The sequence below is a fragment of the Zeugodacus cucurbitae genome, chromosome 4 (assembly GCF_028554725.1).
Source record: "Zeugodacus cucurbitae isolate PBARC_wt_2022May chromosome 4, idZeuCucr1.2, whole genome shotgun sequence".
NCBI classification, from domain to species: Eukaryota; Metazoa; Arthropoda; class Insecta; order Diptera; family Tephritidae; genus Zeugodacus; species Zeugodacus cucurbitae.
Genome location: NC_071669.1, coordinates 38932087 through 38993034, shown reverse-complemented (window position 1 = coordinate 38993034; position 60948 = coordinate 38932087). Strand labels below are relative to the sequence as shown.

At 35.5% G+C, this 60948-nt stretch overlaps 2 protein-coding genes and 1 non-coding gene across 3 annotated transcripts; all 3 read left to right on the top strand.

Moving 5' to 3' along the window:
* Positions 1-7293: 7293 nt before the first annotated feature.
* LOC105214393 (pupal cuticle protein Edg-78E) lies at positions 7294-9326 on the top strand. Its single transcript, XM_011187776.3, has 2 exons — positions 7294-7454; positions 8478-9326. Exons 1-2 carry the CDS (start codon positions 7443-7445, stop codon positions 8979-8981), a joined length of 516 nt encoding a protein of 171 aa, XP_011186078.1. The 5' UTR covers positions 7294-7442; the 3' UTR covers positions 8982-9326.
* A 9033-nt stretch (positions 9327-18359) lies between these two features.
* Positions 18360-20623, top strand: LOC105214391 (larval cuticle protein 4). Its single transcript, XM_011187775.3, has 2 exons — positions 18360-18520; positions 19991-20623. Exons 1-2 carry the CDS (start codon positions 18509-18511, stop codon positions 20369-20371), a joined length of 393 nt encoding a protein of 130 aa, XP_011186077.1. The 5' UTR covers positions 18360-18508; the 3' UTR covers positions 20372-20623.
* Positions 20624-38497: 17874 nt separating this feature from the next.
* Trnas-gcu (transfer RNA serine (anticodon GCU)) lies at positions 38498-38579 on the top strand. Its single transcript has one exon. It is a non-coding gene; the product is annotated as a tRNA-Ser (tRNA).
* The last annotated feature ends 22369 nt before the right edge of the window (positions 38580-60948 follow it).

Genomic DNA, 60948 nt, shown 5'->3' with positions numbered 1-60948 from the left:
CTAAGTGGTTGTACAAGAAAGTACGAAATTTTGGTTTCAGCAGCTCTTACAAATATACTAACAGTATACAAACACACTTTCCTTACTTTTTGATACCAATAACTCATGGTGGCTTTTGTCGAGTTCGTTTTTGTGAAATATATTTTGGTTGAAATTGTGTACGTCGAAGCAAGTTCTTACCCAGAAAGTATTTATGTTCTTACTTACTTCTCTAACGTATGCTTTAAGTTATTGCCCATTGCATTAACTTCTCATATTATATAAATAAATTGCATCCCTTACATTGTGCTCTTCAATTGTATTTTCACATGAAATAAATCTTTTATATTAATTTTAGATTAATATAACAAACAATTTGACTTACAAAACAATTTGACAATTTAAAAGTTTGAAAACCCTAATATTAGGTATATGGGAGCTAGCTTTGACACGGAGACATATTATTAGAAGAAACATATGCGCTCTGAATTTCTTCAAAATATCTAAGGGACTTAACTATATTTTCGGTAAAAAATTTGCTAGAAGCACGGAGGTCCTCAAGATTTATAGGATCTTGAAAACTTATGGACCGATTTCGGTGATTTTTAGAAGGGCGATGCTACTCTTTAAATGCAGTATTTGTGCAAAGTTCTGTTCCGATATCTTCACTAGTGCTTACTTTATCTAAAGTAACTAAACTATTCAGATCGACTTCAAAGTTCTGGTATATGGGAAGTAGGTGTGGTTGTGAACCGATTTGAACTATTATCACAACATATCATTGGGAAGCCAAACAGATATTATGAACCGAATTTAATTGAAATTGGTCGAGCAGTTTCGGAGATATGGCTTTTGACCCATAAGTAGGCGGAACCATGCCCATATAAAATTTTGTATACCATTTTGAGTAGAGTTCTTCTGTATCTTTATAATGAAATTTAAGTTTTCTGGTGGTTTTCCTTACTGAATTAAAGCACTTTTAGAAGTTTTCAACATAACCTTTGTATGGGAAGTGGACGTGGTTATAATCCGATTTTCTCCATTTTTGGATTTCTCCATTTGTATAAGGTAGTGCCTAAAAGAAATGTCTCTAGAAAGTTTCCTTGATATAGATTAAGTAGTTTACGAGATATGTACAAAAAACTTAGTAGGGGGCGGGGTCAGATCCCGGTATCTGTCCCATCCCGCACGTGTTGCGGTCGATCGCAACATTGCGAGGTAGGCTGCTTGTTTTCTCTCTACTGCAATCCAATCCTCGTCGTACCAGCTGTTATTTTGGCTTTTCCGAAAGCTAATAGATTTGGTTGCAGCTGTACGTAAGGAGCAAGAAATGCCGTCCCATAGTTCCCTTATACCGAGTTGCTGATGAGTGGTCTCAGAGAGCAGGAGTGTAAGTCGAGTAGAGAATCGTTCAGCTGTCGGTTGTGAATGCAGCTTCTCGATGTAGAACCTTTCTTGTGTTTGTTGACGTGTGCTCTTTGCTGCGTCGATATTATCAAACACACTGGAGACAAGTCGTCCATCTAACACAACATGATCGATCTGGTTGCGCGTAATTCGATCTGGGGAGAGCCGAATAACTTGGTGTATTTTCTTATGCTGGAATCTAGTACGCGGCGAAGTCGATCAGCCTCAGCCCATTTAGCGAGGTTTCATCATGGAGGCTGAATTTTCCGACTATTGTGCCAAAGACACCCTAGCGTTTAAATTGCCAAGCACGATTTTAAAATCGTGGCGGGGGCAGCGCTCATAGGTATGTTCTAAGCGCTCATATAAGGTATCCTTGATCACATCTTCCTTCTCTTCCGTCGGGGGGAACATCGCTTTGATGCGGATTGTGGCTAGACGTTCATCCACCGGAGTGAATGCCAGGACTCGACGACGGAGTCTCTCTCCCACCACGAATCGCACACGGAATTTGCTCTCCTTTATGCGCTCCGTTCATCGCATTTTTTTGGATGGCGGTGGTGTCAGCCTTTACTTTTACGAGGACATCAACCAGCTCGGCAGAGGCACCTTCTCAATTAAGGGTTCGGACATACCAGCTGCATGCCCTTAAATCGTAGTCCTTAACATGTTTGCAGTGGTCGTCATAAAAATTTGGGTCTCTCATCCGATGCTTTTGTATCGTTTCGTTTCCCAAACCTTACCCACTACCGCATAAGCGGGATTCGCTTTCTCACTTTAGCTCGCCTCCAAACGGATGTCTGTTGGCTACCCAGAGGATACTTGGTCTAAGACCGGGAGTCGTGAGCTGCTTGAGCCACATGCAAAATAATCGTTCCTGGCCTCTCCCAAGTGAATGACAATCAGAAACTTTCCTCACTTGCGTGAATTTTTACAAATGACCGCATCCTCTTAATAAAACTAAATAAATAAATTAGGAGAGTATTAAATGTTCGGTAAAACCCGAACTTAGATCTCTTTCACTTGTTTTCTATATTAATTTATATGTGTTGAGCTTTTAGGGAAACGATTATTCATCATATTCATTAATATGGAATAATTTATGTAAGCAAGTTAGTAGCAAATTGCTTTTGCTATAATCAAACAATTAATAAGTCACTTGTCGAAATATGAATTTGACAATTTGAAAATTTTACCAGAGCTATAAATTTCACTTTGACATGCTATTAAAAAGCAAACGTTTATCACAAGATCTTTTCGCTGTGTTTATAGTATAGGCTCGGATTAACTGACAATTAAATTGTTTATTGAAAACTCGGACAGAAAATTTGCATGGGCTTGATTAGTTTTAAATAGATTTAAGATTTTATAACTTTTTGTCAGGCTTAAAAAAACGAATTCAATAAATAAAAAAAAGAAAATTTAATCGTATTTTAAATGTTAAATACTGTTTAGGTAGTCTTATCTAATATCGAATAATGCTTTACGGGACACTCAAAAAAAATGGTAATATCCAATTGTTAATCCAATATTAAAAGAGAAATTAATGACAATTCATTTATAAGAAATGAAATAAGAGAAATGGACAAATAGCATGCATGTACATACTTATATACTAGGGCCAAAGCTGAACAATTAACCAATATGCCAGGTAATTGACTTCGTAAATAATTTGCTTATATATAGATGTTTTTCTTATGTGGCGTGGAGTTATTATTTTTGGATTAGTGTGACCTTCAAAAATTCGCAAATTTGCAATTTACATCACTTGTCTTTTAAGAAAGCCGAACATAATTTGCAACAAAGTTTTAATTATTAAACTTTCCATTGTATGGAGAGCTGATGAATCAAAAACCATAATGAGGTAATAAATCAAAACTGAGGAAATTGAAATTGTCTGGCATATATAAATATATATAGATACATTTACATACGAGTATGTATGTATATTATATATGAATTTTTAATGTTATGATTTAAGTCGTATATATCTACGATCTATAACAAACGGAGAAAAAAGTGTACAATAATATTAATACAAATTATATGACAATACTGATTATAGCATTCAGGGAATGCACATTAATTTGTCATAAATATGAATATATGTTACATGTTTGCGCATAATATATAAATTATCATAAAGGCAATTGTGGTATAAAATATAAATCTTTAAAAATCTTTTAATAATATGTTAAATATATTGGAATATTGCTCTTTAAAGTGTGGACGCCTTTCTGCTAATAATTGCCAACTATCTTAAATTTTTCTGTTAATTTGTTGTTCGCATCCGATATCACAAATGGGAGCGGAACTTTGGGCAAGAAACTGCACCATCATTCATGCATTATTATACCAATGTATTTAAAAATTAATTTCAATTTATGTTTTTAATTGAAATAAAAAACTTTGTGTTTTAAATATTTGAAATTAAATTTTTCATCCTATATATAATAATTAACTAATAAATCTTCGGAAGAATAAATGAGAACAAATATAAAATACAACTCAATAGGATTTTTCGTTTACCACGATGTGTTCGATGACACTTAATCTACTCGAAAGTGTTCACCTATAAAAATGCATAATTATCCTTTACAATAACGTCTATGGAAATCCTGATTTGGATAACTTATGATACATTAAATCTTCCCTTTATTAATTAATAGCTTCGCATTTTATTAACCTAATTCCCAGTTTAATTTTTGACAGTTGTGGTTTAAAATGAACGAAAAGACCAATATTTCGACTCAATTAGTTTGCAAACCTCCACAAAAAGTAGTCTAACGAAACGAAATCCAATTGTATGAGTTTTATATTAAGATGATGCTACCACCCAACAATTAACTTTGCGGTTAGAAAAAACATTTTCAGATAAGACTTGTCATATCGCAAATACGTTATTCGTTTTGCTTCGATATTGGTTTCTTTTATCTCATCACATGCGCATACATTCAGTATATTACGCAACAAATACGTTTTGCTAACATTTTTGAATTATGTTCAAAAGACAAAATCGGTATAAACCAAATTTTTACAAACTACCGCTATGCTTTACTAGTATTGCATAAAATCGACATCGGTATTGTAACAATGCAAACACGGAACTATATTCAACATATTCAGATATTGGTAAAACTTTATTATAATATGGTATGGAGATTAGACTAAGGACTACAAAATATTTGCTCATTATATTGGGCATTCTGGCTATTGGAAGCCCTTTACTCAAGAACCTGTTCTCCTCATATTTTGTAGGATAACGTACAATTTGATCCATATATTTGGACTTGGTATCAGGATGGGATGGCAATATCATGTAACAAATTTGGTTGAAATAGGTCGAGTAGTTCTTGTAAAGTAGATAAGAAGTGGCATCTAATTGTTGGAAGTTTTGTTGTATATCTTTATTATTCCTTTATTTATCAATTGAAAATAATAGCTACTGTTTCTTTTATCTAGGAAGTAATGCAGTTCATGAACTTTTACGAAAAACTTGAGTTAACAATAAGAGCTTAGTGTAAGCTTCAGATAGTGTAGATCAAAGAAAGAGTAGAAAAACAGAAGAGAGCTGTAATAATACCACACCGTCCGTTTTTCTGACTAAGGTTACTACCGAATTCCAATTCAATCCATTTGATATTTATACTCTCGCAACAAAAGTTGCTAAAGAGAGTATTATAGTTTTGTTCACATAACGGTTGTTTGTAACACCCAAAACTAAATGAGTTAGATATAGGGTTATATATACCAAAGTGATCAGGGTGAAGAGTGGAGTTCAAATCCGAATGTCTGTCCGTCCGTCCGTCCGTCTGTGCAAGCTGTAACTTGAGTAAGAATTAAGATATCTTGATGAAACTTGGCACACTTATTTCATGGCACCATAGGAAGGTTGCTTTCGAAAATGAGCAATATCGGACCACTGCCACGCCCACAAAATGGCGAAAACCGAAAACACATAAAGTGTCATAACTAAGCCATATATAAAGCTATGGAAATAAAATTTGGTATGAAGGATCGCACTATGAAGGGGCATATTTGGATGTATCCCAATGATATGTTGTGAAAATAGGCCAAATCGCTTCACAACCACGCCTACTTCCTATATACCAGAACTTTGAAGACGATCTGATTCGTTTACTTTACAATATATAAAGTAAGCACTAGTGAAGATATCAGTGAAGAACTTTGCACAAATACTATGTTTATAGTGTGGCAGCCCCATTCTAAAAATCGCCGAAATCGGACCATAGGTTTTTAAGGCCCCATATATCGAGGACCTTTTTGCTTCTAACCTAATATTATGGTTTCCAACTTTCAATGGACTTTATACAATACATATGACGAATATGTGGGTCAAATTGTGTATTATATAAGATAAATAAAGTTAAATAAATAAATTGCGAGAGTATAAAATGTTCGGTCACAATCGAACTTAGCCCTTCCTTACTTATTTTTCATTTGTTCTCTGCGACTAATAGGGTTCTGTTAATAAGGATTGCTTCTGAGCAATGCCTTTAAGTTAGGGTTGTTGCTCTGCCCTCTATGGGGTCGTGCAGGACCCAATGGGTAATCCAAACGCCAGCTTGGTCACCCATATTCCACATTCTTGAGATTTATGCAATTATTTTATGGGTTTATGGCGTTGAAGAGGAAGAGTGAATGAGAATTGGTTGAATTTTATAAAGATATATATTTTCTGCTGTTAGAAACTTGGTTAGTAAGTGTTATTGCAATACCAGAGGAAAAGAAATGTAAAGGGTACATTAACTAAAATGGTGTAGCACAATAACGGTTTTAGTAGTTGAAAATAGTCAGCAATCGCACCTCGAAATTGAACTACCTTAAATGCCTTGAATAAGTGTTGGAACGTGGAACGTTCACGCCATTAAACTGATTTCAATGTCTTCTTAAGAATGTCTAGAATGGCGCACTCTAATTTGCAGAAGGATAGGTGTGCGAATAAGCACTTAGGTGGGTTGAATATTAATTAGCAAGCTCAGCTTGCAAGATGCCGCAGAGTCTTCAATGCAATGCCGCTCGCATTTTGCCAACTTGTTAATGATACCATAAATATTATACGCTGAAATTACCCACTGCACCAATGCCAACGGCGCTGATAATTAATGTAAAAAAAGATACCTCGAGAAAAGAAAAAAAAAACGAAAATACACAAACAAAAATAAATAGTGACATAGTGCGGAGCAAACTCCAAAAATGTTTGAAATTGCAAATCATCATTAACATTGTAATCTACTTGCTGTTCCACAAAATAATTACCAACTCACTAAAACCACTGCATTACCACGTTGCTATTGTAGTGGCTGGTGTAATAAGTTGATTGCAAATACATTTTTCGAATCGCTTAAAATTTAACTGCCACACACATACACGCGCACACAGTTGGCAACACGCTGAGCAACGAGAGCAACAAATTGGTATCGAAATTGAAATTTATGGCTATTTGAATGCGAAACCGTTGATGGACTTCGATGAGTTGCTGGCGTATGTTCGCTTGTATGCATATCAAGTTCATTTAGCGATTTTCCGCTGCTCAATTTTTCATTTTACGAGTCTGTTTCCTCTTCAAAGAGGCCAAACGTTTGGTGTCGGTTAAGTCACATTTGCGCTTGCAACAACAATTAAATGCATACCATGCATACATACTCACATACATATATGTGTACTCAGCGGTAAGCTCATGCGCATTCGCAAGCTATGTATTTTGTAATAATTATTATTTTACCACTATTTTGATTTCCAGTTTGTTAATAGATTTTGACTTTTCGATTTTCGGAGTGAAGCCATTCATACCAACGTACATACATACATACAGACACAGTAACCGTACTCTACTCTCTGCTGTAGTACGAGTATATCGATAAGTATGTACTTAAGCGTGTGCTTAGGCACTTAAGTAATTGTGGGTCGCAATTAAAATCTTCGTGTATAAATGCGAAACGTTGACAGCTGTTCACTCAAAATTAATTTGAATTTTAAAGCATCCACAACGTGCTAACCGTTACCGTTAGATCGCAAATCAAAGCAGCTAGAAAATGTCGAAAATCGTAAGTGTAGTCGCAGTAAAAGGATACAAGTGTGGAATGGTTTCAAAAAATTTGAAAAATCTTAACAAACAGGATACTTGAAGCAAAAAACTGATATGCAAGGAAAATGAAATGAAGTGATTAATAAAATAAATTGTTAAAATATTAAAAAAATTTAAATTATTAAATAATTTAGTAATAATAAATGTTAAAAAGTGAAAGTAATATTTCGAATATATTTTTTTCGAAATTTTAATTTTAAAGTTTTTTAATTTAAAATGTGTTTTTAAATTTTTAGTGTTAAACAATTTGCAATATAATTATTAAAGCTAATACCTAAGTAAATTAAATTTTTTTGGTGAATTTACTTGTATATAATATTTGAAGTAAACTTAAAAAACAAGAAGAGGGTGACTTAAAATGTTTAAAGGACAATTCTGAATTATTCTAAAGCTGAAAATATCTCTCTAAAATCAACACTAAACAAATACACCAACTGGTGTAATAAACAGCAAGTGAAAAGCTCAGTCTCGTGGACAGAATTCAGTAGAATTTTAAGAAAGTGGTTAGCTTTTAATACTAAAAAACCTTAAATGGCTGCCGAAAGACAATATAAAAAATAATAATTATTTTCTTTACCTATGAATGACTTTGTTGTTAAATCCGAAAGAATGTTTCATGATCCAAGAAGGTCCCGAAATAAATCTGAGGTTTCGGGAAACATTCGGCCTATATATAATAGATTTCCGAATGCTTGCATTACCATTTATGTATTACGTTATTCGGTCATCTTGAATATGTAGTTCCGAATATATCAGATGCTCCAAACAGTATTGAAGTTTCAGATTTAATACCTGAGTTGGAGGGAATCATAAACCTCTCTGTAAACATCTTTACCTGAGGTTTTTCGAACATATCAATGTCGAAATTCCGTTGTAGTAATATTCTAGAATATACTTTTCATATACCAAGAACACATCAATTTATATTCCAAAATATATGTATGATCTCTCTTATTTAAAAAAAAAATTCTCATTTACACAGTTCGCACTCGCCGTCGCCGCTCTCTGCGTCTCCACCATGTGTCTGACAAACGCTCTTCCCGCCGTCAGTGAGCTCTACGGTGTCCCCCTACACGGTGCAGGCGGTCGCGGTGGTGGTGGCGCCAACAGCGCTGACGCTCATGCCGAAATACGTAGCTTCACCAACGATCTGAAAGAGGATGGCAGCTACAATTACCAATTCGAAACCAGCAACGGCATTGCGGCACAAGAATCTGGAGTTGGCGGACATTATGCTACCGGCTCGTCCCAATACTATTCGCCGGAGGGCCAATTGATTCAACTCACTTACACTGCCGATGAGAATGGCTTCCAACCCCAAGGGGCCCATTTGCCCACACCACCACCAGTGCCGGAAGCCATCCTCAAGGCTTTGGAGTACATTCGCACCCATCCCTACCAAGAGGAACAGCAACAGTATGGCTCACAGCAAGCTCGTGCATCGGCCCCACAACAACTATATGGTGCTCCCTATCGCAAACACTAGAAGTAACAATCGACAGTAAAGTAAACACATCTGTGCTCATATTTAAATGCTTAGGATCACTCTCATGTATTTTAGAACCTTTATACTCCTGAAGTTCTTTACATATAATTAACTGTTAAGAAATTCTGTAGAAATCAGCTACAGAGTGAAAGTGTTCTATTTTGTAAACCCTAATGTTTTACTTTAACCATTTCCATTACGTGCGATGCCAGCAGATGTGATAACAAGGCGATTTGTTGAATTTGAGCTGACGAGATTGGATATGACATTATATTGGATAAGCTTTTTCTTCACTTTGTTAGTTTAATATTTGAATAGTAAATATATTTTTTTATTGAGTATTTATATTCGTTTTTTATTGTGCTAAGTAACCCCGGTACTGGCGGCCTGGTGAATTCTTTTACTGAGTGATGTTGAAGAGTAGTAAAATTCCCAAATATCGTCTACGAACTAACCCAATAGTACCTCAATGTGGAAATAGAAAGTGGAGAATAGAAGTGGCTTAGACATTACTCCAAGTAAAAATTAATTAGTTTTATATACTAGGAAGTGTAAAATGGCAGGCATCTCCTTCCCTCATTGAAATACTCTGGTTTTAAACCCGCGGGCAGAGGTACCTTAAGCTGGGGATAAACATTGGGAAGAAAATGGTGTTGCCTTATACTGCTATAGGGGAGCTATAGCGAAGATAAAAGCATTATATCTGACTCCACGAAACCGCAGTTTAAGAGATAATGTTTTATTTACAAGATTGATCGCGGTCGGAAACACTCGCTAAGGAACTGTGCGCATTGCATCGATGGCCAGTATTAAACTCGGCGGAATGGTTCATGACAGAGAGAGGATCATCTAAGAACTTTTTTGTCCATCGTCCAGCATCATCAAACAGCTGTGAAATTCATGTGTGATCCTTGTCGATTTTGGAAGCAAGGGTCAGCTTAACCTAGTCTAACCTATTTATTTATTTATTAAGTAAATTTATTACAAAAGTTTGTAAGGTAGGAATTTTAATAGTGAATACATTAGACTTGCACATAGTTGTCATTCATGCACAACCGTGGACGTCTTTCGTGGTTTAAGATCGTCTATAAGAACCGCACCTTTATTCCAAAGAAGAAAGTAAATAATGAAAGGTGTGCTGAGTACAGTCCGAGCGATTAATTGACCTTGGCCTTGGTATCGGCATATTCATATTTGACTGACCCAATCACTTTTTACGATTATAATATTAAGTATTCTTCTTCTTGACTGGCGTAGGCACCGCGGTTAAAGCGCGCCGCGCATCTCTTCTTTTGGCAGTTTGGCGCCAATTGGTCACACCAAGTAAAACCAGGTCCTTCTCCATCTGGTCTTTCCATCGGAGTGGAGCATTTTCGTCCATTCGGACAACATGACCTAGCCAGCGTAGCCGCTGTCTTTTTATTCGCTGAACTATGCCAATGTCGTCGTATAAATCGTACAGTATACTTTCTCTCGAAAACTCCTAGTGTCGCCTCATCGGATGTTGACATCGTCCACTCTTCTGCGCCATAAAGTAGGACGGGAATGATGAGGGATTTGTAGAGTTTAGTTTTTGTTCGTCGAGAGAGGACTTAACTTTTCAATTGCCTACTCAGTCCAAAGTAGCACCTGTTGGCAAGAGTGATTCTGCGTTGGATTTCCAGGTTGACATAGTTATTGCTGTTAATGCTGGTTCCTAGATAAACGAAATTATCTACAACTTCAAAGTTATGACTGTCAACAGTGACGTGGGAACCAAGACGCAAATGCGCTGACTGTTTGTTTGACGACAGGAGATATTTCGTCTTGACCCATTCGCTTCGCTTCCTTATCCAGGCGGGAAAAACAGAACTAACGGCACGGGTGTTGATTGCGATGATATCAATATCATCGGCGTACGCCAGTAACTGTACACTTTTATAAAAAATTGTACCTTCTCTATTTAGATCTACGGCTCGAACTATTTTCTCCAGCATCAGGTTAAAGAAGTCACATGATAGCGAATCACCTTGCCTGAAACCTCCTTTGGTATCGATCGGGTCAGAGAATTCCTTCCTTCCCAATCATGACGGAGCTTTTAGTGTTGCTCAACGTCAACTTACATAGCCGTATGAGTTTTGCTAGGATACCGAATTCAGACATCGGGGCGTAAAGGCAATTCCTTTTCGTGCTGTAGAACGCAGCTTTAAAATCGACAAAAAGGATGGTGTGTGTCGATCCTCTTTTCACGGGACTTCTCCAAGATTTGGCGCATGGTGAAAATCTGGTCAGTCGTTGATTTTCTATGTCTAAAGCCACACTGATAAGGTCCAATCAATTTGTTGACGGTGGGCTTTAGTCTATCGCACAGTACGCTCGAAGGAGCGCAAATTTGGTGTTGGATTTGTGGTGGGAGAGAGACTCCGTCGCAGAGTCCTGGCATTCACCCCGGTGGATGAACGTCTAGCCACAATCCGCATCAAAGCGAGGTTCTTCAACATATCGCTGATTTGCGCCCACGCCCCAACGGAAGAGAAGGACGATGTGACCAAAGATGCTTTCTATGAGCGCCTAGAACGCACCTATGAGCGCTGCCCCCGCCACGATGTAAAAGTCGTGCTTGGTGATTTTAACGCCAGGGTGGGTAAAGAAGGTGTCTTTGGCACAACAGTCGGAAAATTCAGCCTCCATGACGAAACATCGCCAAACGGCCTGAGGCTGATCGACTTCGCTGGGGCCCGAAATATGGTCGTCTGTAGTACCAGATTTCAGCATAAGAAAATACATCAAGCTACTTGGCTGTCTCCTGATCGAAACACGCGGAACCAAATCGATCACGTTGTGATAGACGGAAGACATGTCTCCTGTGTTTTAGACGTGCGTACGCTCCGAGGACCAAATATAGACTCGGACCATTATCTGGTCGCAGCGAAGATACGCACCCGTCTCTGTGCAGCAAAGAATGCCCGTCAACAAACACAAGGAAGGTTCGACGTCGAAAAGCTGCAATCGCAACAGACAGCCACGAAATACTCTACTCGACTTGCACTCCTGCTCTCTGAGAGCACTCATCAGCATCTCGGTATAAGGGAACTGTGGAACGGCATCTCAAACTCACTGCGTACCGCTGCAGCCGAAACAATTGGTTTTCGGCAACGACAAAACACAAGCTGGTACGATGAGGAGTGCCGTCTCGCAGCGGAGAGAAAACAGACTGCCTACCTCGCAACATTGCAAACGACCACAACACGTGCGGGATGGGATAGATACCGAGAGCTGAAGAGGGAAGCGAGACGCATTTGCAGACAAAAAAAGAAAGAGGCCGAAATGCGTGAGTACGAAGAGCTTGAGAAGCTGGCAGACAGAGGGAATGCTCGAAAATTTTATGAAAAAATGAAGCGACTTAACGAAGGTTTCAAGACCGGAGCATCCTCATGTAGAGACCAAGGTGGTAATCTGGTAACCGATGTCCAGGGCATACTGGGATTATGGAGGGAACACTTCTCCGAACTGCTGAATGGCAGTGAGAGTACAACACCAGGAGATGGCGAACCCGATCCCCCAATCGATGACGATGGAATAGATGTTCCATTACCCGACCATGAAGAAATTCGAATAGCAATTACCCGCTTGAAGAACAACAAAGCAGCGGGGGCCGATAGATTACCGGCAGAACTATTCAAATACGGCGGCGAAGAACTGATAAGGTGCATGCATCAGCTTCTTTGCAGAATATGGTCGGAAGAAAGCATGCCTGACGATTGGAATCTCAGTGTGCTCTGCCCAATCCATAAAAAGGGAGATCCCACAATCTGCGCCAATTACCGTGGGATCAGCCTCCTAAATATCGCATACAAGGTTCTATCGAGCGTATTGTGTGAAAGACTAAAGCCCACCGTCAACAAACTGATTGGACCTTATCAGTGTGGCTTTAGACCTGGAAAATCGACAACTGACCAGATATTCACCATGCGCCAAATCTTGGAAAAGACCCGAGAAAAGAGGATCGACACACACCACCTTTTTGTCGATTTTAAAGCTGCTTTCGACAGCACGAAAAGGAGTTGCCTTTACGCCGCGATGTCTGAATTTGGTATCCCGGCAAAACTAATACGGCTGTGTAAATTGACGTTGAGCAACACCAAAAGCTCCGTCATGATTGGGAAGGACCTCTCCGAGCCGTTCGATACCAAACGAGGTTTCAGACAAGGTGACTCACTATCGTGCGACTTCTTTAACCTGATGCTGGAAAAAATTATAAGAGCTGCAGAGCTAAACCGAGAAGGTACAATCTTCTACAAGAGTGTACAGCTCCTGGCGTACGCCGATGATATTGATATCATCGGAAGCAACAACCGCGCCGTTTGTTCTGCTTTTTCCCGCATGGATAAGGAGGCGAAGCGAATGGGTCTGAAGGTGAATGAGGACAAGACGAAATATCTCCTGTCATCAAATAAACAGTCGGCGCATTCGCGTCTTGGCTCCCACGTCACTGTTGACAGTCATAACTTCGAGGTCGTAGATAATTTCGTATACCTGGGAACCAGCATCAACAACACGAACAATGTCAGCCTCGAAATCCAGCGCAGAATAACTCTTGCCAACAGGTGCTACTTTGGACTGAGTAGGCAATGGAACAGTAAAGTCCTCTCTCGACGAACCAAAATCAAGCTCTACAAGTCGCTTATCATTCCCGTCCTGCTTTACGGTGCAGAAGCTTGGACGATGTCAACATCAGATGAGACGAGAGGAAAATTTTGCGCAAGATTTATGGTCCTCAGAACATTGGCAACGGCGAATACCGCAGACGGTGGAACGATGAGCTGTACGAGTTATACGACGACATTGACATAGTTCAGCGAATAAAAAGACAGCGGCTACGCTGGCTAGGTCATGTTGTCCGAATGGACGAAAACACTCCAGCCCTGAAAGTGTTCGATGCAGTACCCGCCGGAGGAAGCCGAGGAAGGGGAAGGCCTCCACTCCGTTGGAGGGACCAGGTGGAGAGCGACCTGGTTACACTTGGGATCTCCACCTGGCGCCGAACTGCGAAGGAGAGAGACAGGTGGCGCACTATCGTCGATTCGGCTATAACCGGCTAAACGGTTGCAACGCCAATCACACACACACACAGTACGCTCGATAGAACCTTGTATGCGATGTTAAGGAGGCTTATCTCACGGTAATTAGGGCATATTGTTTGGTCTCGCTCTTTGTGGATTGGGCAGAGTTCATTTAGATTCCAATCGTCGGGCATGCTTTCTTCCGACCATATTTTGCAAAGAAGCTGATGCATGCACCTTATCAGTTCTTCGCTGCCGTATTTGAATAGTTCGGCCGGCAAAAAAAGAAAATGCGAATAACTTCTTTTTTTATCCATACATATTTTATATTAGAATGAAGTGAGTTTTTTACTCGTTTTGTGATGTTATTTGTTATACTCTCGCAACAAATGTTGCTAAAGAGAGTATTATACTTTTGTTCACATAACGGTTGTTTGTAACACCCAAAACTAAACGAGTTAGATATAGGGTTATATATACCAAAGTGATCAGGGTGAAGAGTGGAGTTCAAATCCGAATGTCTGTCTGTCCGTCCGTCCGTCCGTCTGTGCAAGCTGTAACTGGAGTAAAATTTAAGATATCTTAATGAAACTTGGTACACTTATTTCTTGGCACCATAGGAAGGTTGCTTTCGAAAACGAGCAAAATCGGACCACTGCCACGCCCACAAAATGGCGAAAACCGAAAACACATAAAGTGCCATAACTAAGCCATAAATAAAGCTAAGGAAATAAAATTTGGTATGAAGAATCGCACTATGAAGGGGCATATTTGGATGTAATATTTTTGGGGAAGTGGGCGTGGCCCCGCCCCCTACTAAGATTTTTGTACATATCTCGCAAACCAATAGAGCTATATAAACCAAACTTTCTGCAGTCGTTTTTTTTAGCCACTTCCTAATACAGTCCAAAAACGAAAGAAATCAGATCATAACCACGCCCACCTCCCATACAAAAGTTAGGTTGAAAATTACTAAAAGTGGGTTAACTCACTAACGAAAAACGTCAGAAACACTTAATTTCACATAAGAAATGGCAGATGAAAGCTGCACTCAGATTTTTTTACAAAATGGCAAATGGGCGTGGCGTCGCCCACTTATGGGTCAAAAACCATATCTCAGGAACTACTCGACCGATTTCAATGAAACTTGGTTTGTAATAGTTTCCTTGCATCCCAATGATATGTTGTGAAAATAGGCCAAATCGCTTCACAACCACGCCTACTTCCTATATACCAGAACTTTGAAGACAATCTGAATCGTTTACTTTACAATATATAAAGTAAGTACTAGTGAAGATATCGGTGCAGAACTTTGCACAAATACTACCTTTATAGTGTGGTAGCCCCATTCTAAAAATCGTCGAAATCGGACCATAGGTTTTTAAGGCCCCATATATCGAACACGAGGACCTCGGTGCTTCTAACCTAATATTATGGTTTCCAACTTTCAATGGATTTTATACGAATATGTAGGTCAAATTGTGTATTATATAATATAAATAAAGTTAAATATATAAATTGCGAGAGTATAAAATGTTCGAACTTAGCCCTTCCTTACTTGTTTATATAATATAACAGTTCACTAAATAAATTTTTTCAATGATGAATTCGGTATGGGTTAAAATTCGGTCGAGAAGGGTATAGTAGATAAATGGACTACATGGTAAGCGTAGCTAGTTCTCTGAACAACCAAGTGACCATCAGTATTTTCGTCTATCTAAAAATACATGGTAACCAAAGCGCTAATGTCAAAGGTTGTTCCTATAGTAGGATTAAAAGACCCACTTGCCAATGTAGTCATACAACATGTTGCGAGAACATAAAAACACTAGCTGCTTTTCTGAAAAAGTTATGGATAAATTGCCCAATGGTCAGAACAGATTAGGATAATCGTTTTTATTCTTGGTTTTATTATGGCACTGAAAATAATTATAAGATGAATTGGTCTGTAGCAATTAGCTCTGTTTTTGTTTTATCTGCGAATGCATATAAATAAATATGAGACTTTACTTTTATTTCTAATTCATTGACACGAAATTTATAAAATTTAAATAGTGTTGACAATTTTCCTCAAATCGAGTTCTACGTATTACAAAAGTTGAGCCTTAGAACCGCTTACTCATAATCGTTTATGAAATATGGACGTAGACATTTATCCAACGTTAAAACTCAATTAAAATTCCTGACTATTAGCATTAGTTTCCTAATTTGCATTGATTCGTCGTGTTTGTGAAATACTCCTCACCTGTCGGCTTTGTTGGCGCGCCAAAGAGGCTGTGTCTGCCTGCAACAATCACTTTGATGACATTAATGTGCCCGTCGATAGGGGGAAGAGCGACGTGTGTTGAAGGCTCATGATTTGCATGCAGCTAAACCGAAAGCTTCAAAATTAACATACCAGATAGGCAAATATGTAAATAAATAAAATGTGGCTAATTTGCTGTTGTCACCAAACACCACTCACAATGAGGCGCCGCAATATTTTTTGGCGTTCGCTTTGCGGCCTATTAAAAAGTCAATTTGTGCTTTGGAGGTGCAGTGTTTTAAATACAACAACAATACAAACATATGGATGTATACACATACAACATATGAGTATGTAAATGTAAAAGCAAAGAAAACAAAATGCGCCATTGCAACACACACCCACAGCTGGTGTATATTATTATATACAATATATCGAGTTTAGATAATCGAGAGCATTTATGCCCAGGTGTATATGAAAGCAAGCTTAAGTGATTTTTATACCCGAGCGCGAGGCTATAATATAATAAATTTAAATAATCTTTTCACCAAGTGTATAGTATATTTATAGAAATACTGTGCATAGGGAAGGTCTGTGAAGTACACAGGTAGCCAGGCGGCCCTGTTGGCCTTATCGTCGCCAATGACTATTTCATGCAAGAAGGCATTGAGCTCACTGGAAGTCAAACTCCACTTGGACTTGATCTGGATTCCCCGAAACTGGAACATTTTCCGTAACGAAAAAGCAGACGAGTTGGTAAAGGCAGGAGCTTTTCTAGATGAGTCTGAGGCTGAATTAATATCATGCCTATTAAGATCGGTCAGGAGAGAGTTCAATATACAATTTCAACAGTGCAAAATAACTAAACAATATATGACAAGACAAAAACAATGGACTGATTAAATAGTAAAATGTATTTTCAGACTTACTGCTACTATAGCAAGCCATTTACCATTTGGAGAAGAAGGGATGAAAATGGGTATGCCCTACAATGACAGCTGCCGCGACTGTGAACTAGGAGGGAATAAGGAAACAGTTTCCCACTTTCTCTGGGAATGCCCAGCTCTATCGCAGATTCAACACAGAATACTTGAAATCCATCAGGCTCAAACCTTGAATGGATGTCTACCAAAAGCATATCGGACATAAGTAGCTTCATCGAAAGCACAAAATGGTGTGAACCAAAAATGTATACTTTCCTAGATGGTCTTTAACCTGATCGGGAGACCGCGTCATAAACAAAAAAACTTGTGTTAACGAACTAACCTTAAATAAAGTACTGTCAAAGTTTCTTGACATTTTATACATCCGTTCTCAAGTTATTGATCTCAAAGTGTATAAAGTATTTATCAAAAACTGATATAGGGGAGTCAACTAGTGTCGTAGATGAGAACTTAAAGGAGATGAGGAAACAATATATAATTTTCTTAGGGAGCGTCTGTCATGTAGTAATTAGAGACATTGATAACATCTAATGTTTTCAACACAAAAATAAACCGTGATAAAAGGCAGTAAATGTTACCAGCTGGTGTCATCTGAGTAAAAAAAAATATGTAAAATTTTTCGAAATGAAAATTTTAAAATACTTAGTCGCTAACTCTGCGTCGGGTATCAACTGTTTTCCGGATTCCACCTAAACCTAACCCTGCCTTAATTGTTTGTTGTTGGTTTTAATGTGGTTCAATGCGCCCAGGCCAATAAAAATGGTAATGAAGCTCTGCACGACCAATATGAATGAGTGGGTGATTTGTTAGCGTGAAGATTTGTTTGTCTAACTATGTAAACTAGTATATATTTACATATGCATATGAGCGGCTGTGCGGTTATTCCTGTTTTGTTTTGACCTACTGTTTCTCGCTAAAAATAGCACTTGTCATACATATTAGTCGTTGTTGTAGTTTTAGTATACCACTAAGCCTCTGGCCGCGCACCTTTATCATACATATTTATATGTACATATGTCTGTCTGTCAATATATACATACATAAATATAGTATGTAATTGGAAATTTATGCAGCGTTGAAAGGCATCATTTCATTTATTGATCAATATTCGCTCCTTTATCACCCCATTAAATTGCGATTTCAGTGCGTATAAATACAAAGATGATCAAAGTTAAGGGCATCAGTTGGTTTATAATCCATTGCAGTGAATGTGTGCGCCATAAAAACGCAACAGAAGAAAAAAATAGTGTCTCACAGCCAAGGAAGTCATAATATTTGATTGCTTAAACAAAAAAAATGTGCAAAATTGTGAGTATGTGATTGGTTAAGTGGCAAAGTTGCACAGTAAAAACGTAACTTTTGAGCTTAAATAAAGACAATTGGGCGGAACAGTCCTAAAAAGAAAATTGTCGTCCTCGTAAAAAAGTCTACGTTCAAAGAGGAAAAGGAAGCCAAAACGAGTGTTTCTTTAACTTAGCTTTGCTAGTTCATTTTAATATGGTAACCGAGAAGAGCTAGCACCATCTTTATGGTTCTATATGAAAATTTGATTAAAAACTTGAGGATGTTGCTTCCCCAATTTTTCGCCGCTTGCATACATGTAAAGGGTTTTTCAATTAGAGCGCTGAAGTTTAAAAAAAAAAAAAAACCAAAACGGTTTGGGATATCAATGACCACCACGGGCAGGCTTGCAGAAGTCCAAACGCTGAACTCAATTTTCGACGGTTTTCAAGCATAAATCCGTCGATACTGCTGCAATTTCACGTTCGATATTCGTACGAAGATCATCAGTCGTCGCTGGCTTGTTGACATAGACCATAGACTTGAAGTAGCCCCACAGGAAATAGTCTAACGGCGTCAAATCGCATGACCGAGGCGGCCAATTGACTGACAATTGAGAAAACACGTTCATCAAACTTGGTTTTCAATAAATCGATTGTGACATTCGTTGTGTGGCGTCGTCCTGTCGGAACCACATATTGTCCAAGTCCACATCATCCAATTCGGGCCAAAAATATTCGGTTATCATTGAGCGGTAGCGATTACAATTTACAGTAACGTGCCGGTCTTGATCATCACAGAAGAAGTACGACCCAATGACGCTGCCGGCCCATAAACTGCACCACACCACCATTGAAGTACGTGTGAATTGCTGCCTGACCCATAACGCATATTTTCTTATTGACGAAGCCAATCAACCAGAAATGAGCTCTGAAGATGATTACTCGGTGAAAATCCGGATAATTTTCAAGTTGTTGCTCAGCTCAAATCACGAACATCCGACGATTATGATGGTCAAGCGGCTTCAGGTCTTGCGTCAATCTTGTAAGGATATAGGTCAAGATCTCTTCGCAACATTTGCAACTACGACGTCACAGAGATGCCCAACATTTGCGAACGACGTGTGAGAGAATGATGTGAGTCTTCCTCAATTGATGTGCTAGAGGCAGCAATATTCTTGACACTGGGGACACTTCTTTGTCTCACTGGCACGGGAACATTTTTACTTCAAATTTTCTCACTAGACGCTCAATTGTTGATCTGACAGGACGAATATGACGACCATAAATTTGACGTAGCTCGTCGTTCGCTGTCCCTAACCCTTTATATAGCTTTGATTAATTTAGAATACTTTCCGTTATTATTACTAATTACTTTAAAGGTAATGCTGAATATATCCGTAAAATACTAAATTGAATTATCAAAATATCAATGCGGAATAGATTATATTAAAATTCTGTAATGTAATATTATCATCTCTGCTTTACTTTTTCGCAGATGTTGCTAATCTCCTTCGTCATTACTGCCCTGTTGGCTACGGTGCAAGGAAACGCTGACTCCACTATAACCCGTTATACCAGCCAAGTGAACATCGATGGCTCCTACAGTTTCGACATTGCCCAATCGAATGGCGCCGAACATCGCGAGGATGGCGTAGGTGGACAGTATGCTCAGGGATATTTCCGTCACTACTCGCCGGAAGGCAAATTCGTGCAAATTATTTACGCAGCCGATGAGAATGGCTATCAGCCGCAATCGGATGTGCTCCCCACGCCACCACCGGTGCCCGCACACATACAACGCGCAATCGAGTACATCCGCGCACACCCAACACCCGAAGAGTTGGCCGATCAACAGGTGCGCGCACGACAGCTGTAAACTGAGCACGTTGAGATATACAGAACCAAAATGAGTCCGAATTGTTTTAATGAGTCTGAACACTTGTGCCGTTTATGATTTTTTGTAGTAAAAACGGTAAATACTATAATGTATTATGCGTAATTAGCTGAAATGTCGGCTTGTGGTCGAATTCATTAAGACATATACTTTGTACCTTACTAATTGTTGTAGAAATTTAGAAAAAATATTAGCTTTAAAATTTGTGCAATAAATATAATAACACCGAAAAAATAATACAAAAGTGTGTCATATAACTTAAAGAGCTAAACTTAGAAATAAGATCCAAAGAAATAATTCCAAAGAGCGTTTGATTAATGATTTTGCTCATTTTGGCAGAAGGTGTGTGCTGAATGGCAAATTTAATTCATTATCAACATCAAGCAAAGAAGATAATCACATTAATATAAATGACCACAATAATCAAACGAATTCATAAAGACTGATCAATTAGGACAGCTCAAGCAGAGCAGTGAAGCATAAAGAAAAAGAATATTCGTCAGCGGTTTTCACAGCGTCTCCTAAGAACGATGAACCATGAACCATATACATAAATGAAATCAAAACTTCATAAAAAAATAGCAGAGAATATTATCTCGTCTTGGTTATAATTATATTAAAATGTAAGAGCGATTATTTGCCCGCTAGCTAATCGCTCTGCCACAAATTGTGGCAGGCAGGAAATAGAATTGTTGACAGCGCCCACAATCAATTTTGAAATACCCATTGTAACTGTTCTGTTCAACATTTAACGCCTGCTGTGCATGAAGCAGCATTCAATTTATCATTTGGTATTCTATTTCTGGCCATGAATTTTTACAGTTCTGACGTTTTTATCTACTTTCGATATACTCGTACATATGTATATTTTTTGAGGCTTTCAATGCAAGCCGCATTCAATGATGGATGAGCAACTGAGGAGAAGGTAAACGAACTGGTTTAATTTGCTATACTATGCCACACTTGAGTTGGCATAATATTATGTAAGAAATTAGTTAAACATTTTGCTTGTGTTAGTCATTAGAGAATAAGGCGAGGTTGCCTTGGGTGCGTCTTAAATGATTCAGCTAATATGTAATTCATCATCGTTATGCTTATGACGGGGAAGCATTTATAATCTAATTATCGAAAATTCATATTTCATTTGTTAAAAAATATTGTGTACTGCATATACAATAAAATAAAATAAATATTTTAAACAAAAAAAATATTTTAAACCTATTATTTATCAAGGGAGTGTGTTTAATGGTAAAATATAAGTTGACGGTTAAATCATATAAACAGTATAGTAGGTGTGTGGTAGATACATAAAATACTCACGGATACATTTTTTATAGTGTTCTAGCATTTTTCTTTTATCCATAGTGGGTATCTGCTGTTTGGAAAAGTTATGATCCGATTTTTTTAGTCGAGTGGTATCATGTTCACTTATCAGAGAGATCATGTTATTTTACGATATCTTTATTGGTGTCAGATTTATATATAGTAAAGTGAATGAATCGGATGATAATTAAAATTGGATTATATGGGAAGTAGGTGCGAGAAGGGAAAATATTTAAGCGGAAAATAATTCAAAAGCATTACTTAGGAGTGAAAACTTATAAAAATATTGGTGTTCTAGTTATAAAAGTCCACTCCACTATCAAAAAAGTGAAAAATAATTACAAATCAAAGGGCTGTATCTCGCCAAAGGCTCGATCTGGCCGCCCGCCGTTGTTAACAGATCGCGATCAGAAGACAATTATTAACACCCTTATTATGTATCTATAATAGTCTCAGTATTTTCGCCAACAGGCAATCCTAGACTGAAAAATACATTAAGAGAGGCTTCTGGCGAATATGACTGACTACTGATAGTCGTCATATTATCTATTACTATAAACCCTCATTAGAGTATCCAAATATGTCAAAAATAAGGTACTGAGAATTCGATTTAATTGCTTATTATTTATTATTTTATATTTATTTACTATATTATTCTGCTCTTCTATACTTATGTTAAATTTTATATATTTTGGGCATATTTTCTGTATCAATGCATCAATGTGGTCACTTCTGTAAGCATAACTGACATTATATTTAGGTCCGAAGTCATTCTCTTGGCATTTCTGATAGCTACCTTCAGCAAAGAGCAACGAGTCAGATATAGGGTTCTATATGTATTTCAAAATGATCAGGATGACGAGACGAGTTAAAATCCGGATGTCTATCTGTCCGTCCGTCCGTGCATCTGATAACTTGAGTAAAAACTAAGATATCTTGACGAAACTTGGTACACATGTTCCTTGGGACGTAGGAGGGTTGCTATTGAAAATGGGCGAAATTGAAACATTGCCACGTCCACAAAATGACGAAAACCGAAAACCTATAAAGTGTCAAAATTAAGCCATAAATAAAGCTATAAAAGTAAAATTTGGTTTAAAAGATCGCCCCGGATATCGAACATGAAGAAGTCAGTGCCTAAGGGTAATTCTTCACCGAAGATGTCGGTAAATCTCTCGGATATTTTAATTTAATTCAAAGGCATTTGTTTCATCTAATAGTGTGTCTATTTCAAGAATTATTAAAATCGGGTCATAACTTCTCCTATCTCCCATATATCTCATAATAGAGTTTTCAAAAATATGGGGGCTTTCCCAGCGAGAAGATAGCGTCATTAGATTCTGGTAACTTATACCAATAAAATTCTCTTTGATTTTTGCTTTTGCAATGTAAGCGCTTCACTTGTTAAGTGTAATAAAAGTGGTTCACGTTTATAAAGGGTGTTTTTGATAGTGGCGTAGCTTTTTATTTGACACTTGACTTGTCGTAAGTGTTGAGCCACTTAAAATAGGACTCATTCTTCACATACTATGATGTTCCTTCGTTCAATAAATATGTATATGTAAAATTCATCAAATATTTTCCGCAATATCAATTGGGGTAGTTCGTTAACTTCATATTAAGCGCAAATTACTTGGCTATCAGACGTCAAATGAATGGATGATTTGTATTTCGCTTATATTTATTTGCATTTGGTTATTGGATATTCCATTAATTAATGTATCTCTAAGCAAAACACCCTATATATATGCACATATGTAAGCCGATATCTTTGTCTCGGATTTTATGGTGTTTCAAACAAGCGTTGTGTGCAACATTTTGCAAGAGCATAAAAAAATGCAAGACCAATTCACGGAATTGCTTCTCCATCTGCTGAGATTAGCAATAAAAATGCGCATCAACAAATCACCGCATTTACGATGGGTTGTGTTGCAGTGAAGCTGAAGTTGCATCGGTTTTGCTTGAATGCATCACATATTTGACTAACTCGTTTATTTGGAAGCTATAAATTTGAGCAATTTCAATTTCGGTTTGCTTGGCTGATTTCATAATCTCTGGAATGCTGTTCGTTCTCATTTAGTTTATATTTCATCATCGCACTCTTGAAAATTTCGCAGTACAAATTTTTACGTGAATTTACGATATCTTTAATATAACGGAGTTCAGTTAAAATAATTTCCCCACGCATATTCGCAGCTTCTTTAAGATTCTCATCTCACTCTCTCGACTGCCTGTCTTTCAAAATGTCGCATAATCACTTTGCGTGGCATTTAGTTAATGTAATTTGGATTAGTTTCTTAACGCTATTTGCGTCAAAATTAATTCGCTAAGAAGCTGACAATCACGTGATATGTCAGTGACGAAATTGTTTTTATTTGTGTGTTCACTTGTAGATACTCGTGCTTCCACATACATACCTATTACATTCATGTTATGTGATACATATTGACTCACTTTATATGAAAACTTTAATACCACTAGTATCTGGTGGTTGTAGATATTCTTATATATACATACTTGTATATTTATAAGTACGAGAGTGAGGATCTCAAGTAATAATTAGGTTAGCTGTTAATGCGACCGATCACGATTTTATATAAAATGTAAATACCTGTTGACATTTAGATATATTCTGTCTGTCCCTCTAATCGTGCAAGCGAAAACTTGAGTAAAAATTAAGATATCTCGATGATATGCTTGGTACACATATTCCTTGGCACAATAAGAGTGTTGGTATTGCAGCTTTGGCGAAATCTATTCACAACCACACCAACTTCCCTTAAACCACAATTTTGAATAGATAGAGATATCACAGCAAAATTAAGTGAATATATAATCTAGGATACAATGTAGTTCCCACATACTATATATAATGATTTTCGTTATTCTAGAGGATTTTGTTCCGCATATATTGGTCGAATTGTGTTCTAGTTAGGTAACAATAAATAAATAACTTGTGTGTGCCACGAATCCTCCATTGTGTTCCACTTCTATTCCATTATTGACCTCACCAATGTCTTGTCAACGAGGCTTCGCTTTAAATGGCACCAGAGATGCTGCATCAGATAAAGATCAGGTTATGATGTTGCAGTATTACTTCTGGAAGCTCTTTTTTCCATAAATCTAAGCTAAACCGTATTCCAATATATTGACATCCAACCTCCCCCATTCCTCTATTTCCAGACTCACTATCGTCAATCAGAACGACACTCCTAATGCGAAAGTCGATTGGAAGTACACACGTATGTAAAATAGACTCCAGTCGATTGAGTCAATTCTATTTTGATTCGATATTGTGTAACTTGATCAAAATTTAATAATTTTAACGACTGACAAATAGCTGTCGACAAATGAGAGACTGAAATTCATTCACAGTCGATGATTGAGCGATTGGTAGACACTTACAATAGCACCGGTAGTCGATAACACTGGTTTACAGCAAAAATGTTCCATGAATGCCACTATCCAATTTGAATGTAGAATCGCTCGCTGATTTCGAAAATCGAATAATTTTTTTTATGGATACGTTTTTGAGGTATTTGCAATTTACCGTTATTCGACCAAAAACAAAAGGTGTCTTCATTTAATCTCATATATCTCACTGACCAGTTGAGCAATCTTACTGCAAATTATAGAAAATAAAAGTGAATGAAATTTCCTAAAAATATTGTCTACTCCATTTTTCCATAGACCTTATAATTTCTGAGAAATTGATTAATCACTTCGTGTTTTTAAATTTTTTTATGAAAAAATTAAAAAAAAAATAAACTTTGGCAAGAAAAAAATTTTAAAACAAAAGATATTTTTTAATTTTTTTATATTTTATATGAAGTCCTGTTTCTTTATAAAAAAATAAGCCACCAACGAACAAAATCCATGGATAAATAGGAAAGTTGTAGTTACATGATCAAATAAATATATCCAAGACGCGCAAAGTCAATGTATACGTATATGCGTATGTAATGTGTAAAGTAGGGGTGGGATATCTAGCTAGAAATCAGTTAGAGGGTTAAGATCTTCCACAAAAATAATCCTCATACAATTCCACAATACAACTCTGACCATAAGAATTCTCTCAGACATTAACTTACAACATTTTTTTCATATAGTATAATGCTCCCTTCGACCAAAAAATGAAAACTTGGACCCACTGTAAAAAAAAAAAATCAGACGTGCTGGACCATAAGTTTGTTCTACAAAAATGATCTACTCAACACACCCTTTCAGAATTATGGGGTCGCTATTCTGTTCCATTCAAAAAGTCTTCATTTGTTGGACAGTGTTATTATTGGATGCACAAAATATAACTCAATATTGGTAGGGGTCTTGAGACCTTTTCTTGATCAGATTTAATCTATTCTATTATAGGCCCCATTTATTTCTGACTTAACATTACACGTCTGCCTGTCTGTCTGAATGCCTGTTAGCCTGCTATTCCGCGTCTATTTGCACGGCATTTGTGTTCTTTGGCGACAGCAAAAGGTCCTTTTGACATGCTCAAACTGTTAGCACGTATCATCATATATGAGTTTCTATGTTTTTACATATTTGGTTTCATAGACATATTAACATTGTAATTTGCTTGCGTTAATGGACAACACAAACACAAATATATGTATACATATGGTACATATAATCTCTTGTATGGCACACTTTATGTAAGTTAGAAGTGCTGAACACAAAGACGACGACACGACACGACGTAGCGACGGCTAATCACAAATGCCGCTTTGAAGCCAGCGTCTTGTACATTTTGAAGACGGCAGCGACATATCAAACAGCAATTTCAGTGTTGCCGTACTAACATCTTTCACTTCAATAAAATTTACATATTTAGTTTAAAGTGAAATTATTTACGTAAAAAATGTAAAAATGGTCGATTTATTTATTTTAAATAATCGATTCTTATTATAAATGATATATCAAAGCTATTTTACGTTTCTGCTGGCAAAATAACGTCATACTTGTGAGAACTTTGAATAATTTTACATTTCACATGTTAGTGGCAGCTCTACAGCGGCCATTGTCGTCGGCAAAATTAGAAACATTTCTAATTTGGCGACAACGACAACTACAAGCCTGTTGTCGCGTAGTCGTGCTGTTGTCAAAAAATCTGTGCCCATAAGAACGCGTGTATTTTAATATTTGACAGATGTCGCTTGTCGTTTTCTATGTGTTCAGCACAAGATGTGTAGACGTTTGATATCAAATTTTATTTTACCAATTTGTTATTGTAATATAACAGTGGTGGGTATCTAGTATGTATTTTTCTTTTCTTGCAATACGTGGCACAATAGTTGAATTATAATATAATATATTGTTCTGCTAACGATTGGGTGATATTCTTGAAATGAATGAAAATAATGAAATTCCATTTAACTTAAAATTAGCTTATGCCTAGTATATATTGGTAATATTCTGAAAAGCAATCAGGGTTCTCCAGCACTCATATGATAAACTAAATAGCCTTTTCGACTACAAATTAAGCAAGCTACATACTACTGAAACTGAAACTACGAGTATATAAACCTGTTATATCTTTATTTAATTAGATCCGTTCCCGTAATTGTTATTATATATTTTGCAAACCTCTCGAAAGATTCCATCAAAATGCCTTATGATTTGAGAATTCCGTTCGTACTTGCACTTATCTTACTTGCTGTGTTTCGTGTTCATTATTTCTCCTCCATTTGGATCGTTATATTTCGTGTTCTTTTATGACACATTTTCACCTACTTTGTTTGTTGGTAGATAGACGTAGGTAGGTAGACGACCACATAGTACGCGAACTTGCCAGGTCCTGCACATGGGTGTGATGAGTGCGTGGGTTGGCGGTGAATAATAAATGAACAAAATTTAAATGAACAAGTAAGGCTAAGTTTGGGTGTAACCGATAACCGAAGATATATATTATACTCTCGAAATGTGCAAACCTCAAAGAAGTGGAACAGTTTTCAGGTATTGGTAAAATTTTATAACAGTACAGGTATTGGAACTTCTGGAATGCCTAGACCGTTTTCATCAGCACATAGTAGGTTTAATGAGGTTAGGGGAAGTTCTTCTATGAGTAACCTTTTTGCATGAAATTGTATTATGTAACATAGCACACAAGTTTTGTTGCAATTATTCGAATAGTTACTGAGATATGGTTTTTGATCCATTAGTTGACGGTGTCACTCCGATTGTCATTATACTCTCGCAACAAAGTTGCTAGAGAGTATTATAGTTGTGTCCACATAACGGTTGTTTGTAACACCCAAAACTAAACGAGTTAGATATAGGGTTATATATACCAAAGTGATCAGGGTGAAGAGTGGAGTTCAAATCCGAATGTCTGTCTGTCCGTCCGTCCGTCCGTCTGTGCAAGCTGTAACTTGAGTAAAAATTAAGATATCTTGATGAAACTTGGCACACTTATTTCTGGGCACCATAGGAAGGTTGCTTTCGAAAATGAGCAAAATCGGACCACTGCCACGCCCACAAAATGGCGAAAACCGAAAACACATAAAGTGCCATAACTAAGCCATAAATAAAGCTATGGGAATAAAATTTGGTATGAAGGAGCGCACTATGAAGGGGCATATTTATCTCGCAAACTAATAGAGCTATATAAACCAAACTTTCGTCAGTCGTTTTTTTAGCCATTTCCTAATACATTATCCTAATCGGATAATAACTACGTCCACCTCCCATACAATGGTTAGGTTGAAAATTACTAAAAGTGGGTTAACTCACTAACGAAAAACGTCAGAAACACTAAATTTCACATAAGAAATGGCAGATGAAAGCTTCACTCAGATTTTTTTACAAAATGGAAAATGGCGTCGCCCACTTATGGGTAAAAAACCATACCTCAGGAACTACTCGACCGATTTCCATGAAACTTGGTTTGCAATAGTTTTCTTACATCCCAATGATATGTTGTGAAAATAGGCCAAATCGCTTCACAACCACGCCTACTTCTTATATGCCAGAACTTTGAAGACGATCTGAATCGTTTACATTACAATATATAAAGTAAGCATTAGTGAAGATATCGGTGCAGAACTTTGCACAAATACTACCTTTATAGTGTGGTAGCCCCATTCTAAAAATCGTCGAAATCGGACCATAGGTTTTTAAGGCCCCATATATCGAACACGAGGACCTCGGTGCTTCTAACCTAATATTATGGTTTCCAACTTTCAATGGACTTTATGCACTATATATGACGAATATGTGGGTCAAATTGTGTATTATTAATATTAATAAAGTTTAATAAATAAATTGCGAGAGTATAAAATGTTCGGTTACACCAGAACTTAGCCCTCCCTTACTTGTTATATACCAATCTTTGTGTGGCCTTTCTGTACCATCTTTAACATAAAATTTAGTGCTTCAGTTGTTTTGCATTTGTGTCCACGCCCACTTCTAAAAAAAATCAATTTAATAGGCCTTCGCATCAAATGTATCGCATCAAATGTATCGCATCAAGTTATCGATTGCATGAACCGACGGACGGATGGTCGGACAGACAGACAGTCAACCGGATTTCAATTCATCTTGACAGTTTCGTCTTATAATTATTCTAATTCAATTGTGCACTATATACATAAATAAACCAATAATTTAAATTTTTCACCCACGTAAGTAGGTTTTATTGAGTACACATGGTTTCCTAATAATATTATATAATAATTGATTAATAATGTAATTAATACAATTTAAGGAATTGTTGAATAATACATTGCAGATAAAATTTTAAGAGTAGTTATAACTGGCTCCAGTTAAGCAACTTCAGGATTTGAAAAGAAATATCTATAATATTTCGCTATTCATTCTATACGTAGTTTATGTTTTATAAGAGATTTTATAAGAGATTATTTATTTTTCTATTATTTCTATTATTATTTTATGTTTATTTTCGCTTCAAATTTATGTATAGCAATGAATCTTAACAGGCACACCCCGTTATATTTAGCCGTTGGCAATTATTACTTTTTGAGCTTTTCTATGGTTAATAGCCATGAAGATGCATAGCAATATTCACTAACATTTTCCCATTGCACTCATAAATTCCAGTGCAATAAATCTCATATAAACATAATTTTCCTACATTCTTTATCTATGGATGACCGTGGTTTATTTATACAAGACACATATATTGCAAATAATTGAAATCTGGACTTGTCTAGTGAAATTTCATACTCTTATACCATAATTTGAGTTACACTAGTTATATTTCCGCAACATGTTGCACACACAAATTGTGTGTTGTTTTAATAAAAATTTGTGGAAAGAGGTTCTTGAATATAGAACTTTCTAAATATACACAATATAGTGATGAAATCGGTCTAGATCATGGTCTAGTAATATTTGGAAATGTTTCCATATCTTTGTTCCTTTCAAGTTGCGAAGGTTTAAAATGGTACGTTACACCCGAACTTAGCCTTTCCATACTTGATTTAATTATGAATGTTTTGATTTGAGAGAGCTATGTGTGGAGTGCCTTGTAGGCTGCCCTGTGAGCACGCAAAAGACCAAAAACTACTTATATAAATCGTTATTTGAAGATGAATAAAATACAATACACCGAGTCACAATTCAATTGATGTGGCAATATATACAAAATATAGTCAGCCATAGTATTTGCCACACTTTTCACCGTTAAAGGAGTCAATGAAGCGTCAGTATTTAATAATGATTAGAAATGGCGATTAAGGGTTCAATACACACATGCAAACGCGGAAAGAGTATTAGTAGTTATGTGTATACGTAAATATGTTTCCATTCATAAATTTGTAAGGTTAAAAGTTAGGGCATGTTAGATTTACATCTGAATTCACCTTTTCTCTGTTAGCAATAACGGCGAAAGAGCGCCTTGAGGAAGTTTCAAAGCAGTGAAAGACTGTTATACGCTGTTAAAGCAGCATGTATTCAGTTGCGCTCTCGGTCTCTGTCGTGAAAATGCAGTTTATACACAACACCAACAGAATTTGATATATGTATATGTACATACATATATACTCTCATACTTTCGAGTTTTTCTCAAAGGCGGAAAGAGAGAACAAAACAGAATTGATGAAAATAAATAACTAAAGTGTTTCAAGAGACAGAACTCGGGAATAGATGGAGAGCAAGAAAAGAGCAATGAAGGCGGAAATGAGAATTTGATTGTGTGAATTGATTTATGTGAGTAAGTTTCTAAAGGACAGATGAAGTTGGCGCGCTTCCGCCGTGGCCATTGTTCTTGAATGTGTAAAACGCTACATTATATGTGTGTGTTACACCGAACTATATATGTATATTAACAGATCTTTGGAGAGTTAGTGAGAGTTAAGTAAACAATGCGAATTAAAGTAAATACCCGCAAAGAGCATCATGAATTAAGAAGCAACGTGAGTGTTCACCGCGCTATGGTTTATTGTGACTTATCTTACGTTGCGTCAACCATACTACCTTACGTACGAGTACATAGTGTAAAATAGGTAAAGTTTTCTGAAAATACAAAAGGTTAAGCGAAACTTTTCTGGTCGTTCTGCGAATTTTATGCTATTGACTTAGTTCGCAAAAGTTATAAACAACAAGAAATATTTTAAAGTAACGATGTCTATTGTGAACTCCTGTGTCTCTGAGTTTTAATTTGTTTTTTTTTTTCGATGACCCCTTATGTAATACGAACTTCTCCCAAGTGCCTAGAAAACAGAATACAGAAAACTAATCCGTTTCCTGTTGATCATTTTGTTGTATGTATTTTATAACATACAGACATCGCATGAGCTCGACAAGTGCTGGACAACAACCATCACCTTTGCAGATGCGAGATCCTTTTGGCTCAGAGTGGAGCGTAAAAAGTCTTTCGAGCTGCTTTCTTTCATCTCCATATTTCAGGTCCATCTCGGCGCGACAATAGGTGTGCTTACTGAGCATTGTCCGATAGGCTATTTGGATGAAGGCGAGGTGGAATTATCTAAATATTTCCTCCGCCAATGTCCCGCTTTTGCTAGCCTGGGCTGAATTGGCCAGAATTGAAATTATAAATTAATCAAGTTTGTATCAGATTCCAAATATTTTGCCGAATCAAAAGGGTATTTTAGACCCATTAGGAGTTTATTGGTATTTCAAAGGATAGAGCTCCCAACTGTCCAATTAAAATCTTCCTGCATATGCAGAGATCTGCCTATCAACCTAACGTAACCTAATCATAAACCTATGGTACCAATAATACCCCACTATTGGGAGCTCCTCTTCTGATATGCCGTTTAACTTGATTTAAGTTTGCTTCACGCCTGCTTTAGAATCACTTTAGAAGCTGGGTTCAAGCCAATTTTGTGCACCGAAACAAAGACTAAAATGACAAGAGAAGGTGCTATCCTCATTGTAAATATTTCTGTTTGCGTAGAAAACGAATTCACAAATGCATCTGAACGTTTCTCTTTCAATGAATGGTTTGAGCGCTGTAGAATAAAAGTTGAAATTCCAAAAGCGAAAACTAACAAAAGCAATTCTCACATTTGAATTCGCGTTACTTACATTGCATTGACTGCATTTTGGAGAACAAAGGATTCTACTTCATGCCGTTTACTTTTGTGAATCATCTTTCATTCCGTCAAATGCACCGTAAATTATTTCAACCTTCAAGTAGCTGTTAGCAACATAAACAGTGCAACAAAAAGGCAAGCTTGCTGTTAATGATTTATACTAAATGTGAGTGACGAAATATGAGCGTTGTTGTTTTCAGTAGTCAACATCAAAAGTACTCAACTGACGAAATTAGCGTTCTCTATGCAACATGCTGCTACAATGTACGATTAAATTTGTGGCAAAATCTTAATAGCGTTGCTCCTGACCAAAAAATGCATAACTTCATAAATAGTTAGGTTCGTAGTTATTTGTAATTTGTTCATCATAAGCTAAAATTGCTCTATTTAAAGGATAAAAAAACTTACGGCATTTGGTAGTAGACGTAGTGGAATGACTTGTGGCAATCCGTTTTTAGCCTTACAGCACAGTCACACACAAAAAGGTATGATTAAGTAGTTATTCCAAAAATGACTGGGAAAACACGCCAATGGAATTTTCTTATAACATTTTCATTATCTACTATTTCACTATAATACTGTATGTATGTCTATGAGTAGCTACGTACTTGTGAGTAGTTTTTTGAATAATTTAGTTCTGGCATTTCGCAAGTATTTGCACAACCCTCCGAATATTTCATTTTGAAGAAATTGTTCAAATTCACAGGAGCACACCCCTCAAACTCGTGGTGTTGTGATCAAAATATGTAACTGTTCTTGTATATAGTAATGCAGTAGCACGTGACTTAAGTTATGCTGGGGTTTATTGCGTAACTATTTTCATTGAACATTATAATTAATTTTGATACTTTTTATTGCAAATTGTCAAAATATTGCAAACATTTTTGTGTGAGTAAATAGTATGAGATGTACTATGCTACTATTTACATCTTTTCTTGGCTCTGGACTTGGAAAATATTTATTATATATATATGTACGACCTTCGTAGCATAAACATTATTTACCAAGGACAGAACAGAAAAGAAAAAAATGTAAATATGTGCAAAAGTACGTTCAAGTAGTCCCTTTCACACATGTCGGTGTTAAATTTACAGAAATTTTTACTTAAATTGCTACGGCAGAAGCTGAAGACATAAAATTTTAATATGGCTTGTCTCTCATTCCACACACCCATTAAACATAACATCATGGACCGGAAAATGCTGATTCTTTTCGTTGTGCTAGATAACGTGACGAGGTCTTGTGAACACAACTGCATACTTTAAGGCGCTTCAAATGTGAGTTGTGCTATATTTGATAAGTTAATTTTGGCAACGTTTTTACAGCAATTTTCTTTCTCGAAACGTAGTATTTTACACTCTTTTTATATATTTATGTATGAGTTTATTTTCGACCTTCCTTTGAATAGTATAGTAAAGGAAATTTCAGCTGCATTTGTACGGGATTTATACGAGTATGTATATCACTGTTGCACTGTTGATTACGATAGGAATAGCCATGTGTGGCCAGTTGCTCGTAAAGATGATGTTGTCAGCCCTTCTACGTGCATATTTAATATGTGCCGCAACCGGCAATTTATTTTACCCACTGCAATATTTTGAGATATAATGTAAAGTGACATAATTTGCACTGAGTGATCTTGGCAGAAATATTAAACAACATCTGAAAAATGTATGCTTTAGAATATACAATGGTAATACTCAAGTGCCAGTTAACTCCATAAAAGAAAAAAAATCTCATATTGACATCCAGCGTGTCAAAGGTATCTTCGTATCCCCGAGTAACGGTTGCTGTTTACATAAACACCCTCTAACACCTCTATTTAGATGAAGCCAACGTTTTGCGTAAGATGAGTGATAGTATGATATTTTCTTCATTATCCGCTCCCAGGGTGTGCACATTTACAAGTAATTCTAGAAAAACTTAAGTTTAACAGTTCAGAAGAGGAGCGAATCCAACAATAACTGTAATAGCACGTGTGGAACAGCTGCAATCATCCAGTATGGAACGGGAGGCAACAGCATGGTTAACTAAGTTATTATCAATATAATCATAGTATAATAATATCATAGTAAGGAAATACATGTAGAGTCTATACATATGTATATTATATATACATTTATCCATATGTATCTTGCAAAACTCTTTGGCCATAAGGTTCATTTGTCCCTTATTGGAGTATGTTTCTTTGTACTGTAATATCATTGGCCTATATTTATAATCGTGTTACATAAAAACTGTGTAGAGTAATTCATTGTGGTCAGTTTCGTAAGTAATACGAAATGACGAGTCATCAACGAAGTTGGGGAATTCTGGACGCTTCTGGTCGATCGCCTGCTTCAAGCGGTCCAGTTGTTCGCAGTAGATGGTAGAATTAAGTGTCTGACCATTTGGGAGCAGCTCAAAGTGGATGATTCCATTCCAATCCCACCAAACACACAGCAAAATCTTCCTGGCCGTCAATCCTGGCTTGGCCACTGTTTGGGATGATTCACCGGCCTTCGACCACGACCGTTTTCGCTTGATATTGTCGTATGTGATCCATTTTTCGTCGCCAGTCATCATGCGCTTCGAAAATGGGTCGAATCCGTTCCGTTTCAGCAGCATATTGCAGGCGTTGTTTCGGTCCAGAAGGTTTTTTTGCGTCAAATCATGCGGCACTCAAACATCAAGCTTTTTTGTGTATCCAGCCTTCTGCAGATGGTTTCAAATGTTTTGGTGACTAACTCCCATCTCCTGGGCGATGTCACATGCCGGTCTAACTCGATGTTGACCATGATTTGATCGGTATTCGTCGTCACCATGGTGTCGTTTTCACCCGCTCTGAATCGTCGAAACCATTCCGAACACAGTTCGAAATGATATAGTACCATCCCCCAAAACACCATTAATCTCAGGGAACATTTCTCTGGCGGATTTGGCTTTAACGAAGGAAAACTTTAAAATAGCGCGAATTTCGGCGTTAGTGAACTTCATGTTTACACGTCTATAACTGTTGAACGCAATATCCAAACTAATCATGCATAGCGTCGTTTAGTAGGACAGATACGGGCTCTGAAGCGCTTTATAGCCGCGAAATTCAAAAGGCAAAAGGCGGACAACCTAATATATGGTATAGTATTACGGTTGAGATTGATTCAATTATTTTCGTCACCAAGCTACATCATATCCAAGATTTTACGTTCATTTATTTTTGCTAAGAAATCTGACATATGAATTCCGATGTTTACGGAATAAAGTCCACCGGAAAACTATATTATTACTATATATTATGTGCGGGCTAGAGGAAGTATTGACCTGATTTAGCCAATTGTTGGCCCAGAGGAAAATTATTATAAGAAACATATCTCCTTTGAATTTCTTTCGAAGATCTGAGACATTTACGTATATTTTCAGTATAAGATTATTCACGATCGCTGTGACAATTAACTCAAGATGTTGTTACTTTTTCCACATAACACTATTACTCGATATGACGAAATCTATTTTTTCTTGAGAGATTGAGTCATAAGTAAAACGTAATTTCTTTCCATCAAAGTAAACACATCATTTTGGATGTTACCTTCGGTTTGTTCCAATACCCAGTCGAGTGTTGTACAGTGCAATTGAACATACAACGCCTTAATTGTCGTGATTCCTCTTTCTCCCCACAAACAAGCATTCGCTAAATCAATCAGCGAACTTTTACCTCAACGATTCATTTTAACAGCTTTTACAGTTCCACTGTTGTTTTTTTGGCGTTTAGAAAAGCACTCAAATTTTCAATTTTCGTTGATGTGCACTTGATTCCTCTGGCTTAATGGACGCTGTCAGCTGTGGACGCGTTAAATTGCATTTTTCTTATGATGGGATTGGTGTGCCGTTTATCTTCATTTGAATGACTTCTGAATGTGACTTTGGAGATGTCCTGATGTGGCGTCAGTGTTTAATTGATTTTTAATCGTTAACGATTCTTCGTTTCGTTTATTGCGTTTTCGCTACTTGAATAAAGTTTGAGATGCAGGTTGTTAGACAACATTTTATTGAGTTAGCAAAAGAATTGACAAGTTGATTGGATGATGGACGAAACAGATTAAAAATCACCGTTAGAGCAGAGGCAAAAGCGGATTCGTAATTAAGAATTGAATGGGATAAATTGAGAAGAAGAATTTACGGCGTATACCTCTATTTTCTTTACACGACGTAACCTCTATTTACCTACAATGGTAAAATGCTGCTAAAGGAATACATATATGCTTACACCTACCTCATTTAATTTTGAAGGTAATATCTAAAGGATGACTGATCTAAAAGTTGCGTATTCCGCCTGATATTATTGTTCCAGGAAGTTGTGCGAAAATGTAAGCATCAAGAGCCATGGAAATCAGGTATTACTGGTACTGCCCTTTTCAAAATATAATATAGATATTACAACCCATTAAATCTGTGGAAATATTGCATCATTTTTTAAGTTACATCACTGGGTTCGTAAAAAATTTTAAAGAATGGATGAGAACAAAAACAATATAGCATAGTATCAGAGAAAATATTGTATCGCGTCTATTTAGCTCTTCGGCTCTAAGTTTATATAATAGCGAACGGCTCGGAGAGGTCCTCCCCAATTTTAACTACGCTTGTGGTATTATACAACGTCAGTGCAGTATAACCTTTGCAGGGATCCCAAATTCAGACATGAAGGCAGCTTTAAAATCGGCAAAGGGGTGGTGTGTATAATTCTTTTCTCTCTCATATTTTCCAAGATTTTGTGCATGGTGAATATCTGGTCCATGTTGGTCAAAAGCCAATAAGTTCCTGGACATGGGCTTTAGTCTTTCACACATTACGCTCGATAAACCTTATATTCCAATCTCCATATTCTACAAAGAACATGAAGCTTGCAACTTTTCAGATCTTCGTCGACCTATTTGCATAGCTCGGCCGGCTATCTGTATATGCACAAATTAAAATATTAATTGATTGTACACTTTTTCAAGGTAAAAATATTTTTCACGTAGAATTTTAAATAATAATGAAGCACTATCGCACACTTCCACCTTTTGGCTTTGGTTTATTTCCGTGCAACGTAACGTCTCGTTACAGGAAATTTAACCCCAGAAAGTCTAACTGTAAACGAATGTCGTAATCTTGTATTCTATCATTCTTGCATTCAATTACAATATGTAGGTATGTAAAATTTATTTAGTAAGAGTACCAATTAGTAATGTATTTTCATTAACTAAAAAGAGATTTGAAAAAAGTAAAAAGTATTTGAATTATTTATTAACTAACATAAATTATGTTCTTAAATTTTTTGTATATATATAAGTAAACTTGCAACAATTAACCCCATATGAGGACCATCTCCATTTTCCACCATTAACACCATTTCGTCTAACCATTAAACAGTAAAAAACTGATATATCTGAGCATTCTCTTTAATAATCTTTGACCTCATTGCACACCTATTGATCCGTTAAAGCTTTTAACCACAAAATCTTTAACTGTTTATTTATTCCCCACCTTTCATAATTGTGATAAAACATAAAAACAAACGAAAAGGGTTCGGTGTTAGTGAAGCATGAAACAATGTTAAACGTGGCATAAAAAGTGCCAATAAAATATTTTTAACGGCTTCAAGGGATATTCAATAGCCCAAATATATTCAAGTACGCCTCTATGTATGTAAGCGTGTATATTATTGCTATAATATTTACAGCTACTAATCGTGTCTTTGAACATTAACCCACAAAGGGTGTTAGAGTTTTAACACTGTGCTTAGGGATCGAAAAAAGGTCCTAATTTATGCACAACATTTCGTCAATCTAGTCAACCAGAAAAACCTTAAAATTGTTCATTACCTTTTATGACAGTGTTGTACAAAGAATGTACTATCTATGAAGTAGGGTTGGTTTGCGATGAATCTCAAAAAAATATATCTGCGCTAAGGCAAAAGATTTGCTCCACCCTAAAAACCAGTGTTCTGAGATGATTGGTATTGCAGACAGACAATATTGAACCCTTCCAGGCTCAAAAATCTCATTTATATTTCTTCAGTTGTTTCAAACGAAATCGAGTAATTCCATATCCCCAATATACCAGAGTAAAGTTTTTCGACTTTCCGGTTGTCTTTTCTATGGTTTAGTCTTAAATATGAATGTTATTCTCTCTCTGGTTGAATTATAAGTTAATGAGATAAGACTTATACTCGAAGTAGATTCGAATAACGAATAATAAATAACGAATTGTTTATTGTACTTTGTTTGAGAGCAGTCTGGCAAAAGATAAGGACGAGGTGGCCGAGAGGTTAAGGCGTTGGACTGCTAATCCAATGTGCTCTGCACGCGTGGGTTCGAATCCCATCCTCGTCGAACATTAACTTTTTTTATGAAAATAATAAAATTTGTCGATTTACTATTTATAGGAGAGGAATTGTGCAAATGTTGGTTAATTAGTTGTATTTGTAGTAATAAATTTTGTTTGAAAGTTTGGAAGAAAGTTGAATTATTATACGTAATTTTTTCACTTTGCAATACAACGAAGATATCGGAAGAACATTCTGCACTGATACGACATTTAAGATATGGTATCGCCCATCTAAAAAATGTCGAAGCCTTCAATGCCTATAGATAAGTTTTCATCGGAATTATCGATAAATCTCTTGATATCGATATCTTGATATTTTAATTAAATTCACAGGGAATGTTGTTTTTACGATTATGTCCTTTGTGCCAAACATAGTGAAAATCGGGATATTGCTTCACCTATCTCCAATATACCTAATATTAGAATATTCAGATTTCCGGTTTATATCCTATATATCAGTTAAAATGCGAACAATATTAAGTGAATGTATAATATTGGATACAATGTGGCTTGCTGTGTAAACTAAATTAAATAGATCCAGGAATTACCCAAGCCCACATACTCTTTGTTATGGTCTTCGCTATTCTAAATGACCAAAAATGCCTTTAATCACTTTAGTAATGTCAAATTGAATGCGGGCTTTTAATCTTCTAATACCATCAATCAGACAATAATCAATAACATTATGCGTGCATTTAAGTAAAAATTAATAAATAAATAATAAATATTTTTTACGAATAGTGTTGCTCATATGCACCGTTCATTCCAAGTAATAGTCAATCAGTGGCAATATGTAGATATGTAACCTTTATTTAGTAAGCTTACCGTAATATATTTTCATTATCTCGCACACTGAAGTGGCGATTTTGGAGAAGTTGTTTATTTACTTACGAATAGACCACAAAGTGCGTTCAATGAAAGAATTTTGTGCAGACCGATTAGATTAATATACTACATGATCGGCAGAGTTCTTAATTGTATTCGAAAATTTTATACAACGAAGCAGGAAAGAGACACATATTTAAGCAAATTTAACAAATAAAGTCAGCTTGCGTGACCCAGGTGATTGACATGTAATAAGGAAATTATTTTTACCTACAATATAAGTGTTCGACTGAGTGGTACAAAGCCTTCGCTCTAATTAAGCAGCTAATGCATCTATGCATTCGATATTACTATCACTATTAATTGGTTTGGCCAATTCAAGTGGAGCGCTGACACCTTTCTGTGAGCTTTCATACAACACTTTATGTGTGCATGTAAACCAATTGAATTACCCCTCAGCTTGGTTCGGGCACTTGACCCAAATAGCCAATCGCAATCGCTGCACAAGCTTCGTGTCTGCATCATTTTTCAATTTTCAGTACAACCCACGTTGGAAATGAAATTCTCCTGCGTGGGTGTTGTTGAGTTCACTAATCAAAAACACCACAGTAGCAGGAACGCAATTTGCAATTACAGCAAACCCTTAAGAGCGGCTTGCAACCAACTCCGTGGGCAGACATTAATGTCGACGACAGACAGCAACAGCCATAGTACTCCTAGCCGTTTGCTCTACAATTACAAGTATGCATTTAACGGCGTAGCACTTACAATGTTGTTTCTACTAAGAACATGTGGTTAAATATACACAGACACCCACTTTGAGCTTGTAGCAGTGAACTCTTTTCTTTCTTGAAGCTGCAGGTAATGTTTTACTAAAGTTTAAATTCATCACCGAAGCTATTGTATTCAACAAACTAAGTCCATTCTAGTTCAATATCTTAAATATTGAGAGATATATACGTCTAAAGTCCAACAGATATTAAAAAACAAACGCCTAAAAAGTAGTCGGTGTCTGAAAAAAATCTCCCTCCACGTTCTGCATTAAAGTATTTTCATAAACTCATTAAATCCATCTGTTGTTAAAAATTTCCCTTATATTAGTCGAAATAAATCGACAAATTTGTTATAATACATTTATGCACATACCACGAATAAGAGAACCGTGTCCAAGGCTTGATATGTAAGGAAATTTTATTTTAATTTTTATATAATTACTACTAATATTAATACGGCCTTAATTAATTAAGAAAAAATTTTTTATTTAGTACGTTTCAATATAAGCTTAGATTAAGCTCAAACAAATCTATTGTGGTATATTGCTCGTACGTACACTACTTACGAGGTTATAGCCGAGTCCACAACAGCGCGCCACCTGGAGCACCTTCGTCTGGTACTTTCTGTGGTATTCGCCGATGACAATGTTTAAGGGACCATACATTTTCCGCAAAACCTTTCTTTCGAAAACTCCTAGTCTCATCGGATGTTGACATCGTCCACGCTTCTGCACCATAAAGTAAGTCGGGAATGATGAGGAACTTGTAGTCCGGTCTTGAAACCTCCGGTTAGTCGCCGGATCTTTTTGTAAAATTTCCGAGGGGTAATGCTCGGCCAGCTTGTCAAGCTCTTCAAACTCATGCATTTCGGCCCCTTTCTTTTTTCCTGCCAATGCATCTCGCTTCCCGCTTCGTACTTTTACGTACATATATACCTTCATGCTTTGATAATTTCGTTACTAAAGTAATAATTTTGTCATTTCATTTGTCATGTAGTTAACTGATACTGACGTATAAAACGACTTCGAATGCGATGTTTTTGTAATCGATATACCGACTTATACTTCACAATCAAAAAATATGTGTACTCTAAATTCTATCGAATACTTAATTTGGTATACCAGCTGGATAATGGGGTACGCCGAAACATAAATAAACGTGATATAAACCGGAATATAAATTCATATAAAGAGTCGTGTATATTTACCCAACTGTTGAACAAGTAGAACGTATGCAATATCAACCGTATACGAACTGCCCACAATACGACGTAAAGTTATTTACTTACAGGAACCATGGGATATGTGCTGTGTTTGGCCACATAAATCACAACCTAGTGGGACTAAATGACGGCGATATAATAAGACAACATATGTATGTTGGAACACATATGTATGTTGGAAAAAGGCAATCAGTAAGAACAACAGAAAGCGATAATCATGGTTAGCGGCAGTCATATATACATATAAACTCAGAGGTCCTAGAAGGAAACGGAAAATTGTTCTGATTTAAGTCTAATAAAGATTACAGAAATTCATTCATTATATTTTGATGGAATCGCGTTTTACTAAGTTCACCAACGACGTTTTACCAATGACCTTACAAATTGACAAATCATTCTAGTGTTGTCTGTATTAGGTTTTATGTTACTTTTGAGTGTAACATTTTTTTATACTAACCCCACATATTATATAGTTAGTACATCGATGCAATCCAATGTTGAGCTTACCAGGAAGCACATTTGAGTTAAGGAGATTTGTATTTATAACTGTGTGATATGACGATTTGCATTTTATGGTTGAACTAAAAGCAAGGCGGATTTTCAATTTGTGTTCAAAAATACTGATGCGTGCTATATTTACCAATATACTTATATTATTATTACATTACTGGGTATGTTATACAAGTCCTTTCCATGAAAGCTGATTTATTACGTACCGCTTAGAAGAAAAGTGTTGTATATTAGATTTAAGAATTACATGTTGATAATTACAACATTGAGCTTAAACAATTTATTTGTCCAAATATCATTTACACACCCATTCACTTGAATATGTATGTACATATTTTATTTTTAAGTTTCGAGTCTATATATACATATATTTTATATATATACATGTTACTCAATTTATTACAATTTTACGCAAATCCTTATGCTAAACCGTCATGTAACATTGCATTACTACTTGCAGCAATTCGTTAATTATATTATTTATTGTGAGCACTTGAAAATATCTATTTTTGAATGTGCATGATTTTCGACGCATCTCTAGAGGTTGCAGATGTTGATACTTTTGTTGTTCAGACAGACATCTTTAGCTACTGATGGCACATCTTATTAAACATGAATGCACATGTTCCTTAACAAATAAATAAAATGAAAATGAATATATTTGCTTAAGGTGCAACGCCAACTTTTTTGGACACCTATGTACGTGACGATAACTAAGCGTATGACTTTTCCAAGCTTGAATCCCTACAACGAAGCATATTAGTGACATGCGGTTATGCTGACTTATTACTTATAGATGTCTTGTCTAATGTCTATTCACTGTCATGGCATATTTGTGCAGGCTATGATAATTTAGCCTAATGTAAATTTATCTAATATACAAATCATTAAATATTGATATTTCCATTTATGAAATTGCAACAACAAACATCTACATAGATATAAGTGTATGCATATGACATTGCATTTCATCATTGTACGTTTTACATAAATGTTATTTACATATGTACGTAAGTATTTATGTAAATAGTTTATGATACAATAGATTTTAATAAATAATTTATGGTTCTGATTACCTGTTATGTTCCTTTAATTAGTCATCAGAAGATGTGATAAGAAATTACAATCCAAATATATTTCCATAAGTGGCGTAAGAAACGTTTCCACAAACGTATTATTTTTGTTCTGTGGTTTTTGAAGTTTTCGCTAATTTATTTTATGTGGCTACAAAGTGAAGGTTGTGTTGAAAAATATATGTTGAAGGATAGATTCATTTTAATTCGAGGTTATCGATTATTGCGTAGAAGATTATACAATTTTATCTATAATGGTCTCTAAGTTCATTTTGAAGGTTCACAATTTTTGATAACGAGAAAAGTCGAAAAAATACAAATTATGAATTCGTTACTGATCACTGCTTCTAAGTTGTATATTCAGTTTTTATATATATTTATGTATCTTTTTATGTGTACTTATCAATAAAATCTAGAACTAGTATCTTATCCTCATTAATATAAGATACTGGTGTCTTGTAATATGGACGGGCGAACGGTCAAAAGTGTCAACAAGAAAGTATGATACTAGTATTAGAGGTAATTGAAATCGAAAGGACAGTAAATTGTATATCTACTTACATATTCTGCATTTAATTACCTATTATTATTCCAAGGCGATTAGTACACATTTACATAGTAATATTAAGGATTAATTTACATTACATATTTACTCAACAATGGTTAAATTCATTTTAGGCAAATAGTAATAGATACGGTAAATGAGTCCTACATACATATATGTAAATCTGTATACATACTTACATATATGCATATTTAACAAGTAAGGAAGAGCTAAGTTCGGGTGTAACCGAACATTTTATACTCTCGCTATTTATTGATGTAATTTTTTAAAGATAACACAATTCGACCCATATATTTGGTATAAAGTTCAATAGAATAACCAAAATCATCATAAATAGTATATGGGGACTGAGGTAATTCCTAAACCGATTTCACTCGTTTTCACCACCAAGATACAATGTATCGAAGACAATACGCTCACTTAATTTAATATTACTTATAATTAGGTATATGGGATCTGGGGGAAGTTATGACCCGATTTTTACCATTTCAGATACAGAGAGAAACTGTTATAAGAAAAAAATTCAGAGGGAATGAATTACATTCATATATCTGAGGGATTTACCTAAGTATATTTTCGGGGAAAAATTACCCTTAGGCACTGAGTTCTTCACGTTCCATATCAGGGGCTTTGAAAAGTCATGGTTCGATTTTGACAATTTTTTCACAAGTGATGCAACAGATCATATACAGTGTTTGTGTAAAGTTTAATTTCGCTATCTTCATTGGTTCCTAATGTATATATGATAAAGTGAACGAATCAAATGAAATTCAAATATGAGTTATTGGAAGTTGTCGTGGTTGTAAACCAATTTCGTCCATTTTTCACACGTGTCATCGGGTGTCCAGAAAATATTATATACCGAATTTCATTGAAATCTGTCTAGTAGTTCTTGAGATATGGTTTTTGACCCATAAGTGGGCGATGCTACGCCCATTTTCCATTTTGTAAAAAAATCACAGTGCAGCTTCCTTCTGCCATTTTTTATGTGAAATTTAGCGTTTCTGACGTTTTTCGTTAGTGAGTTAACCCACTTTTAGTAATTTTCACCCTAACCTTTGTATGGGAGGTGGGCGTGGTTATTATCCGATTTTTTTCATTTTTGGACTGTATGAGGAAATGGCTAACATAAACGACTGCAGAAAGTTTGGTTTATATAGCTTTATTGGTTTGCAAGTTATATACAAAAAACCTATTTGGGGGTGGGGTCACGCCCACTTTTCCGAAAAAATGTGCACCTCCCTAATGGGATCCTATGTTCCAAATTTTATTTTAATAACTTTATTTATGGCTTAGTTATGACACTGTATAGGTTTTCGGTTTCCGCCATTTTGTGGGCGTGGCAGTGGACCGATTTTGCCCATTTTCGAAAGCAACCTCCTCAGGGTGCCAAGGAACATGTGTTCCAAGTTTCATTAAGATATCTTAATTTTTACTCAAGTTATCGCTTGCACGGACAGACGGACGGACAGACATCCGGATTTCAAATCCACTCGTCATCCTGATCATTTATGTATATATAACCCCATACCTAACTCTTATATTTCTTGGTGACACAAACAACCGTTAGGTGAACAAAATTATTATACTCTGTGCAACAGGTTGCGAGAGTATAAAAATTTAGTTTGATTCACTCAAATACAGAGGCAGTAAAAATTATTTACACATCGAGCGATTTTTTACAAAATTTATAGAAAATGCCTTTGCTTGTTGTTGTTGTTGTTGTCGCAGTGTAGCTGCTATGATATTGTAAACCTTGATCTATTCCTAGGCGAATGAAGTCAGTTTGACTAGAATAGCTAGAAATATGGCGGAGATATAAGCAAATGAACTGAAGACTCGCAGTAGTCAAAAGTATTTACACACAACTTGAACTCTTTATCCTGTTATTTTTATACTCTTGCAACAAAAGTTGATAAGAGAGTATTATAGTTTTGTTCACATAACGGTTGTTTGTAAGTCATAAAACTAAACGAGTTAGGTATAGGGTTATATATACATAAATGATCAGGATGACGAGTGGATTTGAAATCCGGATGTCTGTCTGTCCGTCCGTCCGTGCAACGGAGAACTTGAGTAAAAATTGAGATATCTTAATGAAACTTGGAACACATGTTCCTTGGCACCCTGAGGAGGTTGCTTTCGAAAATGGGCAAAATCGGTCCACTGCCACGCCCACAAAATGGCGAAAACCACAAACACATAAAGTGTCATAACTAAGCCATAAATAAAGTTATGAAAATAAAATTTGGAACAAAGGATCGCACTAGGAAGGGGCATATTTGGCATATAAGCTATATAAACTAAACTTTCTGCAGTCGTTTATTTTAGCCATTTCCTTATACAGTCTAAAAATGGAGGAAATCGGATATTAACCACGCCTACCTCCCATACAAAGATTAGGTTGAAAATTACTAAAAGTGGGTTAACTCACTAACGAAAAACGTCAGAAACACTAAATTTTACATAGGAAATTGCAGAATGAAGCTGCACTCAAATACTATATATGATCTGTGGCATCACTTGTGAAAAAATTGTCGAAATCGGCCTATAACTTTTCAAAGCCCCAAGTATCGAATATGAAGAATTCTGTGACCAATGGTAATTTTTCACCGAAAATTTCGGTAAATCTTTCAGGTATCTTAATTTAATTCAGAAGAAATGTTTTTCTTCTAATAGTGTGTCTCTGTATCAGAAATGGTTAAAATCAGGTCATAACTTCCCATAGCTCTCATATTGCTAATTATAAGATTTTCAAATTGGGTCAAATTGTGTGTTAACTTAATATGAATATATCAATAAATTGCGAGAGTATATGTTCGGTTGCACCTGAACTTAGCCTTTCCTTACTTGTTAAAGGAACATTTTTTTTAATTTCAATGTTTATTCTAAGTTACTATTCTAAGGCGGTAAATTCATAATTGGTTACATCGCATTTTCTATCAATAAAGCCTGCTTTTTGGTCCGAATTGATTCAACACAATTGTGCGCTAAGTTAACTGTTAATTTAGATCAAATGTCGGTATTTTCGGGGTTTTCGGTTATTATATCAATTATCCTCTGATATTTGCGCAGGTCAACTGGATTTGCTTCACTTAAAAGTTTTGTTAGTAACGATCCTTTATGAAATTGAGCATTGTCCTGTTGTAAAATGTAGTCAATAATGGGAAAAGGCCGTGGAACCCCTACAATGGCATGGTCATGTGAATTCTGATATATCCGGATGATTTAGGGTCCTAAAATTAATACCAAATCTCCAAAACAGAAGTAAGGAAAATGTCCCCAAAAAATCATCAAGTCACCTCCGACTCTGTTTAGCGCCTAAACTACATTATTCTTCTTCTCACGTGGTAAATGCATAAAGCGTTTACTAAAGAACCTCTGGCACTAAACTTTAGCCTTATCTGCCCACGACAGGCTTTACGATGCACTTTAAGACAAATGAGCGGCTTATCACTTTTTTGGTTTCGGAAATATTGGCCACTTTATGCACAAAGTAGGTATTTATGTTATTATTTTTAAATGTACTGAGCAGTGTAGCATCAATAACTGATCATGCAATATGCTGATATGATCTAGTTATAATCGCTAATTCCTTTGTTTTCTGCATTTTATTTACCAAGTTTTATATTGTAAGGTTTTGTTAGTTAGTTATGAATGCAATAGAAGCCAATCACTACGCTTAAACCAAATCAAAGAATAAAGGCTAAATCGCGGTGTGTAAATACTTTTGACTACTGTGAGTCTTCAGTTAATTTGCTTATTTCTCCACCATATTTCTAGCTATTCTAGCCAAACTGATTTCATTCGCTCAGGAATAGATCAAGGTTTACAACAACATACCCTGCGACAACAACAGGCAAGAGCTTTTTGTGTGAAGTTTGTAAAAAACGTTCAATTCGTTTCATATAATTTCAATAAAAGTATATATTATTAATTCGCTAGTAATTTCTTAGAAGTATATAGAATTTAAATATTTTTGTGGTTAATTAGTTGAAAAAGATCAAATGTTCCTGCGTTCTCTCTTTGAGATTAATTTTTGTTTTTCAATAGCCGATTAACTCAGCTTTGAAGTGTTAATGTGTCTTCCAAGGAAACTGAGCTTCATTTAGCCCACTTAGATTTGTAAGTGCATCTAGGACTAAGTCCGCTGTGATATTGTGATAGTGAATTGCTTTTATCTCTGTTATCGATTATCTGGATAGGCGGAATACATATAACTCACAAAGTAAAAAGCAAATCATGGTAGGGAAAACATGTATTTTGATACTATATACATATAATGCCGGTATTCTGCGGTATTCAATTTTCACAAGCATGAGCGTAGCGATAGGCTGATCAACTTCAACAGATGATCAAAAAAGCACCAGTATATCCCAATTTCTAATAAATATAATATTTAGTATGTATAGCGTTAATTATTATAGATTAATTAGATCAGGGAATCATAACAGGGAATCGAAAGCGTGAAAGAACTTATACATTTTTAAACAACATTGTGCAGAAAGCTTTCTGCTTGCGAACGAATGGGCTTGCTCTCATACGAGATGGATTCAAAAAAATAAGGGTAAGGGTTAATTCATATATATTATTGTAGTTGTCTTTAAAATAGTCCACATTCGATATTATGCACTTATGCCAGAGCTTCTTCCAATCATCGAAACACTTCTCAAACTCGATAGTCTTTAGCTCTTTCAGCGATTTTTTGAATGCTTGTGAAACGACGACCATTTAAGGCCTTATTTTTTCAAATAGGGAAAAGTCACACGAAGACAGGGACATGGTTACAGTAGTTTTTTGGCCAAGAATTCACGAACAAGCGGCGAAGTGCGACATTTTAACAAATGAAAATCTCCAAGCTTATATAACCACGTATAACCTTAGCAGCTGGTGCAGATAAAGTAAGCAGTTAATAAAGCTGAAAATTGTATCGTACTTCAGGGGCACGTACATATATTAACATAATAAAAATATGCTTGACAATTTGGGCTATCCAAACCCGTGAAATTTTAAACTTTACAATTCCTCTTATTTTTTTTATTTTTTCAATTCACAACCACGAATCCGAAAGGAGAGTATTTTGCATTTTTGATTTGAATTACAAAATGATTCTTATAACTTTCCTACTATGTTTCCCAAGCGGTTTGTCTGTTTGAAATTAAGTCAGGAGGAGAGGCAACATTCTGTCTATGAATATTTATCATTTATCACAATTTATACTTCTATATTTTTTTGCTAACGAAGAAAGCGTTTATAAAATGATTTACATTTTCCAGTATCCCCCATCAAGTGCTCGAAATGGACTAAACACAAACAACTGTTCACGAGGGTTATTTATTAATATTTAGCACTAACTAATTACTAAAAGAAAAAATAAATATTGAACCCGTAAGGATTTTAACTTTTGTTACTTTGAATCTACTTTCTTTCTACACTTGTATTTTGATTGTAAAACCAAATGTTGAGAAACAAGAAAAAACGTTAACTTCAGCTGTACCGAAGCTAATATACCCTTCACAGGTGCATTTCTTTTAGTAACTATGTGTTTAAGCAAATCTAAAGACGTAAGAAAAAGTAAGTAAAAAAAAAGAAACAAGTAAGGAAGGGCTAAGTTCGGATGTAACCGAACATTTTATACTCTCGCAATTTATTTATTTAACTTTATTTATATTATATAATACACAATTTGACCCACATATTCGAAATATATATTGTATAAAGTCGATTGAAAGTTGGAAACCATAACATTAGGTTAGAAGCACCGAGGTCCTCGTGTTCGATATATGGGGCCTTAAAACCTATGGTCCGATTTCGGCGATTTTTAGAAGGGCGATGCTACTCTTTAAATGCAGTATTTGTGCAAAGTTCTGTTCCGATATCTTCACTATTTCCATTTTGTAAAAAAATCTGAGTTCAGCTTTCATCTGCCATTTCTTATGTGAAATTTAGTGTTTCTGACGTTTTTCGTTAGTGAGTTAACCCACTTTTAGTAATTTTCAATCTACCCAATGTATGGGAGGTGGACGTAGTTATTATCCGATTAGTATAATGTATTAGGAAATGGCTAAAAAAACGACTGCAGAAAGATTGGTTTATATAGCTCTATTAGTTTGCGAGATAAATATGCCCCTTCATAGTGCGATCCTTCATTCCAAATTTTATTTCTATAGCTTTGTTTATGGCTTAGTTATGGCACTTTATGTGTTTTCGGTTTTCGCCATTTTGTGGGCGTGGCAGTGGTCCGATTTTGCTCATTTTCGAAAGCAACCTTCCTATGGTGCCAAGAAATAAGTGTGCCAAGTTTCATCAAGATATCTTAATTTTTACTCAAGTTACAGCTTGCACAGACGGACGGACGGACGGACGGACGGACAGACAGACATTCAGATTTGAACTCCACTCTTCACCCTGATCACTTTGGTATATATAACCCTATATCTAACTCGTTAAGTTTTAGGTGTTATAAACAACCGTTATGTGAACAAAACTATAATACTCTCTTTAGCAACATTTGTTGCGAGAGTATAAAAATTTTACTAATTCTTTTTAGCTGGGTTGTTTGCTAGTAACATTAAGGTTATATAGTTAACCGATATGAACAATTTCTTTGGAGATTATATTATTACCTTAAGCAGTAATCCATGTCAAATTTCTTGAAGATACCACTTCAAATGCGGAAGTTTTCCATACAAGCCCTTGATTCCGATCGTTCAGTTTGTATGACAGCTATATATATAGTGGTCCGATATGGGCAGTTCCTACAAATGAGCAGCTTCTTGAAGAGAAAATAACATCTGCAAAATTTTAAAACGATATCTTAAAAACTGAAGGACTAGTTCGTATATATATGTACAGACAGACGGACATGGCTAAATCGACTCAGTTCAACATACTGATCATTTATATATACTTTATAGGGTCTCCGACGCTTCCTTCTGGGTGTTACAAACTTCGTGACAAACTTAATATACCCTGTTCAGGGTATAAATATGTGAACACTTGATTGAGCGACGGTACATCTTGTTTGATTTATATAGTTAGAACACCATCAAGTTGAGCAAGCTGGCACAATGTGCAGCATGTTGCGGAAGCAGAAAAGGAAATGAAATAAGACTAGTGTACAGCAATACGAGTAACATCCTAGAAAATAGAAAATTCGAAAGTTTAGAAGCAGAGGCACGTTTCTAATACAAACAACAATTATGGTAGTAATAAGGTTTGTGTTAAATTACAACTAAGTGGTAGGTGAGTACATTGTGGGTTTAGCCTCCATGTTATTCACGGTCAAAACATTGTTCCACTGTCATTAGGGTTTTCTGTGGTTACTGAAGTTTTCAAAGTATTTGCACAATCTTCAGAATGTCTCATTTTGAAGAAATTGTTAAAATACGAATATTCGCTCAACCCCCAAGTCAGTGTGTCATGTGTATGTATGTATGAGTACCAGCATGAATAAGTCCTACTGAACACTTACTTACACATCACTGAAATGTTTCTTGGCCGTACTAAAGTTTTGGATAAGTTTACAACACATGTCAACTAAGCTGTCAGCATTTGGCAAAGAGCAATTTATTAACACGAGTGTCAACATGTATCACAATACTCACAAATATACAGTAAAACCTGCGGACAAAAAGTGATGTGTCCAAATTACACGAGTGTCCATGTTATAAGGGTGTCCAACTTTACTGTACCAATATTTTTCTACACTCTCAACATCATACTATATGTTTTTATCATGCTCATAGGATACAGTTTATGTCTCTTAACAATCGGTGTGAGTTCTTTTAAGCATTAAATACGCTTAAAATAATGTACATATATTGCCTTTACCAAATTTTGTTGTAGCCGTTATAACTAAGGTAAGGTAATAATAAACATAATGTCCTTTTATTAGAATTATTTAAATTTTTTATAATCAACAAATTTCAATTTCAATTGAAAGTACAATTTTCATGCATTTTTTAATTTTTATTGTCACTAACCCTAGTTTGTGCATCCAAAGGTCAGAGTTCTAGCAAAGGAAATCATCTTGTTATGTCAAACATGGTGTCAAGTAGTTGTTTGTTTCTTTCCTTAGCTATTCTATACATTAGCGTTTATATCTTGATATTTTTATCAAAAGTAAACAAATGGTTTAACTCTGCAATCAGCTACCTACATAAGTACGTAAGTGTACGCAAACACATACAAAAACTCGATTTATGTTTCACTTTGCGGTAATTGTGAAGTTCAATGTTGAAAATTTTGCGAAACAAATCATTAAGTATTTATGCAATAGAAAGTAACAAATTACTACTGGGGCTTGTAGCAACTTTTGGCACAACAATTTGCGGTACGCTTCTCCACTTCTAAAAATTTCGGATACGGGCAAAAATTTGTGGGCGACATGGAGTATTACATCTGGTGTAGCTTTTTGTGTTCTTCTTGGGTTATGGTTCCCAGTAAAATATATTTCTCCTGATTTATTTATTTTGAACCGATGAGTTATGACCTCAGCTAGTTTTGCATCTCCAACGACTAGGGATGTGCGCTTATAATTGCATTTTATCCCATTTTATAAAATTTTGCGAAATATATTTCTTTTATCACAATTAACACTGGTAAAAACTGTTTTTGTCACAAGAACCTTTGGATGATTCTTGTTTATGTTGATGTACACTCATTAACATACATATGTATACGTTTGTGATATCGTAAACATACCACGAACTACGATTTAACTTTTAAATCTCAGCGTGGACATACGGGCATACGGGAATTTACTTATCGTAACCAGCGTCTCGCAGAGTTTTGCATAACGGGAACTCTAAGAACTCAACGACGGTTCTTGAATTAGTACTATACCTGCCATTGCCAAAAACGACGAAGCAAAAGCAGCGGGATGATTACAGGCTGCAGTATATTATAATTTACGTATAAAATATTCGGACATAGCTCGTTGTTAATGACAGTCTGACAGTTACCAACTGCTTGATCCCACTTTTCAACTGGTACAGCAGATTTGGGTAAACTTAGATAGTCAAGCATCAATCAAGGCAATAACCTCGTTTCGCATATCGGGCAAAAGTATTTGGGGTAGCAGGGTGGCAGTGGAGAGTGTCGCCAGAAACAAGCTGCTTCATTGGCCATGAACAAGCTCTCATGCATTGGGAAATCAAGGCGCGTTGGAAGGACCTATCGATATTGGCGATTAATGGAGGGTGCAGTTGAAGCATGAATGTCATGCTCACCGGTCAAAGTCTGGTGGCAGCGCACACTTGTATGTGGAGAAGTTTTCAGGGAAACAAAAAGCATCTCTTACGTGATTGTTTTGCATTGACAAGGCAAAGAATCGGTAATTTGCGGGCCCTAATGAAAGAGATATCGCTAGTGCGTCTTACTTGTTTATATTTTACTTTTATCACCAATAATATAAGCGGTATTAATGAAATTTCAGAATCAAGTAAACTTCAAGGCATTAATCATTTCCTATGACACAATATGAATGCTATATTTGTGAGAATTCATCTGAAAATCATTGTCTGAGAATATGCTTCACTTAGTAACTGCCGTGAAAGTATAGCCGTTATTATCCATATTGCTTGCATCGTAATAAAACTGTACACAAATACTGTATATGATCTGTGGCATCACTTGTGAAAAATTTGGCGAAATCGGACTATAACTTTTAAATCCACGGATATCGAATATGAAGAACTCAGGTAGCTTTTTGTGTTCTTCCGAAAATTTCGGTAAATCTCTCAGGTACCTATTTTAATTTAATTCAGAAGAAATATTTTTCTACTAATAGTGTGTCTCTGTACCAGAAAAGGTTAAAATCGGGTCATAACTTATATATGAATATATAATCCTAATTATAGGATTTTCAAAAATACCATGAGCTTAATAGCTTATAAATCGGTTAATATGTGAAATATATTTATGCCGAATATATGGGTCAAATGGTGTGTTTTCTTAATAAAAATAAAGCAATAAATTGCGAGAGTATAAATTGTTCGGTTGCACCCGAACTTAGCCTTTCCTTACTTGTCTAACATCCTTCTGTCAAAGTTTGATCATTTAACACAATTTTAAATTCTATCAGACTCATTCAAAACTGTGTACAAGTAGAGTCTTTAAGATGTGCTCTCTCTTAAAATATTTGTATCTTAGGCTCAGTCTGAGTTTATACTGAAAATATCGGTCAATCTCTGAGATAGTGCGCCTGAAGAAACATATTTGCTTTGGCATAATATTTTGATATGATATCCCTTTCCAACGACAACATCGTGACCCCACGTTTTCTAACGTTAGTTCAATGTGTTAGACTAAAGAAATTCTAAATTTACTTAAATTTTTACAAATCTTTCAAAAAGGGACATCTGGAGAAGTTAAACAAGATTTCCATTCTAAGAAAAAGAAATCTGTTAAGTGAAGGCTTAGTTGTAGATTGTATTTTTAAACATGCAACTAATGGCAACAGACTAGGACAGTTCATTTTCTCAAGCTTCTCTTAAAGCTAACTTTTTATCAGCCTCATGAAGTTATGAACATTAACATTGATGAACTATTCATTTCCATTTTGAAAGTACGCAGACAACTCGCTCGAAAAACTTAAATAAAAAAATTGTTGGAAGGTTTACTGCGCTAATCGACTCAGTATACCACGAATACGCAGCAACAATACTTCGCATGTCGCAATAATATGTAAATGTGGAAAAAAAAGTTGGTACAACAGCGATTCAGATGGTTATTATGTTAACAGTCGCGTTTTTATTCGAATTCTTTTTCTTTTCAGTTCCCACTTTTTCATTTTCGATGCGGCTTTGCGAAAATATTGCTCTTTCCGTCACGTATCTTTGCCATGTTTGCTCACAGTTGGGCATATTTGTCACATCCTTGCACTATTTTACATTCATAGTTACAATTACAATAGTGGCCGTTGCCTTATGAATGGAAGGATAAAAATTCAATTGCTTTCTTAAGATGATATGTTTTCTTAAACCATTTGTACTAGATTTGATTTGAGAGAGGCTAAATAACGTTTTTTCTTTCTTATTCTACTTTTTAATATATTTATAAAATAATATTTAACGTACGAAGTTGACAATCAAAAAATTATTTCAAAAAAGCTTAAGTAGTAATTATAATAATTTTTGGACATCACTCATTCATTATAATGGTAACACAGGATGGTTTCTTTAGTTTTTTAATTTTCTTTACAGAGGTGACAAACAATGAAACTAAAATTAGAATTATAGTTGCATATTAATTATAATTGTATTGACTGTAATTCATTTTTTATAAACAAGGACTGGACGGATATCGATATTTTCACAACTAAGATCAACCCAATTTATGCAACTACCTTCCACCGCTGGGCTGTCGTTCCAGTGAAATTTTTAGCGATTTTCCCCAGACATCTGCCGATACGCGACGCTGTTGTAACTGTTGTTATTACCAATTACGGAAACTGTAAATATTGCATGCAAAGAAGTAAACATAAAATGTGGAAATGGAATCAAAATGTTGTGCCTTTTTGTGTTAAGTAAATTAATTTTTAATTGTGTTTTAATAAATTTAAATTTTTTATTGGATTAGTGAAAGGAAATTATAAGAATCCCAGTTCAGTAAAGTTGTGAGGAATGAATAAGTCGTACGAAAGCAAAAAAGAATTTAACGGCAAAATGGAGTTATGTTCAGAATAGAGAAAACATGATTAAAAACAGTTTATTTTAATTTTTACCTACAAGTTCTTATCTGCCATTCCATTTTGTAAGTAATACCGAATTTTCGCACTCGTATATGCAATCGCCTAGCTGAACAGTCAACACAATAAGAAGATGTTTCTCCATTGGCTTATACGAACTTCGGCGTGCTTTACTGTGCTGAGCTTTTCATTACGAGTTATTTATTAATTTCGTTTTGTTTGGCTTGTATGTAGGGAATACTACTATTGAAAGCACTTCATTGTTTAGCATTATTTTGTAGTTTACCTTGAACTGTTATTTCAAGAACACTATAATAATCCCTCAATTAATTGCGTATATACATATATTCATGTATATACAAAGTACACCGCCGATTTACGTTGGTTTCCTATTATTACAATTTGACAGTGCGTATGAGTAACATAATGCGCCTAATATTGTGTTGTTAACTAACGAAGATTCAAAATTGAATAATCAACAAATTTGAATTCATATTAATTATCCGTTTAAAGTCCCGGTGATTTGGGACCTCTTAGGAAATATTGTTCTTATGAAAAGAACCCAAGTCATAGTAAAAGATCTTTTCGACTTTTCGTAGCAAAGTTTTCTTGTTGAATTGGCAAATAATGTAAATAATTAATGTTAATATTTGCAAGTCCACCTACGATTGCTTTTATGTGATTTTAATATTGATATACCTATATTTATACATTCATATATGTGGGGACTTTACGCATTGATATTTGCATTCGGGCGGAAAATTAATGTGTCAGTAATGTATTGGCAGATCAGCCGAGGTATGATCGGAAATTTAGATACTTTTCGCGCACTACAATACTCTACATACATACTTTCATACATATATATATGTTAGTCCATAAGCACTTTCGTTTGACTAACTGTTGCTCCAGCTGTTAAGAGGTCATTACTTCCTCTAGCACCCATATTTTCAAACTTCCGGTGGACTCTATTCCAGTCCAGACACAATGACACAAAGGATCTATAACTGATTGGTTGTTCTACACCTTAACGCTATATTTATTAAAAAATTTGATGTCGAAAACACAATTGTAATAAAATGCCCAATACTTAGAAAATAAGACTCTTTGGTATACATTCTTTACTCAAATTACTCATGCATATGTTTTAATAAATTTTTTGGTATTGTTAAATAGGTTGAAAGTAATATTTTATTCAAATTTACAAAGTACATACAATAGGCGTACTAAATGATAACACAGCTAACGATAATTTAATTATCAGAGATTACAATAGTTTGTGGGATACACACGCGGGAAGAGAATTTTCATTACAGCCACAAAGAAACAAATTAAATGAAATAAGTTTATGAAATGAAAATATGGTAATAATAAATGAAGTGCTTCAGTGGAACAATGCTTTTCGTACTTTGTGTTAATTACAGTGGGTTTGCGGGCTCTCAAGCAAACATATAATATATGCAGACAATCGTAGCAATTACACACTTTTTCCACCAACAGCATAGCTAATAATGAGGAGTGTTCATTTATCAAAAACAGCAGAGGATCTGGAAAATGAGTTGCAATTACAGCAAGCTATCAAAAGCAGTATGCAATTTTTGCCGAACAAGTATAGCAGGGACGATTATTAACCAAAGATATGCTAAATATTTTAATGACATTACGATAACAGATCGGCAAAAATTCTCTACTAAACCCCCGCCTAGCGTGCAAGTTAATAATAGATACGATAGAGGAAGTTACTGGTAACGGCTTACCCTTATCGCAGTCGGTTTAGTCCAAAAGATGTACACCAAACAAGATATTAACCAAATACCAGAATAGTCCGGCTTTTCTTCAGCAATCCTTGAGTCACATAACGGTTTGGTTAGCAACCATGTGCAACGGGACGCAGCAACTAAACTATATCCCTTCGTTATGGAAAAAAACTCTCATCTTAGTTCTAAAAAGATAGGCCATTTAGTCTTTTCTCATTTCTACTAAAAACGCTGGAAAGAATAATATAAATTCATATAAGAAGAAACTTAACTCCAGAAAAGCTGGCAGTTTCACAACTCGCGTACTCCAAAGGATCAATGAACAGAAACAGCACTAAACTCGGTGATAGTAGAGATTGAAAAAGCTCTGGAAGTAAAAGAACATGCTCTTATAACCTTTCATTAACATCCAACCAAAGGCCGTAATAAACGCCTTTAAAGATCTGGACATCTTGGAATCCCTGGTTACTCTATATACATAAAGCGTAACAAAATAGTTACGGTAAATACCTAGATGTGTATTAGGTGGGTTTGTAGAGTGTTATCTAACAGGAACTTTGCGTGTTAGAATAAAATAATGGTATCCGCGGATCTTATTGTGAAATGTAAGTCGTGTATCTTTCAAATAGTGGATATGAGCACTTTTGAGTACTTTCGATACCCTTCAAATACTTTTGAGTTATGACCAATGCAAAGAAAATACCCAACTGTTACTGAGTTTTCGATTCTAGTCACGAATCCCTTATGTACAAGCAGGCAATATGCAAATTTGCGACAGCTGGTCGGATGGAAATGTAAACAGTTGAGCCTATATTTGCCTTCCTTAGCCACTTCAGCTTCCACTTTTTTTCTTTTGATGCGTCATTGCAAAAATATTTCCATTTCCGTCACGTATCTTCGCTACTTTCATTTCACAGTTGCTACATTTTTCGCATCCCTGCACTATTCCTCATTTAAAGTTACTATTACAGTAGTGGACAGTGTATTATGAACGCAATGAGTAAAATGTTTTATTTATTTATTAGTTATTCCAAAGACGGAAAATGTGCTTGCCGAATGATTTCTGTTATCTGGAAGAAACTGGAATAAACTTGCTTCCATTATTTCTAATGGATTAATGCTTTTTCATTTTACATATTTATTATTTTTTACAAATAAAGTACATATTTAGTAGAAACTGCAAACGATGATTATTTAATTATATTGGAAAATTAATAAAACAGTTGGACTTCGAGAAAGTTATAATATAACCTGCTGCTACTGAAAACAGAAAAGTTTGCAGCGAAAACTTGAAATAACTTTTCTAATGTTTTAATTTCATCTAAGCGGAGGTTTGATTTTACAAGCAATACATTTTCGACTTCTCTTTACTTTTCGTTAACAGCTTTATCAACTTTTGACTTTTCTACTTTTCCGAATCTTTCTTTCTGATATTCTCCATTGGAGTGAGGGTAAGGGCCAGCCTTCCATTGAAAAGTAATCAATTTAACAAAAAGGAAGCTATTACTGGAAAAGTTTTTGCAAAGCTTGCAAAGAATTGAGAATTGAGAATTATATTATAATTAAGCCCAAACCCCAACTAGATAACAACTGCTCATTTTTGTTAAACAAGCAACGGACATTCCTTATATGGTTTTGCCAAGAAAAGAGGAGTGTGGTAAAATGTTCGTAATCGTTTTTGTCGTCTTTAACACGTCTCTTGATTAAGAGAATAGTTATATGTATATAAAATTTTGCTTATAGGGATCAAGAAGTAAACTAAAGGATAAAAGAGCTGCCGTCATATTTTTTCACTGTTGTGTGATTAAAACAAATAATAACAATTTTTAATAATGTCACCGATATCACTCATGTGTCGTATGATTGAGAACTCGACGAAATATGTCTTGCCATCAAAAAAAAAAAAACATTCGCGTCTTGACTCCCAGGTTACTGTTGACAGTCCTAACTTTGAAGTTGTAGATAATTTTGCATACCTTGGAACCAGCTTCAACAACACCAATCATATCAGCCTCGATATCCAACATGCCAATGGCAAAATGTGGTGCTACTTTAGTCTGCGTAGGCAACTGAAGAGTATAGTCGTCTCATGACAAATAAAGACCAAACTCTACAAGTCCCTCATCATTTTCGTCATGCTATATGATGCAGATTCGCGTACGACTATAATCTCCTAAGCTTCTTCTTTGCAGATAAGAATTATATATTCGTCGCTTAAGACTAAACTGTCTATTTGGCAAATATAAAGGGGCTTGACTCCATTTAACTAAATGAAATTTGTACAAGATTTTAGATTTTCATTTCACGTCACAGAACATTTTGTACATGAATTTAAGGTGTATAAACAAATATGTTCTCTAGTTCAATATTGGAGAGGACTAGTTCGTCTGTTTTTACTTAATTTTATATTTTCTGATAGTATTTTATGTTAACTATTGATCTGATATTTTACTCTTGTTGACTTTGATAAGGGTCGAAGGCAGACTGTCCGGATAAATAATAAGAGTCAATAAATTGCTAAAGAGAGTGTAATTTGAGTAATTGAGATATCCTGATGAAACTTGGTACACATATTTCTTGGCACCATAAGAAGGTTAAGTTCGAAGATGGGTGAAATCAAGGGGTATATTTGGATGTAATTTTTTGGGGGAAGTAGGCGCGGCTTAAGGGGCGGGGTTTTTTGTGCATGTCTAGTAAACTACTAAAGCTATATCAAGGAAACTTTCTAGGATCGTTTCTTTTACCTACTGCCTTATACAGTTGAAAAATGGAGGAAATCGGATTATAACCACGCCCAGCACCCATACAAAGGTTAAGTTGAAAACTACTGAAAATGCTTTAACTGAGCAATGAAAACCACCAGAAACCTTAAATTTCATTATAAAGATAGTACCGAAGAGCTGCACTCAAAATGGTTTACAAAATTTCAAAAACTGCTCGACCAACTTCAATAAAATTCGGTTCATAATATCTTCTTGACTTCCCAATGATTTGTTATGAAAATAGTGCAAATCGGTTCACAACCACGCCGAACTTTGAGGTATACTTTATACCATATTTATGCGGAATATGTGAGTTAAGTTGTTTGTTATTTATATTAAAGAGAGTATAAAATTTTCCGTAAGACCCGAATTTAGCCCTTCCTTACTTGTTTTCATTATTTTTATTTTGCTGAATTGGTAAGATATTTTATTGAAATTATGATGAATACCATCATATGTAAATGTATCAGTTGGCTTATTGCTGATTGCAGCAAAAACGAGAACCTAAATAAATATTTGACCGCATAGCACCAGGTAATTGATTAAGTTAGGGTTAATTATATAAATATTTATTAATAAAGTAAATAAGTTAATAAATTTAAATGCTCACATATGTTGGTATAAGACATTAGGAAGACACCCGATGAATTTATTTCACATTTTTGGTTAACCGTGCGCTTATACATAGTTGGTATAAATGGATTGGTTCTTCCACTGGTCATTGCTTTTACACATTATTGGCATACGCTGTTCATTTAACTACTAAATTTTTAACATTTTTGGTGGTCGCCGAACCTAGGTTATAACTGCTTGACCATTATATTATATGTATGATTTCAGCAAGTATTGTTCGATATTTCAAATATATTTACGATGTTTATGTTACTTCTTCAAACATATGTTGTGTTTCAGCATAAATCATCTAAATGTATTCGGAAATACAAGTATTTACACATAAATCTTACCATCTATAGTCATGTTTTGTAAACTTAGTTCTTCATTAACATATTTTGTGTGATAGATACATATCAGTGTGTTATATTTGCATAAAATGATGTAATGTAAAATACCAACAACACATGTAACAAAAAGGACATTATGCTAATCTCTTGTACTAAACCTAAAAAGTAAACTATGCTAATCAGGTAAACTTACAATGAACTACTCGTACTTTTCAATGGCCTTTCACATAAGT